We start from the raw sequence: 72,089 nt of genomic DNA on the forward strand, positions 1-72,089 counted from the left end.
CCAAGATCTTGACCAAAAAAGGTTTGCAAATAGCTTTCAAACCCTTATCCAAGCTTAGAAACCTTGTCCCGCCTTCAAAAGACTCTAGAGAGGCGTATTCTAACTCAGGAGTCTACAAAGTAGTTTGCTCTTGTGGGACACCGTATATTGGTGAAACGGGTCGCTCTTTCCATACTAGGATCAAAGAGCACGTTGCAGACATTAGGCATGATAGGGTTTGCAAATCAGCCTTAGATGAGCATTATTTCTCTACCAAGCATCACATCTATTTGGAAAATACGCAAATCCTAGCCAATGAGGACAACTATTTCAAAAGGAAGCTTAAAGAAGCCATTGAAATCAACAACCACCCCATCAACCTTAACCGTGATGATGGTTGGACCCTCAACCCCTCGTGGCAGCCAATGTTAACCTCTAGGTGCAGAGACCATCATTGCGAGTAGTAACCTCTCTCCTCCCACTCTCTCCCATCTTGTTTGGTCGCTCTTGCTCCACCGGTTAGGTTTCCTTCTTTCCCTCGGTTGCCTCTTTTCTTTGTTTTTAGTAGCTTGCCTCCTTGCTTCTAGGGTTAGATTGCTATTGTGGGTGTGTGTTGGTGTGTGTGTACGTGTGTTAAATTCAACACATGCACACACAAACACTGGTCATTCAGCTGGTGCTTTGGTGTTAGTTTTTTGGTTGGGTTTTTAAATATTTGTATGTTTAGTTTGACATTTGTGCAATCCATTATTTTTATTAACAAATTCTTTTATAACGTGTGTGTGTGCATCGGTATATATATATACTTACATATTTTTATTTTTATTTTTCATTTTTCATTAGTTATTTTTTCCTCGTATTAGGTGTATATATTCTTTATATTTTTTCATAATTTACTCGTTTATGTGTATGTATCTAGTTGATGCACTATTTGCATAGTTATATATAAATATAAATAATACTATATATATATTTGTTTGTTTACATCTATATAGATTTTTTTTTCCCTTCGTTGGTCCATATCTGCCCACATCTAATTCTCATCCATGTTTATGTATATGTGTCTATACATATATCGTGTCTAAAATAACACACACACACACGCATAACATTATATATATATATATATATCAAAAAATGATACACACATACACTCATTATATACTATATTTGCATGTGTTCTACCCAACACGTTATATTTATTCATGTTTTTGTCTTTAGACATGTTTATTCCTATTCATATTTTCAATTTCTTTATTTTATTATCATTATTTATTTGTATTTTTATTTTTATTGGTATTTTTAATTTTAATTCTAATTTTTATGTGGTTTGTTCTTAAGTTGGATGTTCATTTATATATTTATTTAGCAGTTTGTTCTTGTGGTGTTTTCTATGCTGTGTTATACGTATTTCCAACTTACTTTTTAGTAATTTATTTTCATTTTCATTCATTTCTTGACTCTTATTTTTGTTTTTTTGTTTTTTGTTCTTAGTGGGGACGTGCATTTTTTTGCCACATGCCCTACATCTGGCCATTTCATTAGTTTCCTTTTCACTTCTCTTTTACTTGCTTCCCTTGTTGATTGGGAGTCTATCACTTAGGGTCTTCTATCCTACCATCTCCCCATTTGACTTTTTTGGTGTGCGTGCAATCCCCCTCCCTTAGTCCCTATATCTTTGAGTCTGTCTACTTTTGCAACCCATTTTGTTTGACATCTCTTGCTCTCTTCATCCTGATGATGGATCACTTGGTGTGATTCGAAACGTTGATGGTTAAAAATCTTTACACAATCGAATCCAGAAATATATCAGTTTATTTGTAGGCATTCACATAATGTCATCTTGACTTATATTGTGTGCATGATAATTCATAAATTTTGCCAAGCTAGTGCACCTGAATAATTGTTGAAGATGAAGAATAACGGGAATGTACCGAAGAACCTTGTAAGACACCCTTTTTTAAATTTGATCTAACTGATATCTACTAATATGACAATCAAGGCATTCTATTACAAATTCATATTGTTTATGATATAGAATGTGATCATTGGGATATGCATGTACTGTCTAATACTTCATTCCAATTTGATTCATAATGGTAGATAATTCTCGATATGAATGAGATAGAATGTTTGATGGTGGTAACAAAAACTCACCTATCAACCTACAACAACAAATATAAATTGTTAATATAATGAATAGTAATATTATGCTAACATAGAAGATGACAAAAATGGCATACCTTAGCATACGTAAAATTGCTACATTGGACAAACCATTCATAACCTTCAAGTTCACCAACAATACTTTAGCAGAGAGAAGAGTTGTTTGAGAGCTTTCATATAGGGGCTTGTGTGCCTTCTCAAGTATAGGTATATCAAGACCATCTTCATTATCATTATACGATGCACTAGTACCATCATCATAAGCATCTCATCAGCTGCACCAATACCATCTTCTTCAATCATGTCCTTTGGCACATTATTATCTTCTTCCATGGGAGTGTTATCCTTAGCTTGGATATTCACACCTCCATGTTCCTCTAGTAGGAAATCCACATTCAGCAATCGATGAAAATCATGGCCTCTTTCTGTTGGTCTGATTTTTAGTTTACTAGAAATTTGCTAAATATTTGAAAAAATCAAGAAATTATATGACTGAACTGCCTAGGGTTTCAAAAAAAATACATTCATGTTAAACCCTAGGGCTTTTTTCTTGTTTGTATTTCGTTAGGGTTTAGGGTTTTAACCTTTTGAGAGGGATACATAAAAACCTTGTATATATTTCCATATCCCTAAGTTTCTTGGCCCTTTACCCCTTTTTATACTATCTTTCCTAAGTCGTAATTGTGCGAAACACTCCCATGTGTAGCTTCGCTACTTTTCCACTATTAATGGTTTGTGATGGTGTGATGGTGAAAGATGGTTTCATTTCATGCCAGTGCGGTCTTGCAACAGTTATGGATAATTGTGTGGTCTAATGTGTGAAGATGCAATTCAATGGATTGCATGATCATGGCAATTTCCTGATGATTACAATTTGTGGTCTGATTGAGAAATCAAAATTTATGATGGTTGTTGCGGCTTCGCAAGGAAATTCACATGGTTACACTTTATGTCATGACTGGGTGACATGGTTAATATGATAGTCTAATGCATAATGTTCACAACATCATAGGAGTTTAATGGTTACCTTAGGTTAACATTGCGACATGGCGATGGCTTAGTTCATGGCTCTGCTGGGTTCACATTGAGTTAAGGATTTTAAGTCATGATGGCGCGATCAGGGCTAAAGTGTTTCTTTCAATCGTAGGATCACATTGGGTTAATTTTGACCATGGGTTTTAGTAGCAATGGTGTGGAATACTCTGGTTCACATGGTCATTGGGATGAAGAGCTAATCTTGGGTTCAGGTTGTGGAGTTACGACTGGCCGCCATGTGGATGATATGATGATGTGGCAGTGTAGTGTTAGAATGATGTGGCATACAGACAACTCTTGTTTGGTTGTAAGTTCAGACAAGGGTCACAAATTTGTAGTTTTACCTAGGTTATAGATCAAATGAAGGATTAACGGATATTGCTATGTTAGTATGTAAAATTGCTTGATCTTTATCCATAACGAGATAACGACAGTTTTCCATGTGGCAGGTGGGGCCATTTTTAGTGGGACTTTTTGTTCGCATGGTCACACAATTTGGTTAAGCATTTATTTCTTCGACCACGGCTTGGCGAGACCGGTTAATATACTTGATCACATGGTCATGCAGCTAGTGAATAGCAACAAAGGATAGACCACGAAGTGATGGAAAGAAGGAAATGTTGTAGTCAAATGGGTTTGACCTCAGGGTGGTGAATGAAATATTAAAATATATTGCAGAAATAAAGCATGGAAAAGTTTGGCATTGAATAGATAAATGGGTTGGTGGCTCGAGTAGAGCATTCATGATCAGGATCAGATTTTACAAATAGAGAAAAGTTATGGTGAAGATCAAATAAAATCATATTTGTGGAACAACCACCAAGAAGGAAGTAAATATTTTGAAGGTAGTTGAGAATTCCATAATTAAAGGTAGAAGAGGACAAACTAAATCAAGTTGATGACTCTTGTGGCAAGTTCCATCATGTTGATTCAACAGTCTTTGTCCTAGTTTCATCTTGATACAAAGAATGTTTTTTAATGCAATATCATTTTGATATCTCTACATGCATTTTCCAGTTAGATTATGACATATGTCTCCTCATTAGTGGCTTGTTGCAATCCTTCTCTATATAAGGATTTCCAAGATGAGGAAGAAGAGGGTTCCGATTTTACCACTGTGATACACACAAGTTGGTTTCAGTTTTCATTTCTACAACTGTGATACCGCAAGGATGGTTCCAGTTTAGTCTTGTTATTGTGACACCACCCACTTTTCAGTATTTTTCTGTTATGAATAACAATATTGTAGTTTCCTTGAAGCAAATAGTTTATATAGTCATATGTTGTGTCTTATCTAAGTTTTGTATACACTTTATATATTAGTTTCAATGAAATGAATACAAAGAACAACTGATTTCTTAGTTTCATTCTAATTCTCATCTCCTCTCTCTGTAATTTGCAATATTTTGTGGTTTAGAGATGAAGAACTTAAACCCTTTTTCATCCCCTCAAGGTTGTATGTCATGTATGTTTTGTTATTGGAACAAAGAGCCAAGTAAATGCTTGATATATTTGACAAGGTTGTTGGTTATTTGAGAAGGATATTTCATAAGTATGAGTTCTTTATGAACACTAATGTCTATTTGCAAGGTAGATAGATAGATTAGATATCTAAGTATATGAGTGTATTTAGGTATCCAAGTGTATGTTATCACTTAGTTATATCCCAATGGCTAAGGGACTAATCAGCTTGGGGAATGCATGTTTGTGTTGTTCATACCTTAATCTTGCTGATATTCAACATCATAAATCAAATATTTTCCCTTTCATGTTGAAAGAGTTAAAAGGAAGTTCCACTCACTTGTTTTATCAGATTCATGTGTCATATTATTAGCTATTTCATGTCCATGAATGTTTGCATAAACATAGAAGATTTAGGTGTTTTATCTATTATATAGATTCAGTTATATGCCTTTACACTGATACCATATAAAGAATTTGAGGTCCACCCACCTAGGCCTTGTAGAGCCTGAAGAGAAGAAGGAGATTTAATAGCCTTATAGTTGGCCATGGTGTCTGAATAGGTGCATTGACCATGGGAATCAGCTGCCCCTAGGTGTATGTGTTCTTATCACTAAGTTATTCAAAAGTTGTTAATTCAAGAGCCAACACCTTCAATATGACCATGTTGCATACAATGACTCTGGGCTATTGTGATTAGAATTCTTTGAATCTTTAATCCCTTACACTTTTTTCAAGGAAAATTACATTTATCAACTTTTCTTCAGAACTTAGACCACAATCTAGCAATTCTCTCATTATTTTGTTCTAGGCTCATATTGTCGATGTGATCTTTCTTCATAGGAAAATATATCTACAAAATTATTGGACATGTTGTACTTAATGTTTATATCTGTACATATGGTTTTGAAAGAAAAATTTGGTGTAAGTAATGTGTATATCTGCAAAAATATTGGACATGTTTTACTTAGTGTTTATATCTGCACATATGGTTTTGAAAGAAAAAGTTGGTATAATTAATGTGTATATCTACAAAAATATTGGACATGTTGTACTTAATGTTTATATCTACACATATGGTTTTGAAAGAAAGATTTGGTCACCTCACTCAAATTCACCCATATTATAATATCAACAACTTTCGTTGACATAAATTCAACAAATTTTGTTGAGCATTTCCATTACTCCTTGTTTATCATGAGTTGGGGTCATTTAATAGGGCAAGTTTGTATTCAGTGTAGAGTATGCACATATCAAAGTTGTGATTGTTTATTTCAGTAGTTCGGTATGATTCATTATGGCAGTTGTTTGTCTTTCCTTGTGTACATGTATAGCTTTGTGTTCAAAAATCTATAGTTAGATATTAACCCAAACATATTACTAATCTATTGATCAAATGTGGTGGTATCAATTTTTACATAAAATATGGACAAATTAGGTGTTTTTCCCCATGTTTTAGATAGTTTCTATCATGGAATGCATAAATGTTGTGGTGGTAATTTTGGGACAATAAATAACTCCACCTTGCATTAACCTACTCCTCAAAAATCCAGGCAATAGGAGTAAAGATTAGAGCTCTTAAGGAAAGCCTTGTCATAGAAGAATTCTATAGTGCACATGGAAGATGTGACCTTCAAAACAATAAAAGGAACATCGTCAATGTCCAAGGCTATAAATATGATGTGCAATAGGATTGTGCCCTCTAGAGGATTAATGATAAGAGATATTAACATCAAATTAGACATGACTTCCCACACAAAGTTAGAATGCATTAATCCTTTTTACATGGCTTCTGTAGATGTCTATCATATTTTGCAAATTGGATTTGGGAGCTCAAACTACTTATTGTACAAAAAATGTATATTTTACCCAAGAGATTATTCTAACTATACTAGGCATAACTATGAAGATTTCTAAAATCTTCAAAATAAATTGCTGACAAAATCAACATTAAATGTATGTCTATAATCATTTTATAGATATATTCTCTAAAGGCTTAGGTATTCCTTTCCATTTTTAAAGTTGGGTGCATAGACCAATGTCTTTGTGGCAATTCTAGCCATTATTGTATGACTAGGGAAAATTATATTTTCTAACTAGGTAATAGTTGATAATGATTATGAGTCTTATCTTCAACACCTCTTGAATCCTTAAATAGTTACACATAATAGTTCTCATTAGTTTAGCAAGATGCTTGACACCTACTTGTTTGCTAGATATCTCTCTTTTTGTTTAAATCTTATGATGGAAAGATTCTTTTACAATTTTAGCACAATGTCATGGACCACATTTTGTAATCAATTTTGTTCAAACTTCTGTGATTTCTTCATTTTCTAAATTTTCCTTGTCAGAATTGATACCATAAGACACCTTAATTTTTATCGATCTAATGGTGTTTCTCAGTTCAAGGAGAAAATGGAGATTGAGTTTTAGTTGTTTCATAGATTAACTATTCCAATTTCAGATGTTTAAACTGGAAGATACTCAAACAATAGTAGTTTGTGGGTACATGGATTTGCAAACCTAAAACAAATTCACAAGTCCTCCTATGGCTATAACTTCCATATCCAATTTAGAATCCATCATAAAGCACCTTTTCCCTAATCTAGTTGTGTCATCCCCTATTTGATTTGTTAACACAAAGACATAAATTGTATGAAAAAATAACTTATTTACTATTATTTTACTCTTGTTCATATACATGTCAAATATCTACTCACTACTACATACTACCCAACCAAAATTGATACAAGGACTTGAAGACTAGTTTTCAAAGGCAAGTGAAATAGGGGGAAGTTGATTTTTAGAATATCTTGATCTATCTTAAACTTATAAGGAATCTTAAACTTCTAGACTTGTCCAATGGTGCTCTGGCTCATACCAGATTCTACGAGTTTTAGTAAAAAAGGGGCCAAGTCCATATCAATCCCCAAAAAGGGGCCATGCAAAATAAGAGATTTGGAGAAGCCCATGCAAAAAAGGGGCTTTTGAATTGAGAAACATGTGGCTACCATACTGAAATAAAGCTGGAACAATTAAGAATGTCGCATAGCTAATTTATTATAATGTAGTGATTTATTATTTTTAGTACTAGAGATAATAGAGAATTTAAATTGATAGAATATGGTTAGATGAAAATATTTATTTATAAAAATTGCACTTTTTCATATGATAAAATATTTGACAATCTTGCATCAAATACCTTGTATGATTAGATAAATATAAGTATGAAATAATCCTAATCTTTTTAGTAAATGACAAGAGTGAAAAGGAAAACCCAAGAAGCTGCAAAACAATTCGTGAAACAATCTACATTCATTTCCTTGAGACAATAAGCAAATGATTTCATTGACAAAAACTACATTTTCTTGATCTCTTAAACTCTTTTCAATGTCTAAAGAAAATCTCTTCAATGATTTTAAATGCAAGTTTAGTTGGGATGAATAGAACCTCGCAATACCCTATATCGATGGAACATTGATGGATATATGGCAATGTTGAAAGTTCTAATTGTAGCACATTCTGGAAGAAGCATTGACAAAAAACCTGCATTTTCTTGAAATCTCTTAAACACTTTTCATTGTCCAACAAAAATCTCCTCTTCAGTGGTTTTAAAGGTGAGTTAATTTGGATTTAATTCTAACATCATCAATTCTTCTAGGATAGCAGATAGTTTGCAAAAGCATAATAGATTTCAAAAAGTCTAAAGTCTAAGAACAACATATAGCTTTCATTGATTCAAGAAAATCTAAGAGCATAGGAAAAATCTCAATGGGATGGATAGCCATTTTTTGACAGACAACATAAATGGGTAAAATTTTGTTGGCCATATTGTTTTAGGTTTCCATCTTGTAGGTTGACACCATACCCCTGCTCTTTATAATAGAGTTGGCCAATAACTTAACATTAAATTCTAATTGATCCATTTAAACAATAGCTCAATGTTATTAGTTTTCTTATCAATTCCTTTCTTCCAATCATAGATAAAAGAGGTAGTGAAGTGATTGTTTTCTCTCTACTTACATTCTTTTAAATATGAGGAAATGGGGTATTCAATTATCACCATTACCCCTGGTGTTCTTGTAGTTTATTCTTAAAGAGTAAGAAATATAATAGTTAAATATTTTAAGTTTTTTTCATTTTATTTATTTATTTAGTCATAGATCATAAAAAATTATTGGCAATATTGTTGAAGAAATTATTGCACATAATTCAGATGATCATGGAGACTAATTATCTTTGAAGTTCATAAGATTTTATCCACTCTATATAGAGGATAGACAAATGTCTAATTTTGTTATGAAAAGCTATTGGTTTCAATTGTGTTTATATTTTTAGTATCAATGTTTTAGATCATACTCTATGATCTATCATTAGGATGAAAGAGAGTAAGAATATAATGTCACATTTTTCTAGATCTCTTGCTCTTTTTCATCCTGATGATGAATCACAAAGTATGATCCAAAACATTTATGCTAAAAATGCAAACACAATGAAAACTAAAAAAAATCACAATAATTTTTAATAGATATCTTTAAAAGTTTGATGTCACAAGTTTCTTCATAGCTCTAATCATTCAGAGACTCCATGTAGTATGTACTAAGATCTTTGTAGATGAAATAAACCTTATGTACCACTTGGGTGATCTCTTTCTTTGACTCTCTATTAAAATAATTGGTGGACATTAAGAGACCAACTTAAGATTTGTAATTTTATCGGGCTAAATTATAGAGGTCTCCAATCAAGTTATATTATATTCACATGTGAAAAGCTTTAGCTAATATGGCATCTAATTCTCTGTCAAATTTGTAGTCATGGTGTGAAGCATATAAAGGAGGGGGGCAATATAATCAATTGCTTGTCAAGTTAGGCATACCTTGGGAATGTAGAGAATGTGGACTATGGGTTTCTTGCGATTACACAAGACTCCTAAAGTTTTGCCCTCAGGCTCAGAGTGCCCTTCTTTTAAGGTTTCAGTCAGTCCAAAGATTCTTTTTAAGAATAAGAGAGTTGGGTGAAGGCATTGATCACTTTATAGTTATTTGGTTGTGATTCAATTATTTGGGGGGTTTTGTGTTAAGGCAGATAGCTGATAGAATTTCTTGAAAAAATGAATCAATAAAAAAATTCTTGAAGAACTTACATTTAACTATTAACATTTACAAAGTTTTGAAGGGACATCACTAACTACTTATGTAAAGTTGTATGGCCCTCTCTCTCCCCCAAAAGAGTTGTGTTCCACATTGAAAGATATGAATTAACCCCCAAATGGGTGTGGTTGGGATTGTAGTTCCCCAAACTCCCTAGATACAAAGCGATTCACCTCATTGTTTCATATGGCCCTCTTTCCCATTTGTAAGGCAGCTTCATAGAATATAGATGGCATGGCCACTATTTAGTTAGGCTATCTATGCTAGAAAAAATAGCTTGGTCCACCCTTTTCAATCATGTGAGGCAATATAAATCTTCATTTTCACATTTTTGAAATAATTTGCTATCCAGATATTGCAATCAACAAAATTTTAGAAAGTGAATCATGGATGAATCTATTCAAATATCAACTAGGGTAGTTGTTGTCCTCAAAAACCAATATTTTCTATAGGGTTCTTGTCCAAGGACAAGAAAAATGGGCAATTTCTTAATCTCTAAGCTAGGGTTCCGAGAATAAAATGCAAAAAATTTTTTTTTTGGTAAGCTCTCCTTTTTCATGCCCCTTCAATATTTGAGATATCATATTTCATTTCCCTATCAAAATAACTTTTAATAGTTCTTCATTACTTAGCTTTACATCAAGACCCCTAGAAAGTCATTTTAAAAAATGAGTTGTAAATATTAATAAAATGATTAGTTAAATATTAGTTGTCCATAAAATGAGTGACTTTTGATGACTTATGTAATTAATTTATTATTGACTTACCACATCCCAATTAATCTATAGGAATTAAGAAAATCTAAGCATATTCGCCAATTGATCAAGCATGCAAAGGAAACATTACAACCACCAATTAATGTAAATTTGAGATTTGTACTACAATGAAGGGGTTCAATGAGATCAAGTGCAAGATTGCACCATCAGCCATTTGTGGTGTGGAGAGAAACATCAATTTTCCATCTTTTATTAAGTACTAAAGATTACAGCATCACACATTAAAAGAATAAAAAATCTCCAATAAGAAGTTTATACCTCTAGAATGGGGAAAAATGAGAATCAGAGAGAGAGAGAGAGAGAGAGAGAGAGAGAGAGAGAGAGAGAGAGAGAGAGAGAGAGAGAGAGAGAGAGAGAGAGAGAGAGAGAGAGAGAGAGAGAGAGAGAGAGAGATTTTGTGCGTAACTTTAATCTACAATATGGGTTAGCTAAAAAATTTACAACCAAAAGGGCTTCCACCTAGGCATCTTATACAACATGAGACTCAACCCTAATACCCCTCATACCACTAAACAATAGATTGTACAAAATTCAAATTAGAAAATTAAAAAGCATTAAAGTGCTAGCAAAAAAGAAAATATTGGACATGTTTGGTGCTAGGAAAGAAAAAACATGTTTCTTTTCTATATCTCAGCTTACTTCCATTTACATTCATCAAAATCAATGTCATAAATGCTTACAAATACCAAAAAAAAAAACACAAAAATTGCTGAAGTGAATTTCGTCTCTCATTATGTTAAACTTGGCCCTTCATGATAGACTTGCACCATATATTTTGAACATTCACTTAAATTCAGGCAAATATATCGTCTTCATAATTATAATCTCCTACAACAAGTTGACAAATTCTTGGGAATTTTGTATTTTATTTTTTTACCATTGGAACCCATATCATTTACACTGAATGTTGATAGATTTTGTTTCTAATCGATGAATGAACTATAAGTGCATTAAGTGTGTCATTAGTTCACGAAAATTCAAATTGGTTGACTATATAAGAACAAACAAGCTTGGAAACATAAACTTAGCTTCAATCAAGGCTAAAGCTAACCAAAAATGGAAGTAGCAACATGAAGGGTTTGAATGGCACTCATACCTCAAAATGTAAATTTTGTAAGCCACTGATGAGTATCTATGACTGCCAGCGGGAGAGGAAGGAAGGCCCAACTTGTTGGGTGATAGAAGGGGAATTTCCTTCAATGAATGCCACACACTAGATGCTCCAATAACATGCAGAAACAAAATGAAAATGAAAGTAATAAGTAACAAACAAATATTTGCATTTTGTTATTTGAACCCGAGTTGGTCAAAATTTTGACCAACTTGGGTAACTCGAAATTTTGACCAACTTGGGAAACCCTAAGTTGGTCAAAATTTTGACCAACTCGGGCATAAAAACCAAAAAAAAAGGTTGGTCAAAATATGACCTATAATGTGCTAGTGACTTCCAACTTCACCTCAAAGTGAGGGGTTTCATCTTCTTTGTCCACCACCTTTGTTTCTTCCAGATTGGAGCCACATTGGCTTCATCAATGACATAGGAGTTCTACCATTCTAGGGGGGCTATGGAGTCTTAGTCCTCTATCATGGGGAGTTTCATTATACTTGTCATTTTGAGAGAGTCTCTTGAGACTTATCATTTGTACTTTCTTTTTTAGCATCTTTCTATTTCTTTTTGGAGTAGGGTTTTTCCCATGTGGTTTTTCTTGTTTCTCCATTTAATATATTTGGTTGTGTTGGGTACCTCATTAGGCCATGTTGCTAGGACCCATTTGTGCTTTCAACATTGTAGTTTCCTTGTTTTTTCATACATTGTATGCAGCTTCATTGTTGCTCATCTTAAGTGTTAGAGTAAAGGATTAATTAAATTAAATTAATTAAATTATCTTTACTCCCTACTTAAGATTTCACTTTATGCACATGCATTCCCATTTAATAATCAAATATTAATTATTAAATGTCATTTACCTCTTACAGTTTCCCTTTTAGGTTTTATGATCCCCTTCTATAAGGATTGATCCATTGTATATTTCTCTAATTCTTTTTGTCTGATAATATATTCTTGCATATTTTGAAAGCCAAACCCTTGCCTTCTCTCATCTTTTTCTTCTCTGTGACAGGTTCTTGCATGTAGGTGTTCTATTAGATCTGTGGATTTGATCTTATTGAATCCTTCACTCTTGAAAGATCAACACCTCCAATGCATTCTCTTATGTCCAAGCATGTACTTGCATATCCCATGCTATGTGTATACACTAAAAAATGGACAAACTTGTGAGTTTACATTTAACACACTAACTATTCTTCTATTAATTAAGGGTTCTTAAATCATTAATTAATCATTTTTATTCTTCTATAATAGAATCTTTGCATCATTTAATCATCCGTAATATTAAGTAAATAATTAAACTTATTTAATTGATAAAATTTTAGTTAATTGATTATTATTAGTTAATTAAACTCAATTTATAATTTCCCATAATTATTTAAATTAGCTAATTATTCCTCTAAATTAAAATAAATTCTAAATTAAATTAAATTTCATCTTTATTTCTTTCAATTTCAATTTCAATCAACTTTTATTTAATTTCTATTTAGTTTCAATCAATTTTGTCTTTCTAATTTAATTGAATTTTTAATTCAATTAAACCTTCTTAAATCTAAAAAATCAATTTTATGAGGAATTATAAAATTTAAAAATTAGAAAATCTTCATAAACTAAAAATCAATTTTTTCTGAAAAACCCAAAATCAGAATATATGTTAATGTTTCCATTTTCAAATTTTGGAAACTTTATCTCTCCAAAAATTGAAAATATCTTAGATTTTATCCTCTGTCTTTTTCAGTTTAAAATTGGAAACTTTCAAATTATTCCTCTAGTCTGTTTCATCCTTGTCCGTTGATCACAATTTTCCCAAATCGATCTCAACCGTTTATTGTTTTCTAAAAAATCTATATAAACAACCCTTCTATCTCTTAATTTCATTATTGACTTTCCCATTGAACCTCTATCAGTTTTCTATCATCTTGCTACCATTTGAAATCATATCTTTTATTCATATTTCTTGGAGCTTGGAGTCTAAGTGTTGCCAAAAGTATATATGAGTGCACACTTCGTATGATCAAAGAGAAGCAACAAAAGCTTGGAGTATTTGTTGGTTTGCATGCATTCATTATGTGTTTTATTTTTGATAATATGTTTCTTATTTTGATGTTTGTAGGGTGGAATGAATTTATTAGTTTAGCATATTGATAAATCGGTGCTACTAATCAGTTTTTTGTGTCTTGCATATTTCCCCTACAATACTATGTTTTACAAATTCAAGCTTAAAAAAGGCTCAATAACTACAACCAAACTACTAGCCAACCTAAACCACTAATAAGTGTTTTCTTTCATAGACATAAACCCATAGAAAATGCAACTAGTGGTAAAGTAAAACCATTTGTACACAATACCATGTCCCTCTCTTTCAATATTAGGTACTAAGTCTATTAAATTTTCCTTGATATCAAATAATTATGATATCATATCCCATTTCGACACACACATTAAATGATATCCTAATGTTACATTATAACTCATCACATGGTCCCAAACATGAAATCTCTAAGGCATCTCTACATGGTACATTCTCATCTATGTGCTCCTAGGCACAATACACATAATACTAAAATATAACATTCAATATTTTATGCAAGGTGTACACACATTTTCCCAACATGCACCACTATCCAATTATCTTTTGAAACCCCACCATTATGGACCTTTTTGGATAACTATGTGGGATTTCCCTCAACCCTTAATGACATAATATTTGAGATGTCTCATGAATCAATTTATTTTGGTTAAAATCCTCAACATTGTCTATTCCATTAGACAAAAAATCAGCCATAGTCCTAGATGTAGTCATTAAATTACTTGGTGAAACCTTTAGTATAATATCTTGTTTGGATTTTGGTGTCTCAACTATGGTATTTGGTATTTGACTAAGGTCTTCCTTTTCTATCGATAACATCTTTCCACCAAGTAGTATTAAATTACTTGGTGAAACCTTTAGTATAATATCTTGTTTGGATTTTGGTGTCTCAACTATGGTATTTGGTATTTGACTAAGGTCTTCCTTTTCTATCGATAACATCTTTCCATCAAGTGGCTGAACCATCACTAAGCCACTTGGCACATTGAGAAGCAATATGACTAGTCCAAAAATATTTGTGACATTGCAAGGGGATGCCCTAACATTGTAGAGTTTGAGTCTAATATTCACCTTTAGTATTGAGAGAGATTTCCATAAGCAAATCTTTAGAGATGCCAATTTCCACTAGAATGCAGACAAGGTATTACATTAATAATTTGAAGAACCCTCATCATCACCAAAGAATTTCCCCAACAAGTTAGCAATGACTCTGAAGCAGGAGTGAAACCAAAATTGAAAGTGAAAAATTCAAGAATCTTACCCAAATTTGAGTCGCAAAGAAGGATTTAGTAGCTAGATTGAAAGAAGGGTGCCATGGTTTTAACATTAGTGGATCCTGCTCATAAATCCATTGGTAGTCACATAGAACAATATGGTAGTCTCATATCTTATTAAAAAACCACTACAAAGAAGCCTCATGTGCCAAGCATTAGAGATTCATTGATGTATCTTTGTTAGGCTTGGACAAGGCTATCTAAATCAATCTATTGGTCATCTCTTCTTGAAAAAACCTTCATTCTGAACCATTCTTGTACAATATCTTCTCCCAAGACAAGTTCTACAGGAGACTTATTAGGTTGGAATATTTGAGACACCAAAGGGGGTACATAATCCATTGTTGGGGGGAAACCATTCACCCTATTCACACCTCCAATCTTCCTATTCAATCCAAAGCAATGACATTCAATTTTTGTACAATTTTTCACAAAGATTAGAGACTCACTTTATGCTAATCCCTATAGGAAATCACCACCCATCTTCATCCTTGTGAACCCTAGTCATGATATCCAATTGAGAAAAGACATTCAAAGAGTTTTTGTTTCTTTCAAGGACTTGCCAAAAACTAATGATAAAAGTTTGCATATCATATCATTCCATTAATTATAGTGTAACTTTTGGATTTCATTGTGTCAATATTTTTTGCATCAACGTATAAGATCACACTCTATGGTCCATTATCAAGATGATAGAGAACACAAGGAAACATTGATGCAAAAAATGGTCACATGATCAAATCTAGAAGTTGCACTACGATTCACTCATATGTAGATAGTAGAAATTTGCCGAGTCTTATATCATTTCATTGTGTGCAAGAGATCGAGCCTCCGATCACATCCCCACTTCACCTACAAGAATCTTTGCAACATGAACATGCTACAAAGAGAACATTGCAAAAATTATTTTACTTATAACATATTTTTCTAGTATTGATAAAATATTTACAATTTAAATATATATTTTATTTTAAACAAATAATTTGGTAAAGTTATTTATATAAAAAAAGATAGACAAACACCACTACAAATCACATGAAATTTTATTTATGCTGTTCTTTGCACAATTAGATTATAAATTACACACACTACATATACATTCATAAAGTTAAATATTTTTTAAATAACTCTTCCATGCATATAAAATCAATTAAAAACAATGCAAAAAAGAAAAAGAAAAAGTCTCCATAATGATATTCTTCCACATTTATATAGAGACTTAAATTTGTTTTTTTTCACTATAACATCCTAATACTCCACTAATGTTAACTTAATTCAATTAACCACACCAATCTAATTATTGTGAGATATTGCATTCAATTTTCTCATGAAACAACTTATTTATTTCTTTTCAAAATTAGAAAATTAAGTAATATCAATTTGGAGCTAAAAATGAATTAGTAATTAATAATTAATAATTAATATTGAGGCCCATCATGCGATGAAAAGGACACAAGTATAATTAGACGAGCAATTATAAGTACAAAATTAAATGCCAGAATTTGAGAGAGGAAGATGCTTCACATAGCATAATCCTTAGCCATAAATTATTCAGTGCGTGTGGACTATATCACCAACTACTTTCCACATCAGCAGGTACCTAAAAAACTATTAAACAAACATAATTCTTTTATATCAATAATAATAATAAACAATCATATTTTCCAATAAAAACATATTAAACAATATAGCAAATGAAGGAGGAACTCTGGCTTCTCCTTTTTATAAAGTTTGTCAAGCACCCTAGGAAAAGAATCAAAAGGGAAACTTAAGAGAAATCTCGATTCGATGGAACTGATTTAGTCTGCAACCTACGGTTGTTCTAAAAGCCCAGGACAGAGAGAGACAGAATTAAAAACTCAATTACATCAGTGTATTTGGTAAATCTAGAGATCATCTTGTCATAAGCCATACAATCTGGATGACGGTGATTTTCCGTTTAAGTTATTCATTCGAAGACGCTTTTTCTTTCTTGTTTGACGACATCTTGGTAGCGTGAACATTTTGCTTTTTTGTGTCAAGCACTTCAGAAATGAATGAGAGAGACCTACATTAGCAATTGTAGGTCTCTGGAATTTTATCACAGATACCCGCGTAGTGTATGTAGGGGATTCCATTCAACAAGCATATTTGGGTGATTAGGTCCTGTTGAAGGATAATGCATTGGCAGGGGTCTTCGACCTGAAACTTTTTATGTATGCTGGTCAATATCAATCCCGTGTTAGTTCATGTAATTTGGCATTTCTATTGATTGAGATTTTGGTAATAACAGAATTTCATGATTAGATTATGATTGCAAATTAATGTGATATTGGCAACATCAAGTATCCCATAATTGGATTTGTTAAAGTTCATAGGAATTTAGGTCCGATCTACAAGTTGGGCCTAATCAATATATATTTGTCATTCTCATATACCCAAAATTCGGATTTGCTAAAACATTTTTCGATTTCAGAGCTCATCCAGAGTTATCAAGATTGAAACACATAATTATGCGATTTGGCATTGGCTGGATCTCTCACATGATAGAGCATATCTTGACTTTTGATACAGAATAACATCAGGCCCGAGGCTTTGTGACTGGGGCAAGGATGCAAATCGATGGTGGAATCACCGGAGAATGATTTGAACATATCGGCATTGGACCTTTCCAATTTAATAGATTTTGAATTTGGGGGGATCTTGGAGAGTGCCCACTATCTCTGCCAGCAAATTGGCAAATCTGGAATTATGGTTTATGATAAGGTCAATGATGCAAACTTAAATTAGGACTTATATTTGTTCTACGAAATTTGGAGGCTGAAAATATACACGCTAGCAAATCGTGTTAATTTGGCTACCAATCAGACATTCGGGAAAATAAAAAAGACTTGACAGGCGAATGGGCAAGTTCTAAATGGCAGAATTACCTGGAGATTCAGCCCCTTCACCTGGCATTTCTTCAGACAATGTCAGGGGATTGCTTCTTGCACTTTCCTCCAGTATTTTTATTGGTGCCAGCTTCATTGTGAAGAAAAAGGGATTGAAGAAGGCTGGATCTGCAGGAATTAGAGCAGGTACGTTCCGTTGACATTCCGTTTACAAGATCTTAGAATGGAAGTAGTTATTTTATCGATCTCTGTATGCTGTTTAAGTACTTGCGATAAAAAACGCAACTTTCTTGGTCGATTTTAATTAATCCTGAGAGACTGTACGGCCTCTTAATTTCAAGGTGTGCCACATTGAGACCTATCTCTACTAGCTTGCATTAGATGACGAATTTACCATTTAGTTAAACAATTGGATTAATTCGCCACTATTAGTTCATATATTGGTATCTTCTTGCTCACTTGGAAACTTAGACTCATAACTGTAGCATTTCGTTCACGTCAAATTCTATCCTGAATTGCCATCAGTTGTTATCGACAGCATACTCTCTTCTTCTATAGCCATTGTCTTTTCTATGGATACTTTGTCCTCGTGTCACTCATTTAGATTGCTCATATGAGAAATTCTGTCCCAAAACAACAATTTTACACATACAATGTTTTCAAGGCTACTGATGCCTTAGTTGCTTCTGTGAGTAGAAGTCTTTAGTATTTCTAAAAGAAGTCTTTAGTATTTCTAAATCATGATGCTATGTATCATTCATATGCCATTCTACATGGTTCAGCTATACCATTGGGTAGAAAGCTATCATTTATTTGATAGTATACTATAATTTCTTGTTTCTCTGAGGTGCCTATCTGTGCTCCAACTCGTGAAGAATATACATTGTAAACAACAGAAGAAAATTTATTTTGGTGTTTGATAATCTCTATCTTAAGAAGTCCTTATTTACACAGGCTAATTCTGCTTTTCATCAGTGTTATTATCCTTTTTCCAAATCACTACTTTGGGCCTCCTATAGTCAAAGCTTGCATAACACCTAAACCCTCCAAGAACACTTGGTTTCCCATTAGTCTCTAGTTCTAATTGTTCATTGCAATATGTATTTAGTAAATACCATCCTCTGCTTGAACTCATCTACAAATTTCATGTACAATCCTCTTCAAGAGGTGCAAATGTTGATAAAGAGGTCCTATCGAGATGGATTTGAATAAAGTTTAAAAACATGTAGCTTTTTTCTCATTTTCACATGCTTGCTTTTATCTTTTGTTGTGAATTTTGATCAGTTTATTTAGCTTAGGAAGAGTGGCTAAGACAGATGCTTTAGGCACCTTCTCACTGATGCTGTACCTTATATGTTGGTATGCCTCCATTGGTTACTTCTGATCAACTGAGGACATTTCTATTTCAATTTTAAATCAATTTTTTTTAATTTGATAGGTAATCGACCAAAGCCTAGATTATTTATTATTCATCATTTATTATTGTTAAGATTAATTATTATAATGTATTAATCTCGAGTAGATTCGAGCACAAGACCTCCCCGATGAGAGATTCACAATTTACCGTTGAGTTGTAGGCTCTTGCCTATTATAAATCAAATTATAATGTTAACTGTTAAAATTATATAATATCACCTGCAAGAATCATAAATGGAGGTGTTCTTTTTTCACATTTCTGTTATATGCTTTCATTTCCCTTGCACATTATAATATCCAAATTCTACGAACTTATATTGAGAAACAAATTGATTTTAGTCTTCTATTCTATGGGTATGTTGTGGTCTTAGTTCTTGTTTTAATGTTGAACAATAATGAGACACTTAGATTCAGTGTCTTGTCAGATTGTCAGAAAGCTACAATATAATATAACTTCTTTAGCTTCTGTATTCATGTTATTCTTATCTTTGCAACTTTGTTCTTTCTGATTGTATCTTTTCATTGTAATAGTGACCATGACAATTTATTGCAGGAGTGGGAGGTTATTCTTACCTATATGAACCACTTTGGTGGGCAGGCATGATTACAAGTAAGTGCTTATTACTTATCAAATCAGATTTTGATCACAACTGGAGACTATTAATATTCGACATAACATCATTATTTTTGCATTCAAACTATTAATTTCCTTCCTTATTACAATCTTTTTTGAGAGTTTAGTTGTATAGCTGGAGATTTTATGTATTCATTACAATCTTTCAGATTCTATTTGTTGCCATAATTTTACCTTATATGCTGCACTTTACTTTCATCATTCTTTGAACATTTGATATTATGCTGTTAAGCCTTTCCAGCAGTATTTGAAGAATATAGATAATTGTTTACCGCAAAATCTTTATCAGACTCACTGGTCAAATTGATATCATATTCTCAATATTTGTATGTTAACGTATTTTATGTCAAAAGCCTCTGTAATCATACCATTGCATGTTGCACGAGATTGATGTTATGACTTTTCTTTCTTTTTAGAATTACAGATAACATTGCAGATATCTACAGGCCTTATGGAAGAGAATCTGATTAGAGCTATTAACTCTTCGTACTTTCTTTTTTGATTTTTTTGTTAACAAGTCTAAGACAGTAATTTGTTATTTGGAAGAAATTGAACAACCATCTCTCTCTCTCTCTCTCTCTCTCTCTCTCTCTCTCTCTATATATATATATATATATATATATATAATTTAAAAGAGGGGTAACTGCTTTGACCTAGAGCTATGAATCAGTGAGGCTACAAATGGGACACCTCATCCCCAATGAGATTTGAACCTTGATGGCAAGAAAAACAATGCAACAACTTAACCACCGCAACATGCCTCTATTGATGTGAAATTTATATCTGTTTAAAATTTCTTTTAACATATGTGCTTATTAAATTTTCAGAAGAGATATAGTTCTTTTCCAATGGTATTTTATTTCATTTCTTTCAAGATTCTTAACATTTCAATAAGAGAAACATAGAAAGCAAATCACCAAATCACTCTGCGAAAAATTCTTTCTATTATGAGAAGTGATTTTCTAGGTCACAAACATTATGTTATTACAATTTAAAAGTCAAGGATGTGATCATCATTACATCCATGCAAGTCCAATGGGCCTTCTGAAAGGTTTTGAGCAGCAGTGCAACCTTGAATTAATTTGAAGAATTAATTTACCTAAAGCATATTTTATTTCCTTATGTTTTGTAACTACCTTCTAGCCTTCACAATTTAGTTTTCTACACACTAATTTTGTGTCCTATAAAATTTGTTCCCTTATTTTCTCTCCCCTCACATTTGAACAATTACTCAGTCCATGTTGGAAGGGCTAGCACCTGTGTTTTCCAGTGGTCGCGATGTTGCTGCTCTAAGTTCATTGATTGGTAATACTTTCTCTACATAAAAATCAAACCCAGTTTAATTTTCAAACAGTCAATGACAATTTCAGACTCAATTTAACTTAAAACTGGTAGATAATTACACCTTTGATTATTGCATTGTTGGTTAACTATAAATAGCTGAAAGTGGCAAAAATAACCATTTGACTATTAAAATATTTGACATTAAAAATAATTGAAAAGCTAAAACACAAATTGGAGGGTAAGAGATAGTCCAAGTGGTTGGAAAATTTTATTGAATATGGTTGCAGAGCAATTTTAGCAGTTGGGGGAAATCCACTATGCTTGGAAAGAGAGAATACTCATTTGCAAAGTACAAAGACAGAAAGAGACATGGAGAAAATAACAAAGCTTTTGCTTAGGAGTGCATGAGTATGTTCAGTATTCATTCAAATGGATCTGAACCTAATATATAAAACATGGAGCTTGCTAATTGGTTTTTTGTTGTGATGCTGGTTGAGAGCTTCTCTATCTTATCCATCATCTCTCACTTGTCTCTGTTTCTCTTGATGGTTATCTTCCCCTTATTTCACCTGTCCTGCTAGCTTCTTCTAAACCTTTCCCATTACACACCTTTTGTGTGTTTTCATCTCACACTTGCAATGCTGCTGCTTCTGCTGTGTCTACTCCTCTGATCTGTTCTGTTCCTATTAAAGATTCCTAACAACCCATAATCTTGTTACTCTGGTGCATTTGTAGTCACTATTTTACTATCAAGTTCTAGCTAAAAGTTTAAAAATATAACGAAGTGAAGCAAAAAATGATTGGCAGATTTACAGGGGAAGGGGTTTGATCTCAACGTTTGTGGGAATAAAGATTTATGGTGCTTGACGAGTCCAGAGAATGCTGCTTTCTCTTGTTCTCTTGGCATGTAAATCTAATGTTAGTGATTCTCATTTATCAAAACTGTAGTGGGATAGACATTTGGATATGCTCGAAGTAAAGTTTTGTTTTTACAACTATCCATATAAAAAGAACAAAATTTTAAGGTGGCCTTTTGGGTGGCAAAGAAAACACAAAGATTTGATTGACCAGATTGATATATTGTATGACAAATAATGTTTATGACAATGTAGACGAATATGGTGGAGATATCAACAGAGTCTGAATTGTCCACTTTTAAGTTTTTTTGTGAACCCCTTGATTGTTGTCAGCTACTTGGTGGCAAAACGCCTGGATATGTGTTTATTTTGTTTATATTTTTGATAATGTGCAAACCTTCATAAGTGCAATCATGCCAGCCTTTGGAGATGTGTTCAGAAAGCCAAAATCTAATTCCAGAATCAAGATTCAATTTTATTTCATTGCATCCTTTATATACGATGTAACCATTGATTCTATAGTTTCACGAGCCCTTTTCATTAAGGGAATGCTTTTGGTGTAATCATGGCTAATATATAAGTGCTTGTTAATAATTCAGTTTTCTAGATAATATAGGACCCGCTTCCAATGAAAACATGATCATAAAATGGCTGAAATCCATGGAGACTGAGATGACAGAATATTGCAAACAAACGAATAACAGTAAACAAAATGAGAACAAAATAGAAATAACAGAAACCAGTAGGTGTCTGGTGCTGCAGTTGGTCTATCATCAATTCAACTAGCTAAACACCACAAAAACTAAAAGCATCTTGGGCCGCAGTTGCTCTATCATGATTTTCAACTACATGGTTCCATAAATTCACTCTGAGAAGCATGAGAGACACTTTGCTGAGAAAGGACTGAAGAGTAAATAAAATGGAGTATCCAGATTATTATCATGCTGAATCACCTGTAGATAATCTATCACAAGGGCTGTATACATACAAAATGTTTTCACATTTATACTGTGATAAATAGAAGCAGGTTTATCCTCAACGGAAATAACCTGATTCCGTAGCACTTCCTCATCTGGGGATAGACCAGAAAATCCCCATCAGAACTCTAGCTGACCTGCATAACATGTAAAAATGGGGACAGGGAATGAAGTATCCAAGCACAAGTGAAAGGATCATCCATCTGAGCTCTTATTTATAAAATCAAAAGCTGTACATATTGAGGAATGAGCATAATAGCCCTGTTCATGCCACTTAAGGAAGAAGATAATGTTGAACATGCCCTTCATTGCCTTGACATGTTTTGTCGAGCCTTATGCTCAAGCATTTAATGGTGCAAGAGTCAGTGTTCAGGCAACCTTTTCTTCCTAGACCTGCCTAGTTAGGCTCTTTCAGCTAGAAATGGGTTGGCCATGGGGAGGTTTTCGGGTTGCTTTGCACCCCCTTTTCTTTTCAAGCTTTTTGAGTTAGCTTGTGGCAAGTTGTTATTTCCAGGATTTTGAAAAAGTTAGGTTCTTACACTATTAAACCTCTCACTGTGGCCAGCAAGTTCTAGGTGTACTCCAAAATCCAAGCTGCTACTCATGATTAGGATTCCTCTTGTCTGGATCCTTCTGCAATTTCCTATTTGAAGATTGAGAAGATGCTCAACGATTTTCCTTGAGTCCCTTTTTGTAGGAAAAAAGACGTTCACCATAACTTGTGAATTTTGTTGTATCCCTCATGATGCTTGGGATTTGGGCTTTCTTGCAATTTGTTATCAAGGCCTTGCTCTTTGTGCTAAATAAATCAATAGGGTTTGGAAAATGAGGATGCTTGGAAATTGCTCATATGGCATTGTATTTATTTTGTAGTGCCCTTCGGGCATCCACCTTAGAAAGGCCTTAGGCTCCATACTCACCTCACTATGAAGGAACCCATACAAATCCAAGGCATGTTTAAGAGTATCTAGAAGGCTTGGGAATCCATCAAGCATTAGCTTCTATGAGCTAACAATGACATTCACAATGGCCTTTTAATTAATCAATAGTCTATTTGGCGGCCTCCAATCCTTTTTTTTTAACACGTCTTCTTGCCAAAGGCCCTTAGGCTTGTGCTTTGAAGTTTTATAAATGGCAGGTAAAAACATTGCCATATCTTTTCATTAGAGCTACCAAGAACATCCTATCTTGGCCCAAGGTGAAATTGAAACTTCAATTATTCAACCAAGATTGTAGGACCTATTAGAATTTTTTTTATTATGGCTTAAGGATAAATAGTAATTTTAATAATTTAACCACGATTGTGGGACCTAATTAAATTTTCTTATCTTGGCCTATGGCTAAATAAATTCTAATAACTCAATTAGGATCATGAGATCTACCAAACAATTGTTGATGTCATTCCTTAGCCACATCGCTTACGAAATTGAGGTTAGGACTTCCAATCCATGGTGGGAAGATTTGGGATGGTACTCATTATCTTGATTTGCCATTTCATATTTATAGAACCCACAAGGGATATTTGTGGCTTAGGCTTCATCTCTTCATGGTGACTTAGTTAAATTATCATTAACATCTTCACCCCTTTTTGAGCACTGAAGACAAATTTTAGATTATATGGTTAGTTACTTTTGAGTTCAAATGGGTTGATTTTGCTTGGTGCATTCTTTATTAAGGTTTGAACAAAAGTTCCGAGATTTGGACTCAACTTAGACTTGGCAAGGCCAAGTCGACTCGTGACTTGGCAATGACTCAACAAAATGAAAAAAACTCTTGAAATATAGAGATATTTAAAGATTTAAAACTTGTTTCATGTACCCATTATCGAATAAAGCTTAAAGACACAATAAATCATGAAATAGAAGCTAATTTGATCGCATTGTCAAACATACATCAATCACATAGTACAAATGTAAATTGTAGCTGAAGGAAATATAAAACTTAGATATATAAAATTATAAATATTGTCAAATGATATAAAATTAATGGAATATGAAATCCATAACATTAAATGTTCCAAACATGTGAAACTGAAATAAAAAACAAGTCTATGGTTCTGGCTCAGCCTTAGTCTCAGCCTCAGCCTCAAAGTAACTTGTATCCCTCCTACAAAGGAATCTAAGATAGGTCCTAGTGTTAGAGTGGGGTTGCCGTTGCACCAAAAAACCAATCTTTCAATGCCCGATAGAACCACTCAACTTATAGTACACAAGAGGCGGTTAAACCCTTGTCACGAATTCCGAGGGGAGCATTGATTTTTTTTTCAACAATCTCCCCCTCAGCGTTACCCAAGGGTTTGAGGATTTGAACCTGTGACCAAGTTTTGATATCACTTGTTAGAGTGGGGTTGCCGTTGCACCAAAAGACCGATCTTTCAATGCCCGATACAACCACTCAACCTATAGTACATAGGAGGCGGTTAAGCCCTTGTCACGAATCCTGAGGGGAGCACTGAAATTTTTTTCAACACCTAGATGATCGAACATCCATAGTTTATGCCTGTGAGGTGCCATTTTGACCAACATCAGCTTTATGTGATCGTACTCTATCCTCCTATGCCATGGTCACAACCTTAGCCTCTCTCTTTGCCTAGTCAACCCACTCAAGGTCACCATCAGTTAAGACAGGATCAATAGACTCATTGATCCATGTGGATTTTGGATCAATTTCCTCTCACATGATTAGGTTGGAGTCATTGTCCAAAATCTGTCTGGTTATAAGACAAAGATTGCAATGAACAAATACTAGATCATTCAACCTCTCCACAGACAGTCTATTTCGCCTTTCCAAGTGAATGTGCTTGAACATGCCTTAGTTGCTCTCATTAACTGAACTGTTGCATGGCTAGCTTAGTATGTGGATGACAATTTTTTGAAGGTTAGTGGTTGTTGCCCAAACATTTGTCACCATCTATCTGAACTAAGAAAAAGAGAAAAAAATCTGTCTCATTTCCCAACTTGAAGGCTAGATCATTAAATCAAATTATGCACTTGACACATTTCAGATTTCTACATGTCTATGCAAGCGCTTTTGCACATTTGGCTATTGAAAATAGATCATGTTGCATCATCAACCTCAATCTCGTATGGTATAGTTGTGGTATTAGTAGACATTTGTTGTACCACTGAATATAGTCCAATAAGATCCTCCTTATTCGCTTTGAAATCAATGCAAAAATGGAATGTCATATCGAGGTAATAAGCGGTTTCATGGATGGGCCTGTGAAGTTGGTTATGTCATCTCCTATAAATTGTCTCCCGAATGGGAACATACTTGTGCTCAAGTCCACCATACATAGATCTAATGGCCTACTTGGTCCTATCCATGCCCTCATATATGTAGCCCATAGAGGGCTTCTCCCCGTCAACAACTTGTAGAACTACAAGGTCCATAGCGACTTAAAGATATTGTTAAACATATACAATTAAGTTACAAGTGTGCATGAAAGTAAGCAAAACTACAAAGTTGCAAACAAAACAAAATATGCATATAAAATTATAAAAAGTAAATACTAAATATCAAACTCAAATAAAGTTACTGAAATGATTTCAGCACAAGGGTTTCAAAAACCTGACTCATCAAAAATGCAATCAGCCACATCTAGCCCTGCAGTGGTTGTAGCATAGGATGAGGAAGTCTACTCCTCACTTATGAACATACAAATGGATTTTAATATGATAAAATTTGAGGTGAATCTTGTGATACTAAGATGAGTCAACTCACTTTGCCCTGTGTATCGCCTCATTATGCTAAGGACTAATGCATGATTGTAGATAATTTTGCAGATGTTTTTGGCCCTATCAATGCATTATTTCACGAATTTTCACCCATTCAAGCTTACCAACATCCTCCAATATGCAGTCAAGGCACATGGGCGCACATGGAGACCAAATTTTTTTAGGTGTCTTTCCATCAAAAGTCTACTTGTAGTAACATAACTTGTTGCATTGCCTATCACTATCTACACCACATTTTCTTCATCCACCCCACGTATGGGTTCCTCAATAGCCTCACATAAGTATGTGGCTTTTTTCACGTGTGAGGAAGCATCAATGGACTTCAAAAACATGGTGGATCCTCAAAAATTGAAAATAAAGCAAAATAACTATCAATGATCAATCAATAAATCATAAATTACAAAATTCAAATATTAATTACTAAATCAAAATTTGAATTATTCAATGTAGTTAGGGAAGTAGAATGATCAATCACCTTTGCACTAAATATTAAAATTTAGGAGTGTCCTATTCCTCCCATTGGTCCAACCATCTGTTATGATGGTGTAACCCTTTTTTCTCCAAGACACTCATTGGTCCTCTACCTCAAATTTTATATTTTCAACCATTTCTAACAAAAGGGGGCCACTTAACTCACCATCAGTAGGGGCTATAAACCTCGCCCCACAAATGGTTACGACATCTATCATGCCTTGTCTATAAGGAGAGTTGTCAAAAATAGATTAAATAAGTACGTGTGACAAAATTATAACAATTCATTATGATTAATCATTTGACAAGGAAAAGTTAAAAGTTCAAATTATAAATTTTAAAATTTAAGTTGAAAATAGTCAAATAAAAAATAATTATTTGGTTACAATAAATTGAATGTTGCAAAAGTACCAAAACTTGCAAATTGATTTAATTGCAATATCATGGACCTCCTTGATCCAACCAATGCTCTCAAGTGAGGGTTGTGCATGGCACAAAATAATTGTCCAACCTAGATTCTCAGACTCTAGGAGTAAAGCTAGTAGTGTGACTAGAAGTAGAAGCACTAACACTAGTAGAAAAAGGGGAATGAAAGGAAGGCATAGAAGAACCCTCTCCAACACAATCTATACATGTAGATGCAGTGCGAATATGGATGGACGAGAACCAATATGAGCTAACTCCTCCAATTGCCTCTTCTTTGTTTTCTTTTGTTGCTAAGTTATCATATTCGCCTAGGCAACTACAAAGTTGAAAGTTGATTCATTTGAAATTCGAAGTCAGTTTGAATTTGATGTAAATTTATAATTTCTTAGAGACATTTGGTGTAAATTTCTCAATATGGACCTTGGTCGACTTTCCTTTCGTTTAGAGAAAGCATTGAACTTAATGCGTGAGGCCATGAAGAATTTCATGATTTTGAGTGAATATCAAACAAATTTCAGCAAATTTGGTAATGTGGATATTTGTTGACTTTCAACGGTAGTTTTTTAACTTCATTTTTTTCCAATCTAAACCTAAAAAGATGTCATTTTTGTAAACTCATTCTCATGTGGCATTTTTTTCTCACATGGCATTTTTGTCTCCAAATGAAATCCCATTTGGTCTTCCTTAGCGGTTTCTATATTAGACTTCCTCAATGGTGTCTATACATTTTTTAAGATTTGGTCTTCATCAACATGTTTACTGTTTTCCCTAGTGACATCCTGTTTGCCAACGTGTTCTTGTCTTCCTTAGCGTGTTTAGCATCATGTTAACAAGTATTCCTCAATGTGTTCAACCAGCAATAGCCTGTGGATTTTGAGCAACAACAATGTCTTCCTCTCTAGATTTTGAGAAAAGCTATGCTACAAGTCATACATACATACATACACACACACACACACATATATATATATATATAAAAGTGTATTGTATGAATGGAAACAGTTTATAAGTTTATAGTTTATACACATGACAATATAGGCTAATCACAGATACAAGCTCCGTTTTGATTACTACCAACACATGATTAGCCTATATTGAGATTTAGCCTTTATATGTATATAGATAATACACATCGAATATCATGTATTACTAATATTGTGATTTATGCATATATATAATCGGAATATCATGTATTGTTAGTAACAACGAGTAGGAAATGTTAGAAAGTATCATGAATCATTTTGTGTTTTTGCTTTGTTTGATCTTTGTAGATTCGAGGAATGGTTGCAAGTACTTCTAGCATTGGAAACCCTTGCTTCAAAATAGACAAATCCACCCCATTATGAAAAAATGTGAAAATAGTTCAGCTAATGCCAGGTGGAGGAGGTCATGTGTGGATTTGTAGCCATTGTAAAGAGGAATCTAGTAGTTCTTGTAGTGGAGTAAAAAAGGAATCAAATTTTGTACAGGGAAGTTAAGAGTTGACGGAGTGCTATGTAAAACTCTTCTTCCAAACTGCTTCAAAACTGCCACTCCCAATGAACCACTCATAGAGGGCCATCTATTCTTGCGTTCTCAAAAACTAGTTGCAAGTAAGAGAGCAATTGGGCCCTTGGAAACATCATTTCAAAATGAAGCTAAAGACATTGTTGAGCAAGCCATAGCAAGATGCATCTATACAAATGGATTGTCACTTAATGTTGTTTGCTCACTGTATTGGCAAAAAATGGTGAGAGCAATTATTGAGGCTTTAAAGGGGTTCAAGGGTGTTGGTTATGAGAAGGTATGTTCCACTTTATTGGATAGAGAGGTTGTTGGAATCACTGTTGTTGTTACGCCAAAAGCTTGAACTATTAATGAGCGTCACAACAACTAGAGACAAGGATCCACGAGAGATGTTTAAGCACATGTCACAAATCTATTAGGCTATGATAGACGATACCTTCACCTAGAAGGGATGGAGGCACCAATCTCCCAACAATCCCCCCCTCAGCATGACCCAAGGGATTTGAACTTGTAACTCGACACTTTGATACCACTTGTTGGAAGCACCGTTGCCATTACACCAAAAGCTCGAGCTGTCAATGAACGTCACAACAACTAGAGAGAAGGATCCATGGGAGGTGGTTAAACACATGTCACAAATCTGTTGGTCTATGTTGAATAATACCTTCACCTAGAGGGGATAGAGGTACGAACCTCCCAAAAAAGGTGTCCAATGTAGAGGCTTCCACGCAACCCATCAATGATTCATGAATCAAAATAGGTGTGATAATAGTATCTAATGGATAGAAAGATGCAAGAAATTGTCCTTCAGTGAATGTTATTGTAGTGTTCACAAGAAGAGCAACATTTCTAAAGATTGTAGATTGTGAAGGAGAGGTGAAGGACAGTCCTTTCATTGCAAACATTCTCATTCAAGCCATTGAGCAAGTTGGCTCTTAGAATGTTCTTCAGATGGTAATCGACAATGACAAGAATTGTAGGGCTTTCGACTTATTGGTTGAGATGTGCTTCAAACAGTTTTTTGGACACCTTGTGCTGTGCACTCACTCAACCTAATGCTGCAAAAAATTAGCACTAAGATTGTGTGGATTAAAAAAATGTATGACGAGGCATAAGAGATCCAAATGTTTGTCACGAACCACCATATGATGCAAGGCAAATTTATCCAATTTTCAAAATTGGAGCTCTTGAAGGTAAGTTCAATTGTTTAAAATTTAAACATGTTTTAGAAATCTAGTCACATTAGTTTAGTAAACTTTCTATGTTTTTATATTTTAATTTTAATCTTGATTTTGATTTATTATTGTTTTGATCTTAAAATAGATTTTCAAGACCCGCTTTGCCTCCAACTTTGTTATTCTGCGACACCTTGCCAAGTTTAAATAGGCATTGTTTAGAATGGTAATCAGTTGTAATTGGCGCGTATGGAGGCAAACTAATAGTGCCAAGGCAACTGTCATTACGGCATTGGTACTAGACGACTCTTGGTGGGATCGTGCTAAGTACCTTCTGAAGTTCACTGAGCCTCTAATAAGCATGATCTGATACACGAACATGGATAGGTCTTGCTTGGGTGAGGTATATGATGATTTTGACTCCATGGTTGAGGATATTAGAAATATCATAAATGAGAGAGAGAGATCCTGATGAAAATTTCTTCAAGGAGCTACAAGTAATAATGGTGGAGAGATGCAAAAAAATGACTACCCCTTTGCATCTACTTGCCTTTGCATTGAGCTCAAGGTTCTATAGCCAATCAGTCCTCTAGGGGAGTACCACAAGAGTTGTCCCATGCAAAGACCATGAAGTTGTTCAAGGGTAAAAGGTAGTCCTTTGAAGATTCTTTCCCCAACACCTACGATCTGCAGTGAGGTGTGAATTTATGAGTTTTGCAAGCACTGATGATTGTGGTCTTGAAGCTCTTGAAGACAAGAACAATGTTAATGCTCATAAATGGTGGTATTTCCATGGACAAATGTACCATCACCTATAACCCCATTGCCATCACAATTTTGTCACAAGTTTTAAGATTCTAATTTCTAAATTCTTGTTGATGAATATTCAAAACTCGGAACTCTCTAATTTCAAAATTGTAAATCTTGATAGGTTGCTAGTTCATCATCATCTCAAAGGGAATGAAGCACATGCTCCACCCACTCAATACAATGCAACTTACTAAACTACAAGAGGGCAGACAACTTGGTCCTTGTGCATTCAAACTTGAGGCTCACAACACACAAATAATATTTACAAAAAAGGGGAGGCAAAGCATTGGGATGTTGAACCAGAGTCTGCAGAGTTGGAAGCCCACTTTGATGCATATTCAATTGATGACAGTGATTGCAAGGTACTTAGTGATGTTGAAGTTGATCCTAAGGCTGAGCATGAGGCTGCTAGTACTGATGCTAGTGGCACTATTTGTGCCTATAATCTGCAACAGCATAATGATGACGATTTGTTTGATGATATTTGATCAAATATGATTGATTAAAAATGTTGACATTATTGTTTTTGAACTGAAACATTGATATGGTGGCGTATTTTAACATTTTGTTATGTCATTTGAACTTTATTGTTAACATAAATGGTGGTGTATTTTGCTAAGTTGCTTTAATATTAGCATAGTGGTTTTATGAACGTATTTGCTCTAGCATATTTTTTACACACACACACACACATATATATATAATATTATTTTTAAATCTTGTACGGATGAACCCTGCTAAAAAAATTTGAGTGAATCTTGAACCCGCATCCGAACTGACAACATAGTTTTGTTGTTCAAATGTTTCTAGTTGGACATAATAGAAACTAACTACCTCTGGAGTTGCTTCTTTACATGGCTCAATATCATGGCTATGTATTCCAAAATATGGTATTTAAATCTATCTATGCCACCATGATTAATTTTTATACAAAATTTACATTTTGTTTGCAATCTTGTTCTACCAAGAAATTTTCCAGTATATTTCCAACCCTCAGTCCTTTGACCTTGTCTATTAGGCTCAGGATAGATCAAGGATTAGGAGGAGACATTGGGAAAAAATATTGTTTCCAAAACATGGATGTTGCTGCAATAAGACAATTTCACAAACAAATTACTATTTGTGCGTTGTATGTTTTAAAGTTTCAAAGAAATAGAAAAAATCAACAATCCTTATGTTTGTGCATTATGTTTTATTTTTGAAAAATTTCAAAGTTCAAAGAAAGAATTTATAAAAACCAGCAAACCCTACATTTGTTTTAGAAAGATTTGTAAACGCACATTCACAACTTTTTCTAAATTCCTCTATTTGTCTTACAAATCTTTCACAACCCTTCATGTCTGTCCTCTTGCAGCTAGATGGATGAGAACTGCAACCACTAACCGTTTAAGAAAGAACCAAAATAACAATATGCTTTGTGAAATGACCCTAGCTATAAAGGTCACTAAATCCCAATATTGTACTGTGGCAATTCGTCAAATAATTTGCAAGTACTAAAATAACCCCGACCAAAATACTAAACTTCATGGGTTTGACATTTTGTCAAACAGTTAGCCAACAAGGGTTGTTTAACAAACTAGTTACAAACTGATGTCAAGTTCTATTCTTGTAATCAGAGTTGTACTAATACACTATGAGATTTGTCATGAATGGAGTAATTCCTCACATATTTCAAATGCAAAATATAATCATACCTTCAATGTTCAGGGAGGAAGTCTTATTTCAATCAAATGTTACTATGCTTGACCATAATCCAATTTCCAAACCATAGCCCTGACTTATTGCTTATTCGAAAACTGGATAATAACATGCTAAGGTTCCTGTGCTGTGGGTATGTGAGACTGCAGGGTGTAATGCTTGTTATTTATGGCTCCTCCGCATATGCTCCTATTCGCTATCCCCTGCCAAGAATACCGCGTGCTCTTCTCCAATCTTAGGCTGTAAGTCAGTTTTGGCACTTGCAGACGCTTCGTCTTTCGATACTCACCGGCCCTCTAATGATCTTGACAGATTAACTCCCTTGTCTGGGTCAAACCCTTTGTCCGATGCCAAACGGAGATTGCCTTCAGCCGGAGGTAACGGTTTAATATAGCGTTTCGTATTCTAATTCTGGCCATTGTGATCTCATGCGATAATCCTCATCTTCACTCTGCTAAGTCACCTTACTTCAGTCTTTTCTACTCCACTGGCGGATTGTGCAGCATGTTTCCTTGCAATCGAATCACCTTGGACATCGCCTACCAATGCTGTGCGATCTAATATATCAGAAACGACTCCTTTATCAATTAATTACTTCCGCCTTTGGCTTGGTATTGGGTAGCGTTTGTCACCCGAGTTTTTTAATGAATCTCGTCTTTTGCTTGCGGAAATACTGAATCGGGAAGCAAACCATTACAAATGTCCCACCCTTATCCAGTTTAAAAATCTCCAAATCAGTGATGGCTCATTCGATTATGCAAACTGTATATTGTCCTTTGTCCCACAAATCCCTCTGTGGAATTAACTGACTTTGCTGAGGGTCTGGATAGGGTCTCAAATGTTTGTCTGTCAATTTCGCTAGTCTTGTGCAAAATCTTCTATACGGAATATCTGCTATAACTTGATCTTTGCTGATCGGCCCAGACTTCGGCCTTAACAATATACGGAAATGCTGGCTGAAAAATGGTGATTAATACCGCTCTCGCTGATCCAACGATGAACAATGATGCAAGAACCACAAAATTTGTCTTAGACCCAATTTAATGCCCTGATGAAATGACTGGATGTCACCTCCAATCTGCAATAATTCGGATGATATTTCACACCCTCAAAATTGCGTACCAATTGAGAGTTATCGTTCTCAATGGCCAACTGTGACAATTGTAGAAACCCTAGGTTCCACAATGCACCCGTGATTGAATCACAATCTGAAAAATCAAAGAGAGATAATCAACTGTCTGATTCGAATGGAGCCCCGGGGTGCCTATTTATTCTTTTCCCGCCATCCTCTCCAGAGACTTCTAGAACCTTTTTGATATTATCTCTTAAGTGACTTTATTAAATACTTTTATAATCCAAGTCACTTTATTAAATATAAAGTTATTTATTTATTTAATTAAAATAATTAATTAGTCGTCCTTGGACAACCAGTATTAATTAAATTAATTAAATCGAACTGTCACCAAAAATTGGGGACATGACACTTTGAAGCTAGGTCTTGGTGTGAGTTACCATGCCTCACACTCTCAGAATCTTCTAGCTCTAATACCAATTTGATGCAAAGCATCTACCACAACTCAACAATCACCAAGGATCATGTTTATCCAACCATCAGTTTGTGTCGTAGACAACATATTAGAGACATTTTCAACATATTCGAATCAACCGTCAACTTTTTCAACCTCTATCCTCCCTAGGTTTCAGTCACAAGGCCTTATTCCAACAATTTGGCTTAAGGCAACATCATAATCATGAATTCATAACTTTAATCAACCAATCATCCTTAACAATAGGATCAATCCAAATCTTTAAACAACATAAGGTATAACTTATCAAGCATTCTCCATGAGAGTACAAACACACCAACTTACCTTAGAGTCCTACCTCAAGGCCTATTGGGCCTTGTGTTCACAGTCCACTTGTAGGCCATGCTTCCCATGAAGCCATCCTCCTTCCTTCACGTGGATTTACCATTACATGGAGATCTTCTTCAAGAAAATTACCAAACTTCCAACTGTCACCACGTTTTGCAGAGAAGTGACAGTTAGAGGACTGTCTAATCAACTTTTGTAATCAACCCTCTAACTCTCAGTCGCCCCTGCCTTCAATGCTTGACAATTACAACCTTTATAAGGACACTTTACAGTTTACAACTGCATAACCAACTTCAAGGACCGAATAGAAACTGCTTTTGGCAGTTTAACTACATATATTGTGCTTGAAAACAATTTGTCACATTGATAACTTCTGGGTTTTATACTCCAATGACCTCAAACCTTTACATGGACACTAAAAGCGATCTGATAAAGTCCAAATAAGACATTTGATATATTTTACAATACTCTTGGACACTTTACATAGTTTGACCACCTACTTGGTGCAATTTGCAAAATGCAAGATTTTGCAATATTACACTTTTGAAATTTTTGCAAATTGTTTCCATTTCAATACAGTATGATTTCATTTCTTCATGGACCTTCTAAAGACATCTAATTGAACTCCAATTACATCTGATCTCCCTTCTGTGGGTCCATTTGACACATTTCCACCTTATAGACCAATCAAGATCTCAATAGGACAACTATGACAACATTGTGCAAACACATTACATATTGATTCAATATGACTCAAGATGACATAACAAACTCAAATATGAATTAAATGAACCATTTCATGATTTTCAACCTTTTGATCCTCCTAGTATGCTTAGGTGCTCCTGCACCACATTTGCTCTGCCTCATCTTCACGTTTCGAAGGTAGTTGATCAGTGCTATCCATTATCCCTCCTTTTTTGCAATATTATGGCCACACTATCAATGCATAAAACCAACCTAGACAGACTGGGAAGACTCACAACTCTGATGCCATTATAATGTTCCCAAATAGGGAGAAAGGAAAAATACCTTCAAAACTATGCAACGGAAAATTCTGAAATACTAATTGCAAATAGATAAACCTTTGAATCTATTTTTAGGATATTTTTCTGTTTAATCTGTGAATCTATAGTAGTTTCTTGATTTTTTTAATATCAAAATGTTACAGTAAACACATTTAAACTCTCCAGAAATATCAAAACAACTTGTTATGCACACATGTATATTGTGAGGAGGGCAGGGGTGAATTAGCATATACCAATTTTGACTTCAAAACGATTGCAACATCAAATCCGTTACTGCATCTCAGAGTACCATTAAAATAATTATGCAAATGATAAGCACAGTCAGACACCAACAAATGAGAGCACCAAATTAATGTGAAAAATCACAGTGAGAAACTTGGATCTACTGCCAAAATCTAGCCTCTCAGAATGATAGTGAACCTACAATGATTTTGCAGGTGGCAAACCACAAGAATTTCAACCTAAGATGGAGATACCAATCCTAACTGGATTTGCAAGCACCAAGCTATGGGAGACCCTGATCCCTTATTTAAGAGCTGATTAGTAACACCAATAATGAGCCACCAAGCTCAATCACAAACAAGATACAGGAATTACAAAAGATTTATCACGTCAACCTTCCAAATGTGATTGTTATCATCTGTCTAATCTAATATGCTTTAAAGTACACTCTGTGTATAGGATATGCATCTTAGTTCGCATGCTTCTTCACATCTGTACTTATCTTTGTTAAGTATACAACTTTCACCACTTCACCACACTGGAATGAGACTGATTGGTATTATATATACACTCCAATATTAATTATTGCTTCATGTGTTTGGAAGCTGATTATAATGTATGAAAGTTGGCCCATAATAAATCACTTAAACGGTTATGTAGTTAGCTAGTCTTAACCACAAAATGTACCAGGAGTAAGAACATGCAATATGTTTCTCAATATCATCTCAAGTAGTCCCAAACTACCTTCACATTCTTCCTGTAGTTGGCACATGTTTCCTTTCTCTAGTGCATCCAACAAAAGCTCTTGCACAGTCAACAAGCCAACTTAGTGTACATTATGTCACCTAATGTGCTATATGGTTGACCAAAATCTCTAAAACTTGGATATAACATGGTTCATGTGAAACTTTTCTTCCAAACCGCAAGTCATAAGTGCCAACAATAGTAGAATGTGATACCAAAAACCATGAGGGTGCAACATAATGCAAATATTGTCTCTAAGTAACGGACCTCCAAAACCTATTGCAAACGCATTCAAATGTCCACAAATGCCTAATCAGGGGGAATTGATACTGGTACATGACGATAACACCAAGAGAGCCATCCAACAATACTAGACTTTGTGCTTCGTTGTACTTAGATTGTCTAACATATCACAGTCTCTTCGACATCAATGACAACACTATATTCAACACAACTTACATAATCTTTCTGAGATGAATGTAATGTTGGAAATAACAATGGGAAATTAAGTTCTGAGAGGGGGGGGAGTGAATCAACACTTAAAACTTTTTCCTCTTGAAACATATCACCAACATCCATCTCATAACTTAACATGTAAACTGAAATTACTCAACATGCATCACATCCATAGCATAAAATAAATAACACATAACACAATAAATTTGGTCACCCAGAAACCCTCTAATGAGAAGGTAAGAGTAGGTTGGGGATGATACCCACAAATCTTCACTACTGTAGCTGTAAAGTGTGGCCAATTATGGCTACAATGTGTTTGATCATAATCTATGATCTACCCTCTGAGAGGTCTGCCCTGTTAAAGGCTTACAAAGACTGTTAGGTCTCACCTTGTTAGAAAATTTAAACTTACAATAAAGTAATCACTCGGTTAAGAGATTTACAACAGCTTGTTAGGACTACTCGGTTAAGAGATTTGCTCTGTATCAACTATCACCTATTAGAACGATTCAGCACTGTGATCCTTTGATTAACACCTTGTTGCTTGATGTCAGATCTCCTCCTTGCTGTTTAAACCTTGATTCTCCTGATCAGATATGTCTCCTCTATCCTTTCACTTATTTACTTTGTTCTTCTCAAATTGATTCTGCAATGCATAACTTTGTTATAGCTATCTAAGTCACCATGAATGCCTTCTGAACTCTTAGCATTTGTCTCCTCGCACACTCATCTACTTCTTAGGGTTTAGCCTTCTTAAATAAACATTGGTGGTGATGGATTAGGTAAGAATCAACGGTTGTGGTTGATCCTTACCGCCTAAAGCTTTCCTCAATTTGATTGGTTGTATGTATTGCATAGGGATTTGTAATATGGCTCCGTACTTATCTTTCATAATCGAAAACATGATTATGTTGGCCCCAAAATGGTTTACATAGAAGTTTGTGCCATTACAAACATCTCTATCATAAATTGTTCACTCGACATCCAAGGGCTCTGATGCTCAGCCTTCAATGTGCTCTTAATGCTATAACTCGACTTCTGAATAGCTTGGCACACTCTGTTTGGTTGGCACCAAAATCACTCGGCACATACTATTTACTTGGCTCCCTCTATTGGCTCGACACTTGAATGACTCAGCACCTACCAGTGCTCGGCTTTAGCTGTCATATTACTCGGCATGTACTATTTGAACAATTATGCTTGGCATGCACTTTGCTGAATAATGACTAAGTGTTTTGTCACTACTTTGTCAAAACCAATCTACGATTAACATGTAACCGGTGGTATATAGATTAATATCTAGATACTCTGAAAATGCCTTCAAAACCCTAGTTGCCCTTGCCAAAACCCTTAGGAAATCAGTGCTGGGTCTCACCAAGACAATACACTTGTCCTTGTTATGTCAGGTTCAATGTTGCTCAAAAACATGTTTTAGTTTGCCCAAATTTGATTTTGATTCTTTTGGAGCACTCCTTCAAAATGGTCTCAAAAATGTGATAAGAATAAGTAGATTTGAAAATGATGTCTTGAGGTTTCATAGACCAAAGCCCTTCCACACCCCACTGACTAGGGGGAGCCCACATGTCTCTCCAAAATCAGGATTACTAAGGGTGTTAAACCTCAAGCCAAGAGATTGTAGTAGTAATAAAGAAAAGTCCGATTGAACATAGTGAGCTCCAAGGGAACCCTATATGTTATATAATGACTCTCAAAAGGATGATTGACTCTCAGCCCTTGATTCATTGCGAGCCCAATACATTGTTCCAAATGCAAACCTAAAAATTGAGCCATTAGGCTTCTTATTTTCCAACACCCCTTGACCTTTTTGGCACATGTTTAATAAAATTTACTTTAAAACAAAGAAACGTGAATCGGAATCGGATCGGAATCGGCAAGGCCGAATCGAATCGTGAATCGGCAATGAATCAGCGATGAATCGGCAAATTTGAAAAAACCCTTTAAATTTAAAGATTTTAACAATTTAAAACTTATTTCATGCACCCTTTATTGAATATAACTTAAGCAAACTATAACATCATCAAATAGAAGTTAAAACTTAACATACATAAACATGAAACATAAAATCCATCACATACGTAACTATGTTATCTAAAATGTAAATTGTAGGCTAGCTGAAGTAAATAGAAATCAAATGATCATAATGATTTAAATCATAGAATGTATGTAAGATGATCCATAAGACATCAAATCATAAATTTATGTAAGAATCTAAGATGAAGATCCGTGAAAGTTTGAAACTTTGAAACATATGTCTATCAGTATCAATGATTCAGTATCAATATCTGTAAACAAAATATAAAAACAAGGCTCCAGCTCAAGCCTCAGGCTCATAGTCATCATCATCCTCAACATCATCCTCAAGCTCGGCTACAGCCTCAGCCTCAGCCTCTGAGTATCCAGTCTGCCTAGTAGCAAGGCGTCTAATGTAGGTCCTAGAGGACTGTCGAGCCATATCTCCCGCATATAAGATGGGCTCACGAATGTCGCTAGGGCCTGTGTCTGTGCGTGCACGTGTGCGTCTACCAATGCCTGAAGAACGTGCTTAGAAAGCAAATAAAACATGTGTTTTTTTAAAAAAATTGAACTTTCTATCCTTGCTGCCGCGGCCGATTTCTGGAGATTCACGATGGCGATTTTGGCGATTCAGGCGATTCACAAGAAAAAATTGCCACCAGCGATTTCCGATTCCAAAAAAATCGGGAGCCATGAATCTTATCGCGATTTCGGCGATTTCGGCGATTTCATGGCGATTTTTGGAACTATGCTTTAAAACATGCATCTTAAGCCATTAAACTAAAAAGGGGGAAATATTAATTCTTTAGGCTAAGACTCACTTAAGTTGCATAAGAAGACACCACAACTTAAAGTCACTTATAAAAGATGTGTGCACAACTTAAGAATAGAATAGAGAACTTGCTAAAGACTAACACTTACCCAATAATGCTCTAAGTCCTTTTCTTCTTGGGCATACAAAGCAAAGGATAGACCATGCATAGTTAAGCCTCATGGATTGAGTTGGGTTCATTATAGTGTGATCCAAACTGTTGATATAAATTTAAAACGTTGCTACAGTTTTTCTACAAGCTTGTTGTCTCATATATGATCACTTTTATTTCCATTTTATATGCTGCTGAAAGTACTTATTATGTTTTAGGCACATAGATTTTTCAAAATTTACACAAAATAATCGAACAAACTAATTGAATCTCACGTGCTCCATTGAACAGTGATTGTTGGAGAGGTTGCAAATTTTGCAGCCTATGCATTTGCTCCAGCTATTCTAGTCACCCCTTTAGGTGCACTCAGCATTATTATTAGGTATGGAGACATGTTTATGATCTGATACTTTGTTTTCTGGACGGTATTAGAATTTGTAAAAAAACATCTTGACCAAAGTGGGATAAAAGGTGAAGGACTGACAGTTTTACTTTCTTGTGCAGTGCAGTACTTGCACATATCATACTGAGGGAAAGGCTACACATATTTGGTATTCTTGGTTGTGTTCTTTGTGTTGTTGGCTCCACAACGATTGTCTTGCATGCCCCTCAAGAACGTGATATTGAGTCTGTTAAAGAAGTGTGGGATCTTGCAACTGAACCAGGTAACAGGTCTTTGGACTTAAGCTTCTGGCTTCTTTTAGGTGATTATTTGTACGTGCTTGTTATTCTAATATTTATTGAAGCATCTGAAGTATTTTTTTCCTTTATTTACTCCATTGGTCACCTTTGACTGGAATTCTGATAATTTGTTATTTTTCATCTTGAAAACAGCATTCTTGTTATATGCAGCTGTGGTAATTGCAGCTACTTTGGTTCTTGTGTTCCATTTTGTTCCACAATATGGGCACACTCATATTATGGTATATATTGGTGTTTGTTCCCTTATGGGGTCTCTTTCGGTAGGTCTCACTAGTCATTCCTAATATATCAGACTTATGGATGTCTTATACATCAGTTTCTTTGTTTTAATTGTGATGACTTTATATCAACTTATGGTCCTATTCTTATCCCTGTTTTCTTGTCACAGGTTATGAGTGTCAAAGCGTTAGGAATTGCTCTGAAGTTAACATTTTTGGGGCTGAATCAGCTTATATATCCACAAACTTGGGCATTTTCCTTGGTAGTGGGTATTTGTGTTATAACTCAAATGAATTATTTAAATAAGGTAATTCCCTTCCTCATGAAATCTTGTTATTCATACAGATTTATGAACTCTATGAAAAAATAAAGCACTGATAAATTTATGTTTGAGAGTCTATTATTAGAGACTTTATCACTCTCTATTCTTTCTGTATTGTTTATGGTTTAGAGATATTTTATCACACATTTGTGCAAGTATGACCCATGAAAGACTGGGTAAACTTATTAGATACAGTTGGTATGAAATGTTAAAAGACAATCCTATAAAACATGAACTTAAACAAACATAAACAAAGAGAAAATACATACCCATTTTAAGAGAAAAAATTCTATCTTTCCACACCTAGGACTATCTCTTCAGCTCATAATTGTAGAGTTGCTGCTCTCTTTAGGCTGAAAAGCATTTTTTGAGAAGCGTGGAGGATTTCTAGAATTGACTTTTGATTGTGAAATTTATATCTTTTCAGTTACTGATATCCTTAAGCTTCTTCTTGTTTCTTTTCATATCCTACTAGTTTGAATTCTCTTTTTAATATTGGTTCCAACTTGATGGAGTTTATTTTCTTTTTACGTAGGGTGTGCCATCAAGACTGTGGATGCTTTATTGTTGTGTGGGGTTGAGATAAATCTCTCTTAGGATGTTTCATGTTGCTCCCAAGTAGCACACTTAGGAATGCCCTCAACAATGTTCTATACTAATATTTTAATGCTTCAAAACTTGGAGGCATGTACTATAAATAGATTAGGTCATTACAGGTCAGCTTATTATGGTCGGGGATTTGCATCTGGCTCCCTCTCTTACACATATACTCCATTACCATCACACCACAATTGTTTGTACCATGAATGGGATTTTCAAGTTTTATTGAGTTATTTTGGTTTCTTGTATGGTTTTACATGGTTCATATCTTGGCCATTGTTGTATGCATTATGCAATATTTGAAAAAATCTCTCCATTTCTACATTGGATATCACACTTGTATTTGTACCCATGTCCATATCCTAGAGAAGTATCTATGAAGTAAAATAGTAATATATTATGGATCATGTAATATATTGTTTCCTTTTATTATGAATGGTATAGTTGATATCACAAGAATTAGTGTTATATTCTTTTCATTTTTTAGACTGGAAAACTTCATCATTGAAGAATAGAGGCATACATGTTGTATGATAAATTAAAATACATTCTCCTATGTCATTTTTATTTACTTGGTATCCATGATCATAAGGAACCATGGTTTTCTTATTTGTGAATATCTTGAAGACTATAAGTTGGTTTTGTCTAGGAAAGAAATTAAGACAATATTGAATACGATATGATTTACAGCTACTTTTTGCTTCACGTGCTTACAAGAGGAAAATTGTATTTCCTACCTTGAAATGGTGCTACTACAGAGTAGATAAAACAATTCTTGATGGTAATTCATTGGATTCCATTATAATGTATAGGTGTGGTTGGAACTAATAATTTGTGAGGGTTTTATCTACATTGAAAGGTTAATAACATGGCCAGTAATGTTATCTTTTATTGTGTTGGTGAATTTCTTGGCCTATTGCCTCTATTTAAGTTGTGCCTCCTTGTCCCCACTAGTGTCCATGTGTTACATTCTTATAGCATTGCACTAACTCTTTGTACTGCAAGGCTCTTATTTCTTGAGTCTCTTGAAATGTGGCAATGTGCTTTGTTGTTGTGTGCACAGACAGTAACTAATGTGTTTGACGATAGTGTGGCACATTGACTCCATGTGGCATTTTCTTGTTTGCATCAGAAATAATTTCTAGTCCATTGCATGTTCGTGGAAGACGCAAAGTCTTGATGGATTGTCCCATTACTTGACAAATGCCACAAAATAGTTTTTTTTCCAGATAGTTTTCTTATGTGTGACATTCCACCTTGCACTTAGTGCAACTTAATTCTTCAGTTTCTTGTGAAATTTCATTCTTGGCTTTTAGCTCTTTTATCATTCTCATCATGTTCTACTATAAGGGCTTGAACCATCTTTGATTTTCCATTGCTACTGTCTTCTATGTTCTTCTCATCAGCTATCTTCTACTCCCCTCGGGAGGATGTTTTTTCCTCACGCTTGATGTCCATTGCCCTATTGTAGGCATCTGCATGAGGATGGATACACTACTTTCTTCTTTTTACACAATGAGGAAATCGATCCCTTGATGAACCATTTCTTCTTTAGTCCATCATTTGGCTGGTACTTTAACTTCACCAACAATCCTTTGAGCCTGTGATAGTGAGCTTGTACATTCTCATTCTTCCTTGCTTGGTATTGTAGATCTGTGCCACGATCTTATCTTCATCTCGCAATAGTTTGAACTCTGCCTCAAATGCTTTCTTCAACACATTCCATTAGGTTGTAGATGTTGCTTTAAGTTTCATGAACCAATCTATGGCTATATCCCATAGTGCTGTTGAAAAATGCTCCCAGCCAATAGTCCTTGTCTTCCTGGCTACTTGCTGTTCATATGATTTCACATGTCTTCCATTATCTCCTAGGATCTTCAAATGCATTTCTCGAGAACCTTGGGAGTTTCAATTATTCCACATTCAGACTTGTCAAGAGAGTCACCATTTTCTAAACCCGCTTTTGTCCTTGTGCACTGGGTCAGGTTGGACTGTTTTGACCTCTATTATCTGGTGCTTTCTCTAGCCTTGGCCATGTATGAATCCTCTACACATCCTCCTTTAGCATCCCTTGCACTTTAATTATCTTGAGACTCATTCGTGCACTCCATCCAAGGGTCTTGGTTTGCTTTCTCCAAAATGAATAGTTTCTCAATTCTCAATGTTCCTTATGTCTCGATCAATTCATTTCTGAAGTTTCTTTCTTCCTCATCATCTAATGTTTACTATAGAGATGAAATCCTTGCTTGATCAACGAGGTCTTGATATACTCTGCTAGGGGGTGATAGGTGTCTGAATATCTCCTCCTACTTGCTGCTCACATGTTCTACACCGAAGGTCTTACTTTCTTCCTACTACTCTGATTGACGTTTCAGCATTTACTTCTTAGCAGGCTTGGGCTTTTTATTAAGAATCCTCCATTTTCTTCGACAACTCTTCTTAGTTACCATCACCATTTTCCTTGTTCTCTCAGTTAAAGAGATCTTCTCATTGATCCTTTTGTCTCTTTGTGATAGCTTGGAATTTGTGTCCTGTCTTTGTTAGGTGGTACAGGCATTAATTCTAGGGGATATGTCTCCTATTGGTGTCACATTCTTCTTCCAGCTGCTTCCTTTCTTACCATCGTGCTATTTGTTGCCTCCGTTGCTCCTGATTTCCCTTAACCTGAAGGTCTTGAAGGATGATAAAGATGTGTGCAATAAGTCTTGGCTATTTGTGGACGATGATCAACTTCTGAGTTGATAGTGAGATTTCTGTACATGGTGTCTCAAGGGACCTCTCTCTTGAAAGCTTCTCTCCAAACATGTATTATTTAATGAGATGGCCCACAACTTTACCAGGCACTATGTAAGTTGATATTCCATTCCATGCTGGCTTGTATCGGTCTGTTAACTTTCTGTCCCATTACATTGCCGTGATTCCTATCTGAGTTATACTTTGCCATAGTTTGAATCGGCAATAGCGCCAAATGCTTACTCAGGTATCCTACTTGAATTATTCATAGAGTAGACAGAAATAAGAGAATACTGTTAATTGCTTGCAATCATATTCCAGAAAGATGTGTCTTTATTCTCATTTATAGGATATATATATACACAAAAGCTTCATATATACAATTGCCAACTACAAGTTAAAAATATTTGGCATCAAAGATGCTGTGATGTTCCTGAAAGATATTGGATCTGGCACTAATAATTTACTCTGAAAGTACTGTTATCTAAATTAATTTATAATATATAGGATGTGATCATGACAATTCTTTTTTACTTCATGCCTATAGTAACATATTGAATTTTGATATTTGATACATCGGATAAAAACTTCTTTCAAAAAATGCAGGCTAGAAAATGCTATAAGGTTGATCAATCACTGAATCCTGCACCTCATGTGTATTTGATTGGAAGGTAAATATGTAATATCTAAATAATCTCGACATACTATGCATTGCAGGCACTCGATACTTTTAACACAGCAGTTGTTTCTCCCATCTACTATGTGATGTTCACATCATTTACCATACTTGCGAGCATCATCATGTTCAAGGTAAGACCTGTAGTAATTAAGTAAAGATACTTTGCACGGTGCATGGTTAACACAATCAGTGATGCAATTGGATTCTTTTGCTACCTAATGATGTGCTAAAATAAGGAATTAAATTTAAGATATTGTATCTGGTCTGGCAATTGAGATTAATTTGTCAAATTTCACAGTTTCCAAATTTTATGCAAGGTTATTTTCAAAAAATTAATATTTGCTTCTGATTCTACAGTATGACATGGCTTGCGTGGCATGTATTCTAAAGATATCAAACATTTTTAAACCCATACAGCAATAATAAGAATGAATTATTCTATAGCTTTACTCTTGTTATTGTGCAAAAGTGAAATGGAATACTATTGCTAATGTGCTTGGGGTTGGTGCAAGATTTTCTGCTACTTTCTATTTCTTTGCTGTCTTAATCAAGTAGACTGAGGTTTAAGTTGTCTTATGACTGTATGTGAATGAAATGACCATTCTTTGGAATGACTATCGTCTGTACAATAAAGTAAATGCTTTACTGGTGGTAGATTTAGTGCACTAAATAATGTAAGCAAATTTCTAGGGCAATGGGGAGGATAGGTCATGAAAGATCTGATTGTTGTCTGAACTGTATTCACCATTGACCGAGGCCATAGTAGAACTACTGGTATCCGGGTTCTTGATATTATCATGTTTTAATCTTTTCCATCCAGAAATCTCCCTCCCTCCCTCCCTCTCTCTCTCTCTCTCTCTCTCATTTTATAAAATTTCATATACTTGTTATTTGGATGTATCTTCATCATATTATATTAGGGCTACTTGAAAACGTTGTATCTGTACTTGTCCTTATAATTACTGCATTCAAAGAGTTCAACTCTAGGAAGGTAAATACTAGAAGTTATTTGGAAATTTGGAAAATTTCTATAAGATAAGATAAATTTATTAATGTCCAACAAGAGAACACAAAAGGGTCTTAGGGACTAAAAGCATACAATGAAGGCAACCACCAACAACAGAAGCATCAAACAATGTTAGAGAAAAAGAAAGAAAGCAAAAGAGCCAACAAGGGAAAGATTAGAGGTCCTTCCTAGGTGGAAAAAGTTCAATACCGAAGGATAAGATCCAAGGTTTGGTGAGCTATGGATTGACTAAAAATACCTCTGGGGTTGGACTGCTGTGGCTGAGTTAACCCGCTGCGAGGCCTCAAAAGCTTGGTGCAAATGAAAGTAGGAGGGTTGAGTGGCCGCTTCATGCCCCAAGCAGGAGCCACTGTCAAGAAAAAAGAAGTGATAAGCTGGTCTGAAGTCTGTCTTGAAGGGAATAGATCCCTCCTGGAGGTAAAGAGCAAGACACCATTGATTGATATACCTAACAAAAGATGAGAGGGTTCTGCACTCTTTGAATAGGTAGTGAAACCTCCCCTTGATCTCCTAATAGGTGGGACACCAGAAAATGAAGTGAATCTTTGTCTCGGTCTTTGCCAAGTTACGAAGGCGACAAATCTCCATGTCAATCTAATAGTCCGTTTGGATGAGGAGCCAATGTGAACCAACCTTAAAGGAACCCAAGGAGATGCAGAAAGCATGAATTCAATGCCGTGACAAGTAGGAAGGACATACAATGACCCCTTCCTGAATATCCATAAAGTGCTTAGCATAAAAGGCCATCCTCAGTCAGAGACCACCCAACGAATTGCTCCAGGTCATAATAATATATTGTCCATAGAGGTCAAGTCTAACATGTTTCCTCAACTTCTGTTTGAGGGAAGGAGGTGAGTGGGAGCATCTAGAGAGAACTGGAATGGAGGGATTTGATCAGTCTTGATCCCGATCGAGCCCAACAAAGCAAAAGTTTGGGTGTACCAACATTGGGCTTTGCCATTAGGATTGGAACCAACAACAACCATTGAAGAACAACAAGCCAAGTATGAGTAACTGTAACGACCATCAACAAAATCAACAAAACCCTGAAGACATTGAAGGAACTGGACTAGGTCAAAGATGGCCCTAAGCGTGAAGGGATGAGCAATGAACTCAACCAAAATAATGTCGTGAGGACTAAATCGATGACATATGATGGTGCACCAAGGAGAAGGGTTTGGACCCTCTCAATCGAGGTCCTATCGATATTCGGGAAAGAGAGCCCCCAAATATAGAGCCATAGAGAACAATTGGTCTGATTAAGGAGTCCAAAAGGGACAACATGGACATAGTGTCCTGAAAGTGATGTTTGAAGCACTATTACTCTAAACTAGCCAAAGAACCTAATCCCTTGTTGACCCTGAGCTTAATAACATGTCTTAGACTGAAATTGGGTCTAGAAAACTTGAACCCCAGATAAGTGTAAGAGGATGCAATCTCAATCTGAGGGCCTTAGAAATAGCAGTGAAGATGGGAGGTCTTCAAGAAATTGAAGATCATCACTTGGGTCTTATCCATGTTCACAACTAATTGACTCAAGTCACAAAAGGAGGCCAAACCATCAAGAAGTTGTTGAAGACCCTTTGAGGAGGAGGCCAAAATAACTACATTATTTGCAGACAAAAGAATGGAGATTTGGACCTAGTCCAAATAACAACTGTCACTAGGGAGCGAGGAATCCCAGAGGAAAGCCTCAAGCTCATCAAGGTATATGCTGCATAAGGTGGGAGAGAGAGAGCAACCATGCTTCACGCCAATTGGAGAATCAAATTTAATTATCAACATTCATTGTAGAAGAATGGACCTAAAGAAGTAGTCTCAAAAGACTTAGGGTCCTCTCGCCCTTTTGGGTGGTGTGCTTTCCTAGGTGGTCCCTTAGGTTGCTTTGGCCTCATGGACGTTATTAAAATCATTCATTCATTCATTCAATCCCTACAAAGTGATGAACCTGCCCACCACACTAGTATAATATCATAATAGTTGCTAGGAGAGTTGCATAAATCCCAATGTTCTTTGACTCTAAAAAAGCGCCACACGGGGAATAGAATCAAACGCTTTGCGAAAGGCTACAAAACAACAATAGACTTTCGTTGAGGGGTGCCAAATCTCCTCAATGATAGTCCCCAATGTTAAAATATGGTCCATGGTCTAAAAATCGATGCAAAAGCCGACTTGATCCCTCATACGACAATGTTGTCTGTCGAGCTCTCTAGATAAAATAGTGTACAACACTTTAGCATAGAGTTTGGCAAAAGTGTGCCCAATCATGATAATCTTGTAATTGTTGAGGTTTGAAATGACTCGACAATTAGATAGATAATGTGCCTCGAAAAAGAATCAAGAAAACCAACCGAAACCACTATTAAAGAGCATAGAGAGGAAGAAACCCAAAACCATACAACCAAGCTTGAAGAGTTCCGCTTGGAACCCTTCTTCATTTGATGTCCTGTTGCAACTCGTGGATTTGATTGCCTGGGAAATGTTGGAGAAGGTAGATTTGGACCAAATCAGACTAATCTGTTTCTTGTGAAGGGTTTCGATAACTGGTTGAAGAAAGGGAAGAGGTTGCAAATTGTAGAAAATAGCAGAAGAAGTACAAATCCATGATTGGAGGTTTGCAATATCTAACTCAAACAAGACCAGATATAGAAAATGCAGTTAGTATAGTAGCATGATTTCAAGCAGACCCTAAGGAATCACACTATGTAGCAGTAAAAAGAATATTTAGGTATTTGAAGGGTACACTTGATTTTGGGTATATCAAATGACTTTACTCTATGTGCATATACTGATGTGGAATGGGCAGGTAGTATGGATGAACAGAAGAGTACAAGTGGTGGAGCATTTTTCCTTGGAGGAAGATTGGTTTCTTGGCTAAGCAAAAAACAAAATTGTATTTCACAGAGTACAGCAGAAGAAGAGTATGTAGCTGCAGAAAACAATTGCAATTAGATCATGTGGATGACACAGTTGCTAAGGAATATTGGGATAGAGTTTTCAGAACATGTTATCATACATTGTGATAACATAAGTACAACATGTCTAAGAATCTTGTCTTACATTCTAAGACAAAGCATATATCAATTATCATATTCTGAGAGAGAAAGTTGCAGAGAAAGAAATCAGATTAGAGTATGCTAATACAAAGGAGTAGATTGCAAATATTTTTACGAAGCCTTTGCCTAAGGATACAGTTGAGTATTTGTGAGGTATGCTTGGGGTTATGGCCCTACCTACTTCAGAGTGGGTGATGCAGAGATTGTATCAGTCCAGTGGTACAAAGCACTATTGTTTATCTGGATTGAATGCTGATGCTTCCTTTATGGGGGAGTATCTGTGATTGAGCGGAGTCATGAAGGATTCTTGGTAGGTGGTATTGAACAGTGTCTTTGGACACTTGAGCTAGTTGAAGACTTTGAGCAGCTAATTGACATAATGATGCCTTTTTCATTGATGTCAATGGGAGAGAGAGTGCATGAAAAACATCTCCTGAATATTGAGGAGAGAATGCATGGAAAGATAAGCATACAAAATGGGGGAGTTTCATGAAGAAAAGATAGATTTGATGTCAATGGGGAGAAGAGAAGTTTATCAATGGGGGCGTAGTAGTTGTTCCTAAGAGTTTCAAATTTGATTGATGAAGAATATTTGAAAAGATGAGAGTAGTAGCAACAACAGAGTTGAATTTGGTATTCTTGGAACTTAGATGTTTTTCATCTATGTTGCCATCAATGCCAAAGGGGGAGATTGTTACCATGAATGTTGATGATATTCCTATGGGGGATTACACTAGCATTTTTGAGAGACAATTAGCATGACTATGTATTGCATTCATGACTATGTTTGTCATTGATGTCAACATACTGTGAAGAATGGTAGAGTAGCAGAAAGAGAATGAGGTCGTACGGATTGTGTATTGATGATGAGGTCAAATGCAGTTGAGGATATGTTCTATAGTGTGTCCTAATGACATGGACAAGTGCACATGCATGAAGTCAAAAACAAGTGAAAAAAATTAATGATTTATAGAAGATAGTGTGCAGACAGAGTACTTGAGAAGTGGTTTCTGGTGTTCGGATTGTATCTCCTAACAGAGATAGAATTGTGATGAGCGAAGTTAGACAATGATAGTAGATAGCTTGATGATGACACCAGTGAGTGCACAAGGGTCGAGTTGCACATGTGAAAAGTTGTGAAGGTTGTGAGCCGACAATGTTTTATAATTGTGAAAAGATGTAATGAATTATATTATCTTAATGAGGTCCTATTGTAGTTAATTGGGAAAGCCTCAAGGTCAACTCAATGAATAATTTTGAGGACATGGTATAAAGGAAAGTTATTTTCATTGTGATGAAATGTGCATGTATGAGTTGTAAGAGAACTTGTATTGGATTTGTGAAGATTGGTAAATGCGAGTAAGCAATCAAAGGGATCATTGTGATGTGAAGTTAGAGATCTAGTATTGAGATTAGAGAGGTATTTGGTGCGGTATTGGCACGGTGAGAGGATAGAGCAAGAGTTCGAGTTGTTGAGATTAGTTGCATTTGTATTATTCTGAAAGGAATAATACAAAGGGCAATTGGACAATGAGTTTGATGGTCTTGCCCCTAAAGCTGTTTGGACAGTGGGTCTATCTGCCTTCTACAACACCTAATAGGGTTGGAATCTCCTCACAGGGATTCAAAGTCTCCTAACAAGGACTAATATGTGCTGAATGTATTTCATTGGCTCCTAATAGAGTCCATCCTCTTACAAGGAACTTATATATTAGTACATCATTTTGTGGGTACCATCCCCATCGAGGTTTTCCCTATGATCAAGGGTCTCTCTAGTTAACATATTTGGTGTTATTGTGTATATGTATCTGCTTATGGTTGCTGATTATATGGATCACATGTTTAAGGATAAATAAGGTTGATAAAAGTTGTATTGATCTGATAACTGATTCACCCCTGCCCCCCTCTCAGTTATTTTGGTGGACTTTACTTTCTAACACAATTCTTCATTCATGTCTTTTGATCATTCATTAAACTTAATTTTAAGAAATTACTTATATATACACCTATATATTTTATTATTTTATTATTTTAATTTTATTAGTAAATCCTATTTTAAATTGGGGGTATTACAAATCTATGGAGTATTCTATTACTTATTTATACCTCCCTGTTTGAAGAATTCCTTAAAACTGTTTGAAGATAAATCCATTTCCATTATCAGATCTTACAACTTTCATCTCTTTACTTAATTGCTTCTCTACCAAGGATTTTGAAATGTCCTGTTCTGATTTTTATATCAGACTTAAAGCCTCTTAACAGATTTTAAATCAAACAACCAGCATTTCAAATGATTATGCAAATTTCTCCAAAATACCCAAATCAGGTATACTTGAAACAATGCCAAAAGCTCCACAACTTCACATATTATTAATAAATTTGAAAGTAAATATTTCTAACAAAATTTTGGCAGCATAACGGCCTGTAAAATGACACTTCTAGATCTGCAAAAGCATTTACACAATAACTTTAAAATGGAGTTCAAATATATAACCCATCGGGCTCCAAAACAACAAAAATATATAACATATGATGAGAGGTATTGCAACAATACTCCCCTAGATGCAATCATTTCACCCAAGCATGTTACTTATTTGAAACATAGTTCCTCAAATATCTCTCTATCCATTTATTAATTATTAATGTTTGTCCATCTGTTTGAGGATGAAAGTTGGTACTAGGAGCAAGTTTTTTTTTTTTGTCAAATGAAAGAATTCCTTCCAAAAAGAGCTAAGTAATCTACTATATCTATCACTGACAATGTTTCTATGCAAGCCATGTAATTTGAAATTTTCCTTGAGGAACAATTCTGTCACTTGTGATGCCTTGAAATCAGATGTGATAAGAAAAAAATGTGCATACTTAGCCTACCTATCACCACATATATGCAATGCTTATCTTAAACACTATCTCTATCACTGACAATGTTTCTAGGCAAGCCATGTAATCTGAAAATTTCCTTGAAGAACAATTTTGTCACTTGTGATGCCTTGAAATCAGATGAGATAGAAAAATAATGTGCATACTTAGTTAGCCTATCTACCACCACATAAATGCAATGCTTAACTTGAACCTTGGGCAAACTAGTGATGAAATCCATAGAAATACTTCAGCATTTTTATTCAAGAATAGGGAGTGGTTGCAACAACCTTGCTCGAAAAATCTGCTCACTCTTGTTTGTTGGCATACCACACATTCCTTAATGTGTTTGAGGACATTCTCCTTCATACCCTTTCATACAAAGTGCTCTCGAATCTTCCTATATTTCTTGAAATATTCTTGGTGACAAGCCAATGGTGTGTCATGAAAGGCCGATTACAATCTTCCTTTGCATTTGAGAGGGGCAGCTCCCTTGTATGATAGGTGTATTTGATTTTTCAACATAAATGAATTAAAACTTTGAAAGATAGAGAGAGAGCTACTGATGACAAATGCATGACAAGACTTCACAACTTTCTTGAATTAACATAAACTGATAATGAAGACAATCAAGAACTACGCTTGCCAATAGTGGCATGTTGTGATGGTTAAGTTGTTGAGTTGTTATCCTTGTTATCAAGGTTCAAATCTAATGAGGATGAGGTCCCCCGTTTGTAGCCTCATTGGTTCATAGCTCCAGGTTAAAGCGTTTACCCCTCTTTTAAAAAAAAAAATTCACGAACCACGCTTGAAAATGGTCCTTATTACCATGTTGATTCATGAGTCATAAACATTTACACAATACCGTTAAAATATTCACTACAGAAAGAATCAACAATTTTATGCTACAACAATCTAGATTTTAGGAAAAGAGCCCAAACGCATTTCTCATTTTATTTTCTTGCACCAAGAACATAACATATATTTTCAATTTCAAAGACAAAATCTGTACATACTTTCCAAAATTTGTCTTCTCATCAAAATTTTAGCATAAGTGTTCCCTTATTCCAAAGTCCAAAAAAGTCCCTTTACAAAGCTAAGATGATTCCTTAGATAGACACGAAGGTTAAGAACTAGTCCACTTTGGTTAATAACTACTTCCCAAATACTTGATTTGGGTGAGGTTAATTAACTTCTGCAGAATCAACCTATAACTTGAAACTTGGACCTTAGACCTTTCAAAAAGGAGATTGAATAATCAATACTTCCCAATCTCCTTTTGATCCTTGAATCATTTATTCAAACTATATCAATTTATTAATAAAGACATATCCCTCTTGTTAGGAAGAGATTAAGAGCATAAGTCATATACATGTCCACCAAATACTGACTTTATGTTCACTATCTCCCTGATTGTGCTTATAGATTCAATGCTTTGTAGGAATACATCACGCTACAAACAATTCTATATAATACCCGACCTCTCCATTGAATGTATACACATGATTCTTCTCTGGCGAGGTGTACCTATGAGCTTCATGTCTTATTACGCATTGGCAATGATAAGGTGCAAAGCTTGTGCATACATTAGGAGAGGATTGTGGGAGCAACAAAAACTGCCTTTACATATACGTGAAAGCTAGAATTAGTATTTTGAGCGTCTACATTTTGTGTGCAATCAAAATCTCATCACCTTCTTCATGTGTGCTCTACTGAACATGACTGCCATGTGTGTGTTGAGATGATAAATGCTCATTGAAAGTATACATAAAATAAGCTTCCCCTTCTATCAAACAGTTGGTGCACGTGCTTCATGTCTCTTGGGCTGTGGGCTGGAACATTCCATGAGATTGGCATGCCTTATCTGTGATTCCATATCTTGTTTATGATTCCATCATTCTTGAGTGTATACATGTCTTCGAGGAACATCCATCGCGTTGGTGTAATGTAATATATTGGCTTGGTACTTTATCAAACAAGTCAGCGGCTTCACTTGGTAGAGTCTTAGACAACTATTGATCACAAGATCCATTTGAACACGCAGTTGCATCTATTTTGCCAAATGTATACAAAATTTGCAATTATGATGAACACTCTTTAGTGTGGAATTTTGTCAAAACAGTTCACTTGCCTTGCCATTCTTCTTATATTCTCTTAGCAAGTCATTGAGGTTTTCATGGCATGGTCTTGAGCCCATTCGAAACCCATTGTGAGAACTGAGAAGGGACTTGATGCCTGTGGAAATATTGAGGTGGTGGTTGGCCTTAAAAAATAGTGACTCCACCAAAGCTTCTCAAGAAGCAAGTGAATACCTTTCACTCAATCTATCCAAATCAATCTAGTAGATGATGATGCTTTAGACCACTGGGTGTGATTGAAATAATTCAACTCAACCTTATCATGCTTGCTCCTCAATTACGAGTGCTAGAACAAAGGTATCTATCTCCTCCACAAGTAGGATGGAAGGAAAGCATGAGCATTGTATCCAATGAGAATCATATAAAATGATATTTATTTACCATGATTTGTATTTTCTAAAGGCATTATATCAAACAGTTCCTATGCTTTGTTATTGTTATAACACTACCATCCTGAATGCTGTGGCTGGAAAATGAAGGAAAGTTGGTCAAACAGTCCATGTGCCCTGTCTATGATCGGGTTGATCAATAAACATGGGATTGGTAACTCATTGCAAGTATGGATAATGTTCCCATGTCACTGCCACATGCTCTAATCACTCTGGTGCATTCCAATTTGAACCTCCAGGCTTCCTGTTTGAAAATGATGATATATCATTACATATAACAACTCCACAATCTTTTCAAACAATGTCTAACCTTTATTTGAACTTATCATTTAGCTTTGTTTCTTGCTGAAGAATTCACAGGCTTGAATACTGATAGAAAAGACTTCCATCAAAACAAAGGAAATGACTGCTGTAATGTTTGGATAGTTTTAAGTTTCAATTTTTCAATGTCTAAGTAAAAAGTTGTCATTCCCTTGCTTTCATCAAAAATCAAAATCCTCTTTGTTCAGCTCTCAATTCTTATTCTTTATCACTCGGAGAAGGAGGTTAATAACTGTACTCAAAATACGTGTTTCGAACTCCAATCTTAACCTTTTTTTTGGATGAGAGGTTAAGGTTAATGATTGGGTGGAAAATACGTGTTTTGGAAATTTATCTTAAGCCTTTTTAGATGGAGAGGTTAAGATTTCAAATTGAAACATGTGTTTTTGACCTCAAACCTTAACCTTTTTAAAGGTTAATGGTTAATGATTTGGTTGAAAACATGTATTTCGGTCTCTTTCTTTATCCTTTGATAACTTGGGACTTGGGAATCAGAATTCGAAAATTCAAAAGGCAGAACGGAGCTGGGAACAAGCCAAAGACATTTGAAGGGAAAATTTGCTTAAAATGTTGAGTAGAAGTGACCACTCTAATACTTAAAAAGAGGTGCTTCCAAGGAATAACCATAGTTTGGTATGGCAAGGATTTTGAAAATTTGAAGCAGTTTTGGTATCCGGGCAACAAAAGGCAAATTCTGCATGAGCTTGCACATGAAGAGCCTCAAACTCCCATCCTTAGCCTTCCTGGAAACCTGCAAACTCCCGTCAGATTTAGCAGCCTTTGAAGAACAAGGCAATGAGCAAAACTCAATTTCCCAAATAAGCCCAAAATGCTTTCAAACTCTCTAAAAAGAGTGCATAACCCTAAATCACAACCAAGAGGGGATAATAAGTCAATTTTTAATAATATTTAACATTTATTATCCCATTGGTTGCCAAAGATTAGACCTTTTCCCAAAACTTTATTTGTCAACCCTGCTGGCCTTAGCAAAATTTATTAATTTTAATTATTTTGAAAATGGGACATGACATATTTACGCACTATAGATTGGAATTATTAATTTTTGCATATTTTTCATTATTTTCTTCAAAAGGCTGGGAAGTAGCATCAAGAAATTCTTTATTCCATAAAATTCTCCATGCCACTAGACCATGCAAGTCAGCATGTATTAGGTTCAAAGCTCCTTTGGCTTGTCACACTTTATATGTATTGAATGGGTGTCAAAATCGAAAGGAAACTTGCAGCCATATAATGACAGTTTTCACATAGCTTAAAATAGAAATCTATTTAAACAAGTATTCATAATCCATATGCAAAAGAATAGACAATATACCATCAAAAGATGACACAAGATATATCTTGGGAAAACCTTCAAGGAGGAAACCCAACCTCCAAAAGCATCCATGGCTCATTTATTATTCAACAAAGCAAATATTACAAAAAATCTTAAGAGCCTCCATGAGCACCTCTGAAACACCAAGCTTCTCCAATGCATTCTCCTTGTATCCAAGCTTGAATCATTGTACTAAAAAGAATACTCAAAACTCCAACCAATCAATCTTATTAGACAACTACCCTTTTGTTTGATTTTAAAGAAACATGCTTACACAAAACCATCAAGTAGTATTGCATAAAACCATGTGACTAAAACATGCTTACACAAAACCATCAAGCAGTATTGCATAAAACCATGTGACTAAAAGTTAAAACCATGAGATTACAAAACCATTGACCCTTTATTTAATATTTGGTATTAAGTTTTCACTTTATTAATATTTCTGCAATGTTAAATTAAATACATTTTCTCAATGTTACATACAACACAAAAAACACAGAATAATAAATTAAACATTATGCAATGTACAACATCTAATTCGTAACAAAATTTATTTTTGCATTTGACATCAATCAATTTTTTTTATAGAATATGGATTAATACTAGAAACTTGGCTGTCCATACCTTTCATGCCAATGTACACTGGTATTCTCTATTGCTGCAAGTGTATCTAGTTTTGTTGTTTCGTGATCAACCTGTTTACATAATCCCTTTTCGCCAATACTAACAGAAATCACTTATTTATCATGAAAGAGTAATGACCATACATTTGTTTCCCGGAAAGCTTCATAAAGATAAGGGTTCTTACTTAGCTCACTAATAGCCAAAGATTTTTATTTATTTTAGGAAAGTATCGGACATTCTTCAAAGTATCACTAATGTTATTGTTCCAAATTACTAGGGAATCCCCACATCTTTTGATATAGTGTCCAATCATTGCCCAAAGAAATAGATTCATTTATTAAGTTGAATGAAATTTACCCACCAATCTTGCGACAAATAATTTTGAGATGCATTGGAGCAGAAGTAGTTTGTTTTAGACTTAGCTATTTGATTCTGTGATGGCACAAAGGAAAGTCTCTTATTGTCCCTTGTTCATCTTCAAGAACATTTTCATACCTTGACTTCTTTTGATCACTTGTCATGGCATTCTCTTTCTTCAGAGAATCATTTTTTAAATGTTTAGGCTCTTTACAATATAAAGATTTTCATTTTGACACTCTTGTTATTACCTTTGGAAGATATGTTTGATGATCAACTAGCGCTGTTTTGTTTGCTGACCTTTGAGTTGTGCATTGAATGTACTTTTTTTGAGAATGAAGTTGATGCTTCTCCTTAATTTTGCATCTTCTGCTTTTTCAATGGCAACCCAAAATCAAAATCTTGGGTTTCCACCATCAAATGAATCAAAGAATGGCAACACACCGTGCAACACCAACGCAACCATATTGGTTATCTATGTGTTTCTTAATAGTAGCCAATTGATCTCTCTAGTCCTTTGATCACAGCATATCTTATGAGAAATACTGGCCTATGTTGTATCTTATTAAAATTGAAATTAAGTATTAGGTTTGGTTTGTTAAAAAACATCTAGAGCACTGTTCTGATAACTGATTGGCCATCACATAATTGGTGAATAAATCAATTACCTGGTTGTTGCAGGACTGGGACAGGCAAAATCCATCTCAAATTGTCACTGAAATGTGTGGATTTGTCACAATACTGTCAGGGACATTTTTGCTGCATAAAACCAAAGATCTTGGGGATAGCTTATCATCTGGAGCAAGTATTACTTTTTACTGTTTGATTGTATTGTTACTTTCTTGAAGGATATTGGTATTTGTCATACTTATCATTTCATTTATATGGTTCCCTTACATATTCTTAATTCTGTGACTAAGGTGTATATGCAAGTTTATCACCATCTTTTTCTTCACGCATTTCGAAGCATCCTCAAGAAAATGGGTGCACAAATGAGGAGATTCCACTTCGACGTCAAGATTCTTTTGCTTGATGCAATTATTTGATACTCACAATGAAATGGACTTTTCCACAGGATACTTTTGACCCAGCATTCTACTATGTAACCATTGAGTATTCTTTGTTCTCAACTGCTGATGTTGATTTCTATCAATTTCCTTATTAGTGAAAAGAGTCACAGATTATAATGTTTACTCAGAATATCACAATAGAAGCACGGATGCATGGTTCAATTGTATATGAAACTCAATCTGCCAGTATAATATCACTGTGAATTTCAGCTTTTATAATATGCCAATGGTTGATCAGTTCATATCTGAAAGCAGGAGCATTTATCAAGATCCAGATCTTGTTCACCTGTCTAACTCTATATTCTCTATTACTACAAACTTGTGGAGTTACATGATTCCTTCTAGTCAATGGTTGGGTTTTCTGGTTCACTCATCAAGGATTGGAGGTAACCCTATTTGAGAAATCAGTGCTACTTGGCGACGTTTATTCAAATATTTGTCATTGTTTCAATTCTCACAATTTCAGGAATACTGAGCATTTATCAAGATCCAGATCTTGTTAACCTGCCTAACTTTATATTCTCTAGTACTACAAACTTGTGGAGTTACATGATTCCTTCTAGTCAATGGTTGGGTTTTCTGGTTCACTCATCAAGGATTTGAGGTAATCCTATTTGAGAAATCAGTGCTACTTGGCGACATTTATTCAAATATTTGTCATTGTTTCAATTCTCACAATTTCAGGAATACTATATGTAGATGATGAAAGTAGCTTTAGTAACACTAACAAATGGCAATGGCTGATGTGAATTCCCGATATGCGATAAAATATGACAATGCTTGATGTACGTGAAAACAGAGTTAACACTTAGTTTTTAAGAGACAACCAATACATCCCTAATTGGAATCAATGCTAATAATGCAATGTATGTTGTTTATACAAAAGTGATTATCTGGCCTAGTTAATACTCTAGGAAAATCCTTTGTCATGCATTTATTTGACACAGTTTCCGGCTCCCATCCCACCTCCTTTCTACTCAAGATTGAAGTTTGAGACTGATTTGGACATTACTAATCCAATCATGGTGTGCCTTCCACAGTTGCATGATGGCATACAATCATAGCATCAATTAGTATTGGGTTAGGAAATCTGAAATCATCATTTACAAATTGCGATAAAGAAATTGGTCAAAGCTATTAAATTTCTGTAATCCATATGAATGCTAGATATTTTCTGGGTTCAATTGTGTGAGAATTTTTAACATCAACATTTCAGATCACACTCCATGATCCATATTAGGATGAAAGAGAGCATAAGGAGAAGGAACTGGGGTCTAGTCAGTGGTTACGAAAACTATCATCCACCTAACCTATAAAAGATGGACAAATACAATTAAATGGAAAATACTTAGTCATTTCAAATTAGAAATGCCACCTTTTAGTTTATTAATTTGTTGGGAAACATAGTAGGACTTTTTTTTCATAACTTGTTCGACACCTCAGTAAATACAGTATTAAGTAGAAATGCATTAGCATAACATTCTTTTACACTGCTCTCAAATTAAAATTATAAACACCTTTTGCCTATCCTGACTTTTAAATATCCTCAAAATCTGACTTGAAAAGAAGAATTGACCAACTCACTTAAAACTTGCCTCTATTTCACAGTTGCGCTCCTTATGCAGAAGTCTAAAGCGAATTCCGATTGGATGTTTTTGTCCATGGTTCAGCTTACACTGGTGAGAAGCATAACAACTGGGAAAAATGAAATAATTCACCTTAAGAAAACCGTTCATAATATCCTTGGTTTGGTTCAAACTTCAAAGTGAACTAAATGTTCTATAAATGATATTGCATTTCATGTTTGCTGAGCTGTCCTTCTACCATTACAAGAAGAAATATGCCCAGGTGTCTCTTCTAAATGTTTCAAGATTAGATATCCTTGGTTTACTTCTGAGTGTCATAGATGTTTCCTGAATGATGATACATTTTGTGTCCACTGATGTAAGACGCGTTGAGAGAGGCAATGGCATTTGAAACCTTCAAATAAGCTCATGATGCCTATGTAATGACCGATAGATTGCAATAAGGATTGTCTCTAGCAAACTCCAATGCTGCGTAGACTACAAGATTTCTGTGTCCCTTTAATCTCTTGAATCATCTGATATTTATTTCTCAATATATCCCGATTGAGGAATGAATGGAAATAAGCACCTCATTGTGGATATCTATAAGTATATTCCTTTATAAACTTTAGGAAATGTGGTTCTCAGGTGGTGTCTTAGCCATGAGAACATAAAATATTTTCAAAGTGATATATTATTGATACAATTATTTATCGAGTTTATTCTCCCATGATCTCAATGGTGATATTCAAAAATATTAAAAATTCAAGATTGTCAGACTCTGTTTCTTGATCTGAACACAGATCTGCTCAAACATGCAGATAGTGTACTTTGAAGGATGTTTTTTTTGGCAGAAAAGATTAGTAGACGCCATTGCACAATAATTATATGCCAAAATAATATATTTTTGGTTAGACTAAATACGCTGCTCCATAAGCACGAGGGTTTATTGCATGTGTAATTATGTTGCTTTTTCTATAACATTTTTTACGCTATATTGTTAGGAAAATATGTGAGAAAGGATGATAGAGCAGTGTATCAAGAGGAGAATTATTTTCTACCGTTTTTCTGGATTCAATTGTGGAAGTTTTTTAAACATTAATGTTTCAGATTGCACTACATGATCCATCATCATTTCTCCTCGACTCTCTTGCATCCTGATGATGGATCATGTAGTGTGATCCAAAATTTTGATATTAAAAACTTACACAATCAAACTCAAAAAAAAAAAAAAAAAAAATTGCATGGATTGTGAAAATCTAATAGCTTTGAAGAAACTTATTACCTGAGGATGGAAATTTGCGCCATGAATAAATGTCTCTGATTATTAAATCGTCTCGGTGGTTTGTTCTGTTGCTCAATGTTGTATCGTGTGCCTTGTTGCATGCACTATTTTATCGTCTTTTAAATCGAGCACTTCATATTAAAATATATATTTTTAACTACTATATCATTGTTTAGTTGATAGACTTACCAACTATTATGTGTTTGTTTATGGTGTCTTAAGACTTTCAGTATATGCTAATTCAAGAGATTCGGGATGAGTTTATAAGAAAGAAGCAGCTCTGAAAGAGTGTTAAATGAATTATCAATATAGATGATTATTTCCAAAGGATATCTAAGAGTGTCATGATAAATATGAAACATAAAAATTTAGTGAAATCTATTATGTATTTTCAAATCATCTTGTGCCAAAAGAAAACATGGGTTTTTTCATTCGTGAAACTGAGCTTTGACAAAGATTTCGATATCTTATTAAATTATGGAAGGTCGTCCATTTTTTTCAATGCAAAAGGTTGCATTTTCTGGTATGGTTGAACGACATAAGAGTCCTTATGAGAGTGCTACTCGGAATAAATATGACTTCTATTTAATCTTTTAAACAAAGATATTGGAATTTGTCATATATTTATTGTCAGGTTGTACCCCATGGTAAAGCATATATTTTAACAACCATTGTTTTTAAGGTGGAAAAATGTAGTGATTAATATCTTAGTTTATATTTATATTATAGTTACAAATATTTTAAAATGGTAAGAAAAAAAAGGAAATATTGTGCATTTGAGTTTTTAAGTTTAAAAAAAAACTTATGTTTGGTTTCTAACTAGAAAGGACAATTAGTCACATTATTCATTTTTGATATTTCTATTAATATTGATTCATACAAACAAGGGCAACAAGCTATTTAAATATATTTATGGTTTTAATTCACATTTTTTATAGTAGGATCAATTATTTTAATGTCATTCATTTTATGTTATCTCAAGATAAAATTAAAGAGTTTTAGAAGTTGTATTTTTTTATAAACTACAATTTTAGATAAAGTTCTCTTTCAATTATAATTTGATGGATGTCCATCCCATATTTTAAATGATCATTTTGTCATAGGCTTGAGGATGCTAGCAAACGTTAGAGATTTTTTTTTTATCACTTAATTGCATTCTCTAAAAATATTCGAAGGCTTTTTCAACCAAACCATTTTCTTAATGCCCTTCCTCATTGTAGTTGGAAAGAAATCCTTAGATCTTACATTTGTTGTCATCCTAACTTTTGACTAAGTTCAAGTTCAACTTGGCATTCTTTGTCTCATTTCCATTAAATGTATTGTCTCTAATACCCATTTGGCATTCTTTGTCTCATTTCCATTAAATCTATTGTCTCTAATATCCATAAGTGTTTGAATTTTTCACATAATAAAGAAATCACTATGATTAAACATAGTTTCTATCTACATTCACTAAGTAAAGGGAACTTTGACCTTGCCATCTTTTGGCCCATCATGCCTCATTATGATATTAAAAATATAGTGTTCCTTATAGATCCTGCTTCTATGATGAATGCTACTTTGAATGGAACCTAAGGACATGCAAAGATTGATAGTTTTTGTGATAAGTATATTGCGAATAGATGTCGGTACCATCAAACAAATCATCACGATTATTCACAAATCATCTAGAAGATGTGATGATAAAAACTTTCAATGTTTTTATATTTTGACCCATGGTTCCATTACCTTCCCCATTGAAGTTGGAAAAAAAATCCTTATATGTTACATTTGTTGTCATCCCAATACTTGACTAAGTTCAAGTTCAACCTAGCCTTCCTGGTCTCATTCCCATGAAATCTATTGTCTCTCCTATCCATAAGTTCTTGAATTTTTCATATAATAGAGAAATCATCACAATTTTAAGCACAGTTTCTATCAACATTCGGTGAGTTGGGGAACTTTGACCTTGACTTCTTTTGGCCTATCATGTCTCAACAATTAAATATTGTCATCCCTAATATAGTCCATCTCCTTTCCCTAGAACTAGACTCATTCCTACATTGAGAGACTGGAAATTTCACCAAACTATTGTGCTAAGGTTGTAAAATTAGATTTATACTAAAAATGCTTATGTATATAAATATACTTCTAGTGTATATTCTTTATATTATATTAGGGACCTTTTAATTTGTTTTCATCGAATTGCTTAAAAGTAGTGGCAAGAATTTTAATATATAGTGACAAGGTGTAATCTATGGTGCAACTTATATGCACTGGTTTGGAATGAAAATATAAGGGAAATATAAAGAGCTTAGACCATTTAACACTGGTAATGGGTGCATATAAGTTGCTCTGTATTCATTGGCTAGTGATAATAGGGAGGCAAGTGCTAGGGGACGCAATTCCTACAAATGCCCATACAAGCAACCGACACACTAATTGAGAACCAGATTAGTGGGTGACATAAAACACGGTCAACGTGGGATAACAAGGTATGGTCCCATGGTTACATAAGATATCTTTGGCAATATCAACATGCACCCCATCATAAGTGGATATATATATATATATATATATATATATATATATATATATATATATATATATATATATATATATATATATATATATATATATATATATATATATATATATATATATATATATATATATATATATATATTTGTTGTCGTTCAAAGATGACATCTTGACGTCCAACTTTGTTTCCTAGGATCTGGATCGAGATTTTCCTAGTACCTCCAAACTTTCTCACTAGGGTGATCTTTTCAGCCATGAGGACCCTATTAATGTCTAGCAAGAGGATTCTCACTTTTTCATAATAGAAATTATGAGGATGTCAATTACAATAGCCCAGTGGAAAGTGCTTTCTATGGAGATGGTTGAAACCTAAATAATGTTAGTTACATAAGCAATGCTAATGATGGTTGGGACTGATTGTTGGATCTCTTTTGTACAATTGATCTTGTTTAGGTCTATGTGTAAAGGTTGTAGTGGTCGGGTTTCTTTTAGTTACTAGATGCAATTTTGGCATCCAGTTATCCTTTGATATTTTTTTGCTTCTATAAACATTTGATCTGCTATCTCTAATAGAAAAAATAAATCACTTTTGATATATCAGAAGATTTCACCATTTAATATCACATTCAATATTATGATTATTGGTCTTCTAGAATATCAACACATGATATTCACCAAGTGTCCAATTAGAGTTTGATATCACATCTGATATCAAGAGTATTGATCTCCTAGAATATCAGTGATATTCACCAAGAAATCAAAAGGTTTTGATATCACATCTGATATCAAGGTATTGGTCTCCTAGAATATTGACATACAATTTTCACTAAGTACTCAAAAGGTTTGATATCACATTTGATATCATGAGTATTGGTCTCCAAGAATATCAACATACAATATTCACCAAGTACTCAAAAGATTTTGATATCCCATCTAATATCAAAAGTATTAGTCTCCTAGAATATCAATGATATTCACCAATTACTCTTTGATAAATGACCTCCAAGAATGTTGAGATGCAAGAGATTCACCATATATTCAATTTGTTTGATCTCATATTACAAGTTGTTGTACGATTGTCACCTTACAGTAACTTCAACAACTACAAGTGAGATCATTTGTAAGTTGTCACTTCCTCATGATATACATAGGGGGTAGGCTCATTGTAGTCACACACAATGACTTTTTCAACTCCCTCTGAATATCAATCATCATAACTCCTCATTTAACTCATTCCTACATTAACATTCTCAAAGGAATGTCAAGGCACATAGCTCTTATGATTTGAAAATATAGATAAATAAAGTAGATAATTTGATATTCTCAGACTCCATCTTAGAACTTGTAACAAGCTAGGTTTTTTATTAAGGAAAACAAGTTTTGAAGAGTCCCTGAAACCCTTTACACAAGATATTTTTAATGGAGCTTGAACAGAAGATACCAGAGACAAAAGGAGAAATAGGTCACCAACCAACAAAGGGTGATTAGGGAGGCCCTATAGATATCACAGTACATTTTTGGCACCAGTTACAACTCAAAATAGTTAAGACCTCCTACTCCCAAAAGAGTGAGATCTAAGAAGACGGTTCGAAGACTGTTGGGAATGTTTGTATTTTTAACTTTTAACCTTTGTCCAACCTTCCTCCACCCAAGAAGCCTCCTTCTCCCAAACCAAAGCATTGCCATCTGACCCAACCAGAGAACTAGGTAAGATCGCATCTGAAACTTTGTCCATTGGAACCCGAACCGCAGAGGGATGGGTAACTGTTGCATTCATATCCATCAACGGATCAAGATCTAGTCGAGACGATGCAAGGCTACCTACACCCTCAACAACCACAGACATGGGGCATCCTTAAGAGCATCATCTTTAAGGATAGAGTAATGTTGAACCAAAGCCCCAGACCACCAAGAAGTTCTTTTCTTTGATTTCTGAACTTCCGTAGGGCAATGCACAACAATATGACCAGCCCCAAAGCAAACCCTACAAGGGAAAGGAATTCCTTTATAATCTAGAGTTTGAATCTAGGAACCATTAGGGACCTCAAGTTTGATCTTCTCAGCTAGTCCCTTTGATGTATCCACCACCACAAGGATGCGAGCATAAGTAGTATGGAAGATATCAGATGATTTGGAGTCCACCATTTGGAAGTCACCAATGACATCTCCCATAGCTTCAAGCACCGAATCTAGCCACAGGTGAAGGGGAAGATTAGGGAGTCTAACCCAAAGAGGCATATGAGAAAAAGATTTTGTTGCAAGATTGAAACCCTCGTGCCAGGGTTTGACCAATAGAGGGTAACGATCCTCCAACCTGAAGCGGCTACATAAAATAGCCCTACTGTCATCAGCAACATCAAATTTTACGATGAGAAAACCCCTAGCCACAAGGAAAATCTAGACAGATTTAGAAATTAAAGGGTCCTAGTGGTTAGATATCCAAACATGAAGAGCTTGTGGTGAAGACCAAAATCCATGAAATCTAAAGATAGCGGCCCTCCAAGAGAAGTCCTTAGCTGTAACAACAATTTCATCAACGATAACGTCATCCAAAACCAGATGGATCAGACTCCAAACCAAGATAGGATTTGCAGCCGAGGACAAGATCGGATGATCCACAACTGGAATCCCAAAACCACAGACTATAGCCTCAAAAGTTGCCACATCCACAAAAGATTTTCCCCCAACAGTAGGAACAACCCGAAACCCTGAATGGACTCAGGAAGAAGCTGACCAAGCAGATGCATCCCCAAAAACCTGAGGATCCACTGAGGAACTTCTAGGAGGTGCCATGGCCAGAGCACAGAGTGCTAAGCAGAATAGTAGCACCGAGCAAGAACGGGAGTTCAAACACCGAGCGGGAGCTAGAATTCTTGTAACAAGCTAACATTGAAAGCATTTCATATTTATTTTACACTTAAAAGATATAATAGACAACTCCCACTTAATCCAACATTTCACACATGTTATGGATATTCTAAAGCTCTTTTAGAATGAAAATTTCTCTAGATCTACATCATAATTACTGACATTGGTAAAGGTTGCTTGATATTTCAATCTATCAGGGCATTGGAATGCTGAGTGACCATAGTTGTCACATCTAAAACATTGCATTTGAGAGTACTCTACACGTCTTCTTTTCCTTTTGAATTTAGGTTTCTTCTTTTTATCAACTTGGGTTGTGAGAGCTTGAACATCACCTCCAATAGAAGTATCACCTTGAGATATCAACATGCACTCGTCTTGTATGCATTCAGCCTTTAATCAAGCAAGTTTAGGAAGCTTGGATAGAGCTCATACCCCTTGTCTAAAGGTTTTCCATTATGGTGGCAGTCCCTTTAGAGCTATCATGGCTAATTCTTTCTCATCATTGATTTGACAAATTTTAGAGAGTTAATTCCTTAGTTATGTTATCCTTATGAAATATGAAGCAATGGATTCTCCTTTGTTCATTTTAGTGTTGGAGAGATTGTCTTTAAGAGTTAGAATTTTAATGGTATTGTTTATCTCAAAATATTTCTTCAAGTTCTTTAAGCATTTCATGTGATGTATCTAATTTTGAGATAATGAGAAGTAGATGATCCTTAACATTGTCCACAATTAATTTCATGGCTCAAGTGTTATCATTTTCCCATTTGTTCAATTCTTCACTCCCCTTTGGTGGTTAGTCAAATTCTTTTAAGAATTGTTTGAGGCCATTCTCTTTTAAGGTTAACTTCATTCGAACTTTCCACCCTATATAATTTGAGTAATTGTCAAGTCTATCCTCTACCTTTATACAACTCACCATTTTGATAGATAAGGAAATCGAGAGAATTTTAGTGCACCAAGTAAGATAAATCTAATTAGGATCGTCTCTTAGACCTACTTCTGATACCACGTAAAGGTTCTCAAATTATATTTATAATAAAAATGCTTATGTATATAAATATACTTGCAGAGTATATTCTTTATAGTATAGAAATGACTTTTAAGAATTTAATTATTTTACTGTTGACATCTTTCATGCAGAGGATCTTTTAATTTGTTTTCATCAATTTTCTTAAATGCAGTGACAAGAACTTTAACATATAGTGACACCAAGGGGAGAAGCGGTAGGCAATGGCTGTGCAACCAATTATTTAGATATCTTACCAAGGGGCAATCACTATACTTAGTTTTTTAAATTTTTTTTTTTTAAAGCCTCCCCTAGGTAAATTATCTAAATAACTGACTACATAGCCATTTCCCAAGTGGTAGGAGACACAACTCCTACAAATGTCCATACAAGCAACCAACACACTAATCAAGAGCAAGATTAGCGAGTGACACAAAACATGGTCAACACAAGATAATGAGGTATGGTCCAACGGTTACATGAGACATCTTGGGCAATATCAACATGCACCCCATCATAAGCGGATAGGAGGAGAATAGTCTTATCCTGAGCCAACATCAATCTCTTGTGATTTTAATACTTACACATATTCGGCTGACATAAGAATAATGTGCATTAGCAAACATGCACGATCATCGAGAGGTCATTGACAAAACAATTGTCACACACTTCTATTTATAAATATAATATATAATATGATTAACAATAAATCATTATATATATATATATATATATATATATATATATATATATATATATATATATATATATATATATATATATATATATATATATATATATATATATATGTTTACACTTTTAACCTGCTGGCTATTAAACATTAACATATTGATAGTAGGTTTTAGAAGTAATTATGATAGAATCCACGAGGAAGGTAATGGAACCATGGGTGGGAAAAATAAAACCATTCACTAAATCATACCGTGAATTAAGAACCATTTATTGTCCTTCAAGTTGATGATACTAGTTTATGTTAGGAAGGTTGGATTGAACTTGAACTTAGTCGAAAGTACGATCTATCCATAACCTTAAGTTCACCACTTTGGTGCTATAATTGCTAAGAAAACATTAGAAGTTATATTTCTTGTCATTCCAATTTTTTACAAAGTTCAATTTCAACCCGACATTTCGTGCCTCATTTCCATGAAATCTATTGTCTCTCTTATCAATAAGTGTTTGAAATTTTCACATAATAGAGAAATCATCATGGTTAACATAATTTCTATCAAAATTTGGTGATTAAAGGGAACTTTGACATTGACTTCTTTCCTATTTTGATTTGTGATTGAGGTGTCTTGCATAAAAATGAGAAGAGATAGTTTATTTCATGAAAATGAGATAAGGAAGGCCAAGTTAAATTTGAACTTAGTCAAAATTTCAACCTATTATAGATAACTTGGGTAGGATAAGAAGAAACAATCGTGGCAAGATTGAATTGGTTTAAGCACTAATATTAAAGCAAACTTCCTTAGACTAATTTTCTTGCTATTTGTAGGTCAAGTTTATAACCATAAATAGGTGTCAACCAAGAAATCATCTAAGGATTTTTTGCCAACTTAGCGATCATGTCTTGTGTTAATGGATGATTCCCTTTGATCAACCTATGTATAACCCAAGAGAGGAAGAATATACAAAGAAAAATGAAATAAAATTAACATGGTGATGTTATTTGTATGAGAGATTTCATTACGATCAATTTGGATGAAGAAGACACTCTTAATGATAATGAATGAAATTATTCTAATATAAAAGATGTTAATGCTAGTGATTTTGACATATTCTTGACTATCTCCTCTTCTATGATACATTTTTTGTTCTTGCTTGATCATTTTTTATTTCCCTTCTGATATTTTGCTTACTAAATGTTATATTTATATTTCTTTACACGAACTTTTTTCTCCATGGTACAAGGTGATAGAGGAATCTACCTACCATTAAATTCATTTATTTGTATCTCATTTCTTCTACACATTATATATATGTTATGTCATGCATGTGTTATAATTTGTAAATGTTCCTTTTTATTGTCTACTTGAGGATGGTGCAAAGCAATAGGTACCATTTATCTTTTTTGATCTCCATAATGTCAACCCAAAAAGACCTTTCTTCATGTCTCTTATGTGATCTTCCATTATTATTGTATTTATAATACCATTGGGGGATGATGTCAATTCATTTTGATATAATTATTTATATGCATGAGTTATCATATGATCATCAGGAACCCAAATTTAGGAGATACTTTTGTGCTCTCTTTGTCATGACGTCATTTCCCTTAGTTTGTCCTTTATTGAGGGCATATCTGATGAGAGCACAACCCAAGAAAAAATGAAAACAATAGGAAAAGGAGAATTTTATTATCATAAATGATATACTATTACATTCAGTACAACTAAAATAGACTCAACTACATGCCCTATGGGCTTACAATGTTATCAAATTCTGGAGAAAAACCATTCTCATATTAGCCTCTCCCGAACTCCACAAGAACTACCTTTACAATGCAAGAAATAACCTTAAGTAAACCAAATTAGGTTTAGGGTTAGGAATAATTTTAGAATATTCCATTTGGTATCCATTGCCAAAATAGAAGGTTCTAGAAGCCATGTCAGAAGTCGGTGCAAAATTAGAAGAATCCAAAAGTGGTAGTCCAACTTTTAGGAGGCATAACTTTTGATCTGGGACTCCAATGGACAGATTTTTTACATTTTTGGAAAGATCTCCGAGCTCTCTATAGACCTATGTACCAGCTATACTTGTCCCCCATTTTCGAGCCCATATAAGGTCATTAAGTGCCTCAAATCTAACTTTGAAGCGTTCTTAAGGGGTCTCTAGGCAACTTAAAACTACAATAACTTTCAAACCATGAAGCCTTTCACTTGATTCTTTTCTAGAATGCTTTAAATTATAAGTACAATCATCCCTCAAACTTACACCATCTAGCTCATCATAATCATGGCTCAATTACAAAATAACCTATTTTTTGCATTGACACATATCCCAAGGTGCTCAAAAACACTAACCTAGAAAACCAATAGTGGAACAATGAGAGTTGGAATCGCTATTTGGCCCAAATGGGTATCCAGAAATAAAAACACATAAAATAGAAACTAACACTAAGCATATATTTGGGTGATGCAGGATTTGCCCTTACACCACTAAATGCTCCTGCATCAATATCATAGTGGAAACATATGGTGGGTGAATGTATGCTCTGTTAAATTTAGTGCTCTCATTAAGGCATTCACAATCACTTTAATGTGGGGGCATACACTCTACTCCTTGTTTCACATTTTTTCACACATATACACAATAATGAGGAGGTGTCAAGGTTGAACAAAGAGAACTTCCCTACATGGAAAAGTTTGATGAGGCTACATCTAGTAGGAATTTGATATGGTGTAATAAATTTTGTGAACAATGCATATGTGGAGATAACAACAATTCCTTTGACAACCTAATAGCTAAAGGAGAAACAACAACACAACCAAGGTATGTTAGAGATTGCATTAGCCCTAAGCTATGCTGAGTTTGATGATATTAAAAACTGCAAGACTACTAAGGAAATGTGGAATAAACTATATACCATCTATGGTGGAGACAAGAATGTCTTAAGAGCACAATCAGAGAGCTTGAGAGGTAAGTTTGATGAAATAAGAATGATATAAGGTGAGAATATAGTCCAGTATTGTAGAATAATCAAAGAGGGTGTTAATGTTATAAGAGGATCCAATGGAAATATTGATGATGAAACTATAATCAATAAGGTACTAAGAACTCTACTTCTTATTTATACTACTAGGGTTTTTGCAATACAAGAACTAAGATGTACTCTAGGCAATGACCTAACTCTAGAAGGTGTGATTGGTAGGCCTACTTCTTTTGAGATGTCAAATTTTGATAACTTCACTCTTACCACTGTTGAATCTTCTTTTAAGTCACAATTGGTTCTTAGTAAGAAAGGAAAAGAAAAATATGTGAAAAGTGACAGTGGTACTTTTGATGATGAACTTGATGAACTTGAAGGATTGATGGCTAGAAGACTTCCAAGAGGCAAAGGGAAATACAAAGGTAAACTTCTTATAATCTATTTTTCATGTAACAAAGTTGGTCACATTGCTGCAAGATGTCTTGATAGAGAAAACAAGGATGAAAAGAGGGAAAACAAGTACAAAGGAAGAAGAGACGACCAAGACAACAAAAGAAATAATG

General features: G+C 34.7%; 1 protein-coding gene across 1 annotated transcript; it reads left to right on the plus strand.

Moving 5' to 3' along the window:
• The first annotated feature begins 17,009 nt into the window (after window positions 1-17,009).
• Window positions 17,010-59,287, plus strand: LOC149554423 (putative magnesium transporter NIPA4). Its single transcript, XM_089828482.1, has 10 exons — window positions 17,010-17,233; window positions 17,494-18,094; window positions 19,878-19,934; window positions 40,469-40,559; window positions 40,682-40,842; window positions 41,012-41,139; window positions 41,268-41,405; window positions 45,471-45,563; window positions 58,221-58,344; window positions 58,460-59,287. Exons 2-10 carry the CDS (start codon window positions 17,935-17,937, stop codon window positions 58,570-58,572), a joined length of 1,065 nt encoding a protein of 354 aa, XP_089684608.1. The 5' UTR covers window positions 17,010-17,233; window positions 17,494-17,934; the 3' UTR covers window positions 58,573-59,287.
• The last annotated feature ends 12,802 nt before the right edge of the window (window positions 59,288-72,089 follow it).

Source organism: Cupressus sempervirens, chromosome 5 (genome assembly GCF_028749045.1).
Source record: "Cupressus sempervirens isolate cs-2001-9-10 chromosome 5, ASM2874904v1, whole genome shotgun sequence".
In the NCBI taxonomy this organism is placed as follows: Eukaryota; Viridiplantae; Streptophyta; class Pinopsida; order Cupressales; family Cupressaceae; genus Cupressus; species Cupressus sempervirens.

Bases quoted from the DNA above. Each gene is read 5' to 3' on its own strand.
- LOC149554423 (XM_089828482.1), top strand. From the start codon at position 17,935: ATGGCAGAATTACCTGGAGATTCAGCCCCTTCACCTGGCATTTCTTCA. The intron at 19,935-40,468 runs GTAAGTGCTTAT...TCCATTGAACAG, and splicing joins GTGGGCAGGCATGATTACAA to TGATTGTTGGAGAGGTTGCA. The intron at 45,564-58,220 runs GTAAGACCTGTA...TGGTTGTTGCAG, and splicing joins CGAGCATCATCATGTTCAAG to GACTGGGACAGGCAAAATCC.